Source organism: Nuphar pumila, chromosome 5 (assembly GCF_984573655.1).
Source record: "Nuphar pumila chromosome 5, dmNupPumi1.hap1.1, whole genome shotgun sequence".
NCBI lineage: Eukaryota > Viridiplantae > Streptophyta > Magnoliopsida > Nymphaeales > Nymphaeaceae > Nuphar > Nuphar pumila.
The window spans coordinates 14,969,059-15,041,147 of NC_143253.1; the positions used below are offsets into that span (position 1 = coordinate 14,969,059).

A 72,089-nucleotide genomic window follows, 5' to 3' on the forward strand; every position below is an offset into this window, starting at 1 on the left:
ATCGAAAGGCCTTCGGTTGGTAAAACCTTTATTCCGACCTTACGGCAAGGGATGCTCCTCATGGGTTTTAAAGTCGCATGGTCCCGTTAACTTAATGACGTTTAACCAATGAGAGCTCCACGTGGTGAGACGTTGCAAGTTCAAAACCCCAGTGGTATGTTGAATAATAACTGATCCGGGTCTGCTTAACCCTAGTTTGCCTTAAAAAAATTTCAAACTTAATGATGTTTACAAGTCGCCCATGCGAGATGAGCGAAGTCCTTGAGGGCGTGAATATTTATGTGGTTTTCTGATTGGATGTGGGATTATTTTCAAGCACAAATTATCAATTGCTTACATTTGATTGACTCATAGTGCTACCATTCAGATTTAGGGCAGATACACCAATGTCATTAGTATGGGTGCTTATAGGCTCATACAAGGGATGGCAGTGGACCGGGCGGGGGACAGGGTTTCACCTCCACCCCGTTTCAAAATTCGAACCTTCATCCCTGCCTCCATCCTCTTACGAGAATGGATTTTAACCTCCACCCCCGCCTCCATTCCCGTTTCATGTCTTCCATCCCCGGTCCAAACGGGGGCGAGGCGGGACCGTTTCCCCTTAGTCTATAGTCATCCCTTAAAGAGTTGATATTGGGGCGAGGCTAGGTGGAGATTGAGACGGGAATGGGGCGGGGTAGGGAAAAGCTTAAGTCCATCCCCGCCTTCATCCCTGCACGGGGATAGATTTTAACCATCATCCCCGCCTCCATGCACTTCTTCCTCGGTCCAAACGGGGTGAGGCGGGGCCGAGCTCCATTGTCCCCCGGTCCACTGCCATCCCTAGCCCATACTCATCGTATTGGCAGAATTTTCGATACGCTGCAGGTCTGAATAGGCCGATACAGAATTATTCAGTTGAGTATTTGTATCGGCGATACAGCTGAATCGCTGGCTCAACGATTCAGACCGATACTGAAAACATTGGATACCACCACCCAAATGAGATGCTTGTATATTCAAATTTAGAGAAAAACAAATTTTGTTTTTTATATTTAAATATATAAAATAAGAAAAGGAAAAACGTATGAATTTCAAAGCTTGTTTGGATTATAGGCGTCTTTTCCTCACTACAGAAAACTATCTTCAACATGGAAAACACCCAACACCTCTGAACTGGGCTTTGGTGGGATAGAGGTTTTGCAAATTTGGGCTGTTCCCGATCCGACCCCTCCACGCATTTGCATTTAGCTGTTCTGGATCCCAAACATTTGTATCCCTAGTCTAGTCTGAAATAGGGGCATCAACGAGTCTGGTTTATCCAGAACCGACCCGAACCAAACCCTATAAGATCCGGGTATAGTGATAAATAAGAAGACTCAATTATGATCTAAGTTCGGACTAGTCCGATTAATACATGGACCTAGGTGTAGCTTGTGAAATTTTGTACCAGTCCTGGACCCAAACCCAACCCAAGTTTGGATTAAGATCTGCAATTTTTCAAAGTAAAAATGATAAAAAATATAGTCTTACCGGGTATAGTTTGGGTTTGGTTCATGTAGCTATTATCGGGTCTGGGTATGATTTTTCTTATAATGGACAGTATTAGACCCAGGTCTGGACATAATACCATACCCAAACACCTGGTCCAAGTCTGATTCCACCTGGGTTCGAACCAAACCCGACCCCTTGACACCCCTAGTCTAAACTAGTTTCACGGATAATAATGGATATGGATCTAGATGAGGCTAATCATATAATTAGAGGTGGTGCAAGCTCAATTTCGTCTTCTCTTCAAGGTCAATGATACCCCTTATTCAAACATAATGGGTCCCACAAGGGTAATTCAGTCATTTTAGAGAATGGAAATTAAGTTTAAATTTCAAATTCCTTATTTATTGCGTTGCTACAAACCCATATGGTTCGGACCCTCAACTCATCCAACGTTTAAGAACGGTGTCCACGCAACCCGAAGAGACGATGGCCGTCCGATTCGAGCAGTGTCGGTGACGTGGACGCATGACCGTCGTTCCGTCCTTCCCTTGACCTTCTAGTCTCCCGAGGAGACGTCTTTTCCTCTCTCTCTCGTGTTTTCCTCTGAACCCTAATTCCGGTTTTTTGTTTCCCGCTTTCGCTTAACAAAAGCGGTTTCGTGGGAGCTCGGGCTGATTCGGCCTAACGGGAAGCGGTTTTGTCCCTGCTCTTCCCGGGAAGGAGGTTTCCCAGGGCGGTTTTAAACCTGAACCGGGGTAGTTTCGTGGTTCGGAAGGTAGTTTTCACTGGTAATAATGGTTCTCCGAGTGTTTTGCCCTCCGGTCGGTTTTGATCCTTCTTGGTGGTTTTCGTATTCTCTCGTGTGTGTTGGCCGATCTGAATAGGTTTCTCGCTTCGTTCGAAGGTAGTTTTTGCTAAAGGGCGCGGTTTTATGGATTCATCCGTTTTTTGAAGGCTATAATGGCGGGTTTAGCTGCCGGTTAGCGGTTTCGTGTAGGTTTTGCGACGTTTGATGACGGTTTTAGGTATCGGCTAGTGGTTGGGGCGTTTGATGGCGATTAGGTCCCGGTTACGGGTTTTTGAAAAGATTTTGCAGCGTTTGATGACTGTTTCAGGGCTTTGTTAGCTGTTTCGTGAAGGATTTTAGGAAGATCTAAAGTGCTTTCAATGAAGGAAGTAGGTTTTGGCTCAGTAGGAGTGTTGTTTTTTTTGATCTGGAAATCGGTTTTCCGAAGACTAATAATTTTCTGGAATTCGAAAAGTTTTCTTTGTTTTTTGTTATCTATCCTATCAAAGGCAGATTTCAACAGAATATCATCTTATTTACTTGGATCTGGACGGTTCAGATTACCGATTTCTTCGCTTCAGAGAGCTGAATTTTCTAATGTTTTTATTATGCTCTCTCTCTCTCTCTCATTTTTTGATGTTTTTTTTCTGGCAATTCTTTCATTGTTTTGATTTCTAGACTTCGTGCTTTAAGCGGGGGTGGTCTATCACGAGCTTCTTCCATGCTTTCGTTTTCTTTCAATAGTTTTACATTATTTCAGGAACTATTTTGGAATCTGAAGAGTGTTTATTATCATTTTGCAGAGGTTTTAGGGTTCGGGTATTACTGTTTTTTTTCTTGTCGGGCCACTGGTGATCTGTAAGAAGGCTCCTTTTTGCCTTTGGCGGTTTTGTTTGATGAGACTGATTCTTATATCAAAAACATTTCCTGGGCGTTTGCTTTGGGTTTTGTTTATTTTAGTTTTTTGTCTTCTTCGTCGTGATCGTCATCACCATCATTTTTCTATCCATGTTTGTGCTGTCTGGAGAAGTTCTGTGTTGATTGAAGACTGTTTTTGGTGACACTTAACTTTGCAGAAATTTCTTTTAGGTTCTATTATCTCGTTGTAGATTCGATGAGTGTTTCTTTCCGCTTTTATTCGTGCACTAATATTCTCTGTGAACTCTTGTGTTGAAACTGACAATCCGAAGGTTTTACCTTCCTGTAAATTTGAAAAGTCTTGGATCCAATAGTTTGGCTGGTTGAAGGCCGATCAACCCTCAGAATTATAAATTTTTGGTACCATTTTGGTCTGTCGTTCAGGAAAATTATGTTGATTGATCTATGGTTCACGCCCCGGCATTGCTATTTTTTTACATGTATGTTTGTGTGGGTTTCTGGTGCTTCCCCTTTGAGCTGTGTATTGAGGATGGGTTCAACAGTTTTTGTTACTTTTGTCCTTGAAAATTTTAGTATAGAATTTAGAGTCAGAATGTTAATGGTGAATATTCTTGGATACTGACTGTGCCCTGGATGGCTGCTGATTTTTTATGCTGACGTTGTGAAAAGTCAAGTAGCTGGTATAGATCTTGAAGGTCAAAAGGCTGCTGCTCAAGGTTGTTGCCAATCAGGCCAGAAGAAAGCTGGCCCGATAGATTCCTGTGTATTGATAAATGAGTTAGCGGCAGTGTAAATCTAAACAAATTCTGTAGTGTAGAAGGCATTAATTGACTTGGTATGGCACCAATAGAGACATCTTAAGGGACCATTTTCACTACAGAATGCGGTGCTTCTAGAAAAGTATATTTAGATCATGGAGGACTTCCAGCTCCCTAAAATCAACAAGATCATAGTCTCCTCCATTCCTCTATGAATATTAAGTAAATGTCCTCTGTCAAGTGCCAATCCCATAGCATGTACAACTCGATACCCAACTCACTCTGGCCCCAGGTTCCACCCTTTCTATTCCTTGAAATGGAGTCATCAATGTGAAAGATCTCAAACCCACGTCGCTCTGTACCCAAAACAGATGCAAATGCTGTTTCTTGAATGAGGCCAGACGACTTCCAGAATCCATTTCTTTTTATTTTCAGTGTTATATTTTCCTGCTTTATTTTGTTGAAATCTAAATTATGTTATTTTTGGTTCTTGGTTGTTAGTATAAAAAGGGATCAGTTCTTTGTTTGACAGGCGCAAGTTTGTGGTGGCGGTTTAGGTTCTGAGCTTGGTTTTCTAATCTTTGCTTTTCTTTGTTGGTTGCTGTGGTGTGTAGAACTGGAGGGAGGTAACAAAGGCTTTTTCTGTGGGGATCTTTGGTGTGACTTAATGGCAACAGAAGTACAAACTGAGAAGTGTATCCTTTCTGTTTCTGTTGTATTTCTTTTTTGTGTACTAATGTTTTGAGGATCTAATATTCTTGTTGTGGTTTGGGTAGGCGTACTTACAATTTGATTTCTTTTGGTTATTTCTTTTATAGATAAGCTTTTCTTATCGTGGGTGTCTGAATATCATTTTATCTTATAATACTATTCTGGTTTCTCTTTTCTCTTGTAGGAAATGGGGGTTGTTTGTGCATTTAAGTTTTGGTGAATATGCTACGAATACTGTTTGGATTCTTGTTTTTTCTGTTTCTCTCCATTGGCCTTCTTCTTTAATCTGTTATAAGGCCTCTGCTGTATCAAGCCACATTTTTCACAAATGATTGCGTCAGTTTTTGTGGATTCTGTTGTTACATGCATCTATTGAAAGATCCAGTAATTTTGATTTGCTCATGTTTGAAGAGAGATTTTTTCACCAATGATAGCATCAGCATTTGTGGTGGCATTATGTTCGTTGCATCTGTTGTAAGATGCAGCAACTTAGGTTGGCTCATTTATCAGGTTGGGTTGTTCTCATTTTTCCCTTGGCATCTGTTAGCGGCTTGTTTGACTAATTTTTTTGGTAGTGTGGTGTTACCTGAATTCAATGATGGTCTAGCCATCATGTTTGTGTATTTTCTTCCCCAGACTCGAAAATGTTTTGTTGTCATGTAAGAAGTGGTTTGGAATCAGAGTCTCATGAATTTCCTTGAGAATGGATCAAGTGTGGCTTGTTATCTATCTGGTTTTGACCAAGTCTTTTGTGTCTAATAAAAATTCCCAATGTTATTTAGTCATTGGTGGACCATGACATCAAGAATAGATTTAGGTGTTGATGTCTATTTTTAGATGCCTGATTCATATTAGTTTCTACATCAAACTATGAAATATTCATTTAACCTAGTATCCAATTTGTGAACAACTCTATTTGGCTGGTTCCTTTTTTTTTTTGAATAAGCGATTAGTTACATAGTGTGTTCATCATTGGCCTTTCTCTCGTGGAAACCTTGACCTGTTGTTGTCCAGCTTTGGAAGAAATGATCCAAAATCTGAAAGTTGATCCATCCTCTAATCTTGCTGATTCAAAAATGGTATACACCCTTCATATTGTTCACACTGGATGTGTACTATTGAAAATTTTGAACAAGTTTTTGTTTTATCCAGTTTGCTTTTGGGCTCTTGATTGTCATCCTGTCCTTTACTGCGCTTCACTCTCTCTCTTAATTTTTATGAAAAGGTTTGCATGTCTTATGGTTACACATCCTCTCAGGTTCCTGCAAAAGATGGGAGTCAATGTGATGCAACCTCTTGTGTATCCTCAACAAGAGATGCCACTAGTAGTGCCAAGGGAAGTGATGCAGATCAGGAGTCTGTAAGTACAGAGAAAGGCATGTATTATCCAGCTAGCAATTACTATGGATATTATTATCCAGGTCAGTGCCAGGAAAATTAATAGTTTTTGTTTTTACTGTCAATTTCTTTTTGACATGGCTATTCATAATGCTCTTCATACATTTTCAGGATTTGATGGCTCTTTCGGGGAGTGGGGTGATCAGGGATATGTTCTTGGGGTTAATGGGCTAGATTTGCAATATCCCGTAAGTTAATTCTGTGTCTTCTTGGTCTCTTGGAGTATATACAGATCTACATGCTTTCTTCCTTTTTCCTGCAGTTATTCAGTTTTTTTCTTTTGCTTTATCTTTTTCGCTTCATTTAGTGCTTGTATTTAGGCTCTTGGCCATACCCGTTTCCTTTGGTTATGTTTTTCATATCTTTTTTGTACAATTATGCTGAGCCACTGGAGCTGGTGAGTTTCTGTTCATCTGTCTACTGCTCCACATGGTATTGATGAAGTTCAAGAAAGGACTTCTGAGTTGGACGATCCTTGCTTCTAAACTTGTAGAATGTGATTTTGTTTCTTTGCTATTCAAACAGGAGGTTTGTATTATTTTCTGCATGATGGTTTACGTTAATCTTTTATTCTTAGTATGACTGTTCTGTTTATTCTAAATCCCTTGTTGGATTTGCCATTGATTTTTGGATCTCATTATCTTTCACTTTTTGTGTAGAAATCTTCAGATTTTGGCCTTATTTGGGTTCTTAAAATGATATGTTGCTAACTCATTTCCATTTCCTCAATGCATCCATCTTTTTCTTCCCACTTGCTGCCAATATTTTATTTTGAGAATGGTAAATGCAATAATAAGCATAAGATATGGCAGCGGGAAGTTGCCTGGAACAAAGAGGGATAGAAATAAGAAAAACTTCAAAATTTCAAGTCTGTGTTGACCAATCCAAGTAAGGTCATCCCTGATCCATTTCTTCCTTGTGAATGCTCAAATGTCTCTTTGGATGAGAGCATGTACGACATCAAGTGAAGAACTCATACCATTGTATCCTGTTTTTTTGTACGATCCAAACATACCCCCAAGTTGATAATATCCACCATTTCTGGATTAGTATCCATTTCTGACCTAGTGACTTTGTGTCAATATTTGTGCATATAGCTTTGTCAGTGTCACATTCACATTGCACAGTTATACTCCGCACAAACAACCTGTTTCTCTGTCAATGTGATATCTGAACTACCTGTTTCTTTGTCAATGTGGTATCTGATTCTTGGGCCTCGGCTGCTAGAGTGTAGCTGTTTGTCTTATTGGCGGTGTACTTGGATGACATGTCTAGCTTTTATGTCATCCTTGTCGGAGATGTACCTCTTTTAATTGTATGAAAATCGTGCATTTAGTTGTATTCCTTGATTCATATGCTGTGGACCGAATAACTGGTAGTGATTGGACTGGAAATCCTGGTTTTGTCCTACTGTACCCGATCCTTGCAGCTGTCTGATTTTGGATTTCATTGCTTCTAAATCAAGGTCCCAATCTTGTCATGTTGAAACTTCTTCTAAATCATGGCCCAATCTTGTCGTGTTGAAACTTCTCTGAGCATCCATGTGACATGGGTGCTTCTGCACTCCCAAAGCACTGGTATTGCATCCGCACCTGTGTGACAGGTCCAGAATTGTTGCAGGGATTCACTTGGACCATGTTAGACTTACAGCATTTTTTGTTTAATCTGGAACTATAAACGTGTTTGTCATTAGTTTAATAAAAAACATGCTTTGGGTTGTTGAATTGAATTAATGAAAAAACTGGAACATATACTCATCAAGTTTTACTGTTATATGAATGGTTCTCTCTCTCTCCAAAAGAAGCACATCTGAGCATGAAAAAACCCTAATCTGATACACGTTTTCTACTGAGTAAACTCTGACAAACACACGTCCTAGTTTTACACATGTTGTATGTTCTTTTCATTACATAATTGCGATGTAGGGTCGGTGATTAGCTTATATTTCTCGGTATTCTATTTTTTGGTTGTGTGCATGTATCTGCAGCTTGGTTGATGCGCTGTATCCCTCCTTATATGGTGAACCCTGTAGTTGATTGGATAAACAGATGGTTTTGCTCCCTTACATGCAATGATTGTGAATTTCTGACTTTGCTATATAGTTGATCCGAGTCAATGATTGGGTTATCATTTGTGTGTGAGTATGTGCGGCATCACTGTTGACAATGAATCATATGTAAAAGAAAGCTGAAGCATTTAAACCCTGGTTATACTGGCTATTTTTGTTGTGTGACTGGATATTTATCTTAAAGTGCTTTAGCTCCTTGGTTCATTTTATAACTGGTTCCATCAGTTTATGATAATTTATTATGAACTGCCTTGATCTACGTCTTTTTGAAATTCAAAAAGCTGTGAAATATATTTTTTTGTTTGATGTCTCCTACTGACTGAATTTTGGCTTATCTAACTATATGTTTCTTCGTTCAGGGCATTCAAGTGGAAAATGGATCGGTTCTTTACTACATCCCAGGGTATGGATATGTTCAATCTCCATCAAGTCCTTATCTGCCCACACCTATGGCTGGTGTTGCTGGTCAATTTTTAGCCCAACATCCCTATTTTTCAAGCCCATTGCTCCCCCAACTTGCTCCACCTGGGTATCTTCCACCTCCAGTTCCGTATGGGTCTGAGGTAATGCCAGCTTACTCTTGGGATCCATCTCTTTTCATTGTTGATGGGGCACAAATAAATGGCATCAGTGGTGGTCCAGCGCTTTCCTGTCCAAAGTCAACTCTTCCTCCCTCAAAGCAGACTTCCATTTCAGCTCATGTAAAACCTACACCGACTGCAAAGTCGAGTACACAGTTAGAAGCAAAAGCCTCACCACCATCATCAGATTCGCTGCCCAATCAAGGTGGTATTCCTGTTGCCATGCCTGTGAACAAGGTAATTTTTTAGTTGAAAGTACTTAAAGCAAGTCATTTCCATTGCACACCCCTCCCTCTCTCTATATCTAATATTCCCCTTGATTTCTCAGGTGGCACAGCAAGGAGCTGATTTTCAGCCTACAGCTGTTCTTGCGAAGGGATACTTTCCCATCACCAAGTTCCCAACATATTCCAACCCAAGTAAGGGAGGACTCCTCTATTCAAGTAACCCGATGGGTTTCAAAACAAATGGGCAAGGATGGGTTGGAAGTGAAAAGCTCAAAGCAAGAAATAAGACAAGTGGAATCAGTGATTTTGACCTCTTTAATGAACAGAATCGAGGCCCAAGAACAAATAATGGCAGGAATTCTTGGGTTTCGGATGTGGATGTGGTTGAATGTCTGGGTTCAGACAATAATGGCAAAGGCAACAATTTTAATGTTGTGATAACGAGGGACCAGTGCAACCTACCAGATTTCCCTGTTAAGTATGATCAAGCTCTCTTCTTTGTGATCAAGTCCTATAGTGAGGATGACATCCATAAGAGCATCAAATACAACGTCTGGGCAAGCACACCCAATGGGAATAAGAGGCTTGACAGCGCATACCAAGATGCTCAGGAACGGTGCAAGGAGACATTTTTGAAATGCCCTGTGTTCCTTTTTTTCTCGGTATGGTCATTTGTGCATTTATTTGTTGGGTTTTCTTTGTTTTATAGCCATAAAGTAACATTTTGTCAGTCAGAATCAGGGTTACCAGAAACACTATAAGAGAGTGGGAAACACGTTTCCCGGGAAACCGTTTTGGAAACGGGAAACACTGCATTTCCGAAACCTTTGGTAAACACTAAAAAATTCATGGCAAACACTTGGGAAAACCGTTTCCCATGTGTTTCCTTTCACATTTCCCAACCGTTTTCCCTTTCGTGGGATACATTTTTTATTTTTTTGTTTAATTAATTTATTATATTACTTTTTCTTAAATGTTTCCCCTGTGTTTCCCATTTTACACACCCTTGAAAAACCTTGTTTCCTGTTTTCGTTTCCGAAGACGTTTGCATTTCCGTTTCCCTTTTTGGCAACCTTGATCAGAAGATACATACAGTGTAGGGAATTTATACATGGAATTTACTAGTTGATCTCTGGGTTTTTCATTGTAGTAAGTATTACTGGTAAACAAGATATGCATTTAGGCGATATACCTTTGAGCCAAGTTCCATATGCAGACAAGTTAATCATAGGAAGCGGTGGACTTGAGCCTATTCTAGCAGTGGCTCAAGGTTATGCATATATTTAGTACATATTTGTTGAGAATATCAAATGTTTTGTTGTTCTAGGGTTTAGATGGTCTTGAACTGTAAATCAATCTCATCTTGTTGTATGATTTTGGTATGAAACTTGCCACATGAGCTGGTTTATATAGTCAGTGAGCCAAGTTGATGTGTCTTTTCATTAAGAAGGAAAAATTTACTATTCAAGCATGAGTTTTCTGTATGTATTTGGTATTTTCAGATGTGAGATCGGTTACTAAGCGTGTTTGGATTTTGTGGTCACAGGTGAATGCTAGCGGTCAATTTTGTGGAGTGGCTGAGATGACTGGGAGAGTGGATTTTAACAAGAGCATGGATTTTTGGCAACAAGACAAATGGAATGGTTTTTTCCCTGTCAAATGGCATATTATAAAAGATGTCCCAAATCCACAGTTCCGGCATATTATACTGGAGAATAATGACAACAAGCCTGTAACTAATAGCAGGGACACACAGGAGGTATGCTTCTTTGTTGGATCTCTGACTTCGTTCATGGCGTTGCCGGTGTCCACCAGTCATGTCTAAACGGAACCCTTACTTCTAGAGTTTAATTTTCTTATATGAATCCTTTTTGTATTACTTTGGAGTAGGGCTCACCAGCTCAGGTGAAGCTTGAGACAATCTTTGGTTCGGGCCAGGTTGAATTAACTGTATAGTAATGCAGATGTAATATAATAGAGGTCCAGCTTTTGAACCTCCAACTTCCCGGGAGAGGGAACACCCTAATTAGTACATCAAGCATCTTAGTTTTGACATTGTCATACACTAATATATGCAACCAATAAATGGCTTAATATGTTTAAACAAAAGCAATAATTGAGATTAATTGAGCTTTAATCAGCCTGAGTGTGGTGCTTGGACTTGGTTTGATTAAGCTGACTAGCCTAATTGTAGTTCTAGCTTGGCTCTTTTTCTAGCGATCAGCCGTCAGTAGAGCTCATGTTTGTTGCGAAAAGCTAAGCTCTTTGTGCACGGGTGATAAGTGCATATTACAGTCACTGTTATAGATTTGAGAAATGCAAAACCTCTTTTAAATTACTATTTTGGCTTTGGTGCAACATTCCACAATAAAATCAGTTTTCAAAAAACTCCATGTTTTAATCATTTTTATTTAACATTTCCAATGTTTCCATTGACAAGATGCTTTTTAATTGTCCTGAAAATTTGCCTTCGATATTCAACACCTCCCCTCCCCTGCTTAGTGTTGCATGAAGTCCTTTTTAATCGTTCTTTAAACATTCCAGCCGCCATTTGTTAGGATAAAGTGCATGGTTACAGTCATTAAGGGATTTTACCTAGTGTTTGTTTTTCTAAGAACCTTCATTCTAAGTCCATGTGAAGAGGCCAACTTGCATCCAGTCCTGAGTGGGTCAAATGAAGCACAATTTCTCCTTTTGTCTATGCTTTTTTTCATTCCTTTAGGGCATGTTTGAAAACTGGGAACTTCTCCCCGTTCTCAGTGGGGCCTAACCCCCACCAAACACGACATTTTCCCCTGGGGGAAATTCCCCCAGCAGGGCAGCAAACACACCCTTAAGGAAGAAAACAAAAGGATAATATTTTTTAGTTGTGCCAAGAAGTTTAATTCTTGTTCTCTGTTTCAGGTGAAATATCCTCAAGGTATCGAATTGCTGAGAATTTTTAAGAACTATACATCGAAGACGTCCATATTTGATGACTTTGATTTTTACGAAAGTCGGCAGAAAGCAATGCAGGACAAGAGGATTCGGCTGCCTAGTCCTCATTTAGAGCCAGAGCAGGTATTGTAATAACCTTTGGTGTTTTTTTTTTCTGTTTTTGTTGGAGTAAATTTTAATTCATCTAAAAAAATTTACTCCACCAAAAAACATGCTGACACGGCATGTTTGTGAATTTAACTGTCTACAATATACTTGCAGATAGTGTTTTCCTGTGAATGACAAAACCCTAATTGTTCAATTGTGTCAGCATTAACCTTATTAGGGTATTTAGTCTATATATTACTGCATAGTTGCTGCAGTGGCTTATTTATTTTTTTGACTCGTGTTCAGCAAAAAATCGATGATGCTGTACCAGCAACAGCGAAGGTGCGAATCTCAAAGCCTATTGTTTTCAATGACGGTCAGTTGATGGGCTCAGCTGCCTCAAAAAAGAGCAAGGATGGACAACCTGCAGATGTTGATGCAAAAGTATGACCAGAGCTGGCAATGATTGGAGTCCTGATATAAAGCAGCTGGGACTGTTGCTGGTATGGTAACCCCTCATGTGCACTGCTGGAAAGTTGTATTTTGCTTACTGTAGAGGCGATTGATTACAGAGCCAAGCAGACCAGGAGCATTCTGGCCGTTTTGTGTCTGAAAAATGCGGAGTCTAACATTAAAGATCAAGATTCGGTGCCTCTGATCTTCTCGTCCTGCTCCTTTTGTTTCAGATCAGGGAGTGCTACCGGATGTATCCGGTAATTGGTGGTTTTTGTTTCTGGTTTTCATCTCTTGTTTACCATTCTTCTTTCTTTCTTGTGTTTTGGGTGTATGAATTAACATGTAGCTCTTTGAGTGTGTGGATGTGGGGTATGGCCCGGTGAGTGTTGTTTTGAGTATGAGCACAACTGGTTTTTGGTTGGGGTGCCTGTGCTTTGGAGGGAAGAAGCAACATTCTGGATCTTGTGGAAGGCCTTGTGTACCAAAAATTATGTAAGAGGGTAAAAAAAGGTGAAAAAATGGAGAATGCAATTTCTATGGTAAAATAAATTTGTGCATAATGCTTCCCACCCTCCCTCTCTCTATAAATCTCAGTTTACATATTTTGTTGGTTTACATATTCCAGTTTTCACACACACACACACACACACACATATATATATATATATATATATACATGGCCTTTATGTAAGCCTTACTGAATCTGATCTTCTTTGATCCTGGCTAGTTGATTCAGTCATATATGTGTTTGGATGAAAAAGCGATGCTGAACCCAGCTCCAACAAGCATAAAATAGCTGATTGATATACAGATTTGGGTATCCATCAGATTCCTGTTCGGTTTGAACTTGGATTCAGATTCTGACATAATACCTCAAACCGAATTTGTGATAAGTCTTCATTCTACCAAATCAGACTAAATGGGTTTGGATTGGATTCTTTCAGATATGCGATCAAAAACCATGGACTTCTGTGTGTGTGTGTGTGTTTGTTCCAGGTGCTAGATGATTCAATTTTGTCATTGAAGGCATCTCAAGAAATTTCAACTGCCAAAAGCCACTCTTTGCTCCAAAGCCAAATCTTGATGGCCTTAGAGAAATGCAAACTTTTGAGGTATCCACTACTGGCCGTGTTTAAACAGCTGTGTATCCGCTTCAGTCGATTGTATGTACAATCTAGTGTGTTTCTTTTTCTTTTTTCAATTTTTAGATAAAACTCTAAGCGTGCAAATATGATTTGCACAATTCATTTAGTAGGGATTGATTGACTCGATCATTGGATACTAACGTTTTCTCTGTTTTTTCCGGTGATTCAAAAATCAATGGCTGCCAACACGCTATTTTTTTTTATTAAAAAAACTTGTCTTTTATAAAAAAAAAATCATGATATAGGATTCATCCCTGGTAAATTGATCGAGCTGAATACATTTACAATCAATTGCGACCCATATATATCCTCTTTAAACCAAACCAATTAGCATACAAGTCGTAGTGCTTATGGAAAAAACCAACAGCATGAAGTTGGTTGCATTTAACAAGTGAAACAAACACTACAACGTTTTAATTCCTGATTTTTGGTTACTATCCATGCTTACCTAACTAAAGTTATTTGATAAGCAAATGATATGAGACATTTTGCCATTCAAGAAAGCTAAAAGAATTAATAAATATAGTATTGGTTCCGCTTCCTTTAAGAATCAGATGCTCGGTGATAAACTAATCCGTCAGGTATGCACTCACACAATTGGAAGTTCCTTTCTTTCTAAGATTCCATATATTGTTGTGATTTGAATACCTTGGAATAATGCCTCCTGCTGTATGACAGTAGAAGATACAACATCTTTGTTAAAACTACCAACATTTACCCATATATATGATTAGGAGTTGTATTGGTCTTATACGCTTTTTGACTTATTTTTTTTTTGTTATGCATTCACTAGAACCAGACTAAGACATCTTTTTTTTTTTATATTTTTATATAAAACGCTTTTTCACTTGGGGGGCATTTGTTTCGTGCCCTTTCCCGTATGGAAGAGGGCAACAAACACCTAATTAAAATTTTCTGGTGGGGTCACCCATCAACCAAAACAGCTCATCTCTGCAGTTTGGGTACTACTTGAACTCACTGATCTCCTTATGAGTGAGAGTCTGCAACGTCAGACTCATTTATTGCAAAAGAGAATGGGCTTTTTCATGAGAAGAATCCAACGTGCATTAGCTGTCCCACACCTTCTCACAATCAATGGAACGATCACTAAGGGTGCTTTGTTTGCTGAATTTACACATGAAAATGAGGGTTTACTTATGAAACCCTTCATTTTTTGTATGCAGGTGAAATAAACAAGCCCAACTTGTTTTCCCGTGGGCTCACAGTCATCATGAGTTTCTTTTCACATTGGCCATGCATTTACTACATAAATCCATACACAGAAAACCCCTCTTGGAATGAATTTTACCTACGCTTCTTTTTCACAAGGGATAGCCTTCTCATATGGGGGGAAGGTTTCTTTAGCCTATTCGAAACAGAATCGGTTCAGAATCTGTCAAATTCTGTTGTTTTCTTATTTTTTATTGTTTAACAAAAAATCTTCCAATTTGATTTTCTGGTTTTTATTTCAGCATTGGTTGAAACTTCCTTCACATCACACCTGCCCCAGTAAAGTGTCCACGGAAAGAATCCTGCGACGTGACTTTCCTATGAAAGGACCTTCCCTTTCATGGGAATGAAACGAACAGACCCTTAAAGCCGAATTAAATTGCTCTTTTTGGAAAAAAAATATTTGCAAAATGAAAGGTTCTATAAAGAAATGCTTCTAACAAAATCTTCAACAAGGATTCAGTTTCACCAGATCTAGGGTTTGAATCATGCTGGATTATGGATTCAAATCCTGTAGTTCCTATACATAGATTGACTTATAAAACGAGATAAAAAATTCTCATGCTTATGTCCAATTTTGGACGTCATTTAATAAAATTAAAAGCGAATTAAACCCATAAATATTATTATCAAATCTTTATAATCCATTTTCTGATGCGATTTTTTTTCTTGTCTTTTTTAATGCAAAACAGTTTTAAACGGGTAATGATTTTTTAGTGAATTTTTTCCGTTTGACGTATTGCTGACTATGGGTTCGACACTGCAAACCATACCAAAATGAACCATTTATCTAATCGGATCTAGAAGGCACTTGTTAAACGGATATAGGCAGTCAGGTACTCGGGAGTTGGGACCCAAAATCCAAAACCCTAAAAAGGGATAGGGCCATTTACATCACCCACTAGGCAGTCGGGTATTCTTAGGAATATCAACGGACCTGATTTTATCTGATAACTGACCAAAACCGATTTAGTTTAGACAGATTTGATTAGCCAAAACCATATCCAATTATAATCGGGTGCTGATATGGTTTTGATATTTTGGTTCTGAGTCCGATAAATATCGAGATTTGATAGATATTCAAATCCAATTATATGTAAAAAAACAGATATGATAAGAGCTTTTCACCATTCGAGTTCGAATCCAAATAGGAATCCGTTTAGCCAACATCCGTTTAGACCTGGGTCTGAACCCGATACCATACCCAAAAATCTGGTCCAAGTATGGTTCCATCTGGGTCTCAACCAAACCCGACCCTTGACACCCCTAAAGTGTTACACATCCTGCAGTTTTGGACATAAAAATACGACTTTTTAAATTTTAAAATATATAATCTATTCTCAAAAATGAAAATTCAAAAAAATAAAAAAATAAAAGCTAGCACTTTTTACTTAGAGGGCGGTGTGCTGAATAATCAATGTTTTTCTTTTTTAACCAAAAGATTTTTTTTTTCTTTTGGCTATACCAAGAAGAAAAACCCCATATATGGTAATTTGGAAAAATATCAATGGCCAAAATTTGGTGCCAAGTAGGGATGTAAATGCTTTAGATTAGGATCCGAAGTGATCAATACCAAATTCGACTACTGAGCGAACAAATTCAAATTCAGATGTGAAATTAAAACTTATACCAAATGTGATTTTTTTACACGTAATCAAATTCAGATGTCCATCGAATCGAACCATTCGTGAGCAGGGATCCAGGGAGAGGCTATGGCACTTAGCCATGTCACTTAACTGTTCGATTGATCTCATTAAGTACCCAAAAATCAAAATCATATCCACTTGAAATTATAATCAAATATGGCTTTGACTTACCAAATCCAGCTAAAATGGGTCAGATTGGGTTGAATAGTGAATAAAATCCTATCCATTCACATCCCTTTTTGCAAGCATTTAGAGGGTATCTTATCAAATAAAGGGTATTTATGCCGTTTGTGATCTTAAGACGAATATTTTTTCTTTTGGTGAATCTTCTTAATTTTTTTTAAAAAAAAAGCAGACTTCTTTTGAAAAATTTAGAAAAAAGCTCTTTGCCACTATTTTTGGAGAGGTCAACTTATTTAAACTGTACACATCAATATTGGCATATTTTCATTCTCTTTATATATATATATATATATATATATATATATATATATATATATATATATATATATATATATATATATATATATATTGCACGGATAAAATAAAGGCAAGTTGGGTTAGGCAGACCCCTACTAGATATGTGTTAAGCCCTACGTGGCAGAGGGATTCGAACCTGGGCCTTAAGCTTGGCACTGGACCTCACTTACCATTTGCCCCAAGCTATTTTCCACGGGCCCTACGTGTCAGTTCTGCCTGATTCCGGATCCAGATGTCGAGCTGTTGTCCTGGGTCCCAATCTGATCAAGTCCAAGGGCTCTACTTTCTATTTGAATCTTACTTACCGGATCGAGTGTCGAGGAAAATGGATATGGATATAGATGTGAAGTAGCTCAACTTCGTCTTCTTCCTAAGTCAATGAGATACCCCTTCATGCCCCAAGAGGTGTGCCGTGCAAGGGTATTTTAGTTATTTTTGCAAAAATTACGCAAGGCAGTATTTATTGGGTTACTACAAACCGTGCGGTTCGGTTCGTGTTGTTTCCTTTTCTCTCCGATTCATCGAACGGCTTAAAACGGCGTCCAGGCAACAGGAAGAGATGTGGGCCGTCCGACTCCGAAGATGTCGGTGACGTGGACGCATGATCGCCGTTCCGTCCTCCCCTAGACCTTCTAGTCTCTGGCGGAGCCGTTCTGTCCTCTCTCTCTCTCTCTCTTCCTTGGCTGGTTTTCCTCCGATCCCTAATTCTCGGTTTTTTTCTGTCCCGCTTTCCGCTTAACAAAAGCGGTTTCGTGGGAGCTCGGTCGGATTCGGCCAGCCGAGAAGATGTTTTGGCCATGTGCTTCCAAGGAAGGAGGTTTCCCAGGCGGTTTTAAGCCTGATCCAAGGTGGTTTCGTGGTTCGGAAGGTAGTTTTCACCGGTAATGGTTGTTTCTTTGTTCGTTTGAAGGTATTTTTTTACTAAAAGGAGTGGTTTTACGGATTTACCCGGGTCTTTAGGTCTTGGTTGGGGGTTTCGTGAAGGTTTTCCGATGTTTCATGGCGGTTTTATGTATCTGTTAGTGGTTTTCGAGGTCTTGGGGCGTTTGATATCGATTTTAGGTATCGGTGAGTGGCTTTCGAGGTGTTTTTTCTGGCGTTTGATGACGGTTTCAGCGGTTATTGTTGAGAAGTTTAGGAAGATCTGGACCGCTTTTGATGACGGAAGTTTTGGCTCAGTAGGACCTTTTGTTTGCTGTTTTTTTTTTCTGGAAATCGGTTTTCCGAAGACGGATAACTTTATAGAATTCCAAAAGTTCTCTTTTTGTTTTCTATTCTCACAAAGGTAGATTTCCTGAGAAAAATATACTTTTTTCGGTATTATCTTGTATATTTGGATATAGGCGGTTCAGATTACCGATTTCTTCTTTATTTCAGGAAGCTGAATTTTCAAAGTTTTTTGTTTCTTTTATTCATATATTAAAAATTTAACTATTGTGCTGAAACTGATAATCCAAAAGTTTCACCTTCCTGTAAATTTGAAGAGCCTTGAATGCAATAGTTTTGCTGGTTTAAGGCCAATCAAACCACGGATTTTCGATTTTTTGGTACCGTTTTGTTCCGTTGGAAAAGAAAATTATGTTGATGGGTCTATGGTTCTCACATCGTCATTGCTATTTGTTTTTTCAATATGTTTTGGCGGGTTTCTGGTCCTTCCCCTTTGAGCTGTGATCGCAGAGAAGTATATGGAGGATGATTTCAATGTTTTTTAAATTTTTGACCATGGAAGTTTAATACAGCTTTTAGAAGAAGAACGTAGCTAATGTAATGATGATTTTTTTGGTACAAACTGTGCCCATGAAACGGTCATGATGCTAACTTTGCTAATAGTCAAGGTTCTGGCGTTGATCCTAATGGTCAAAAGGCCGATGCTCGTGGTAGTTGCCAAGCAGGATAGAAGAATCCCTTGCCGACTGAAAATGATAGGAATTCATCATAAGATATCAGTTGGCCGTGCGGATTCCGGTTGAATGGTGATGAGCCTTTCAGGAACACAGAGGGAGTCTAAATCTAACAAATTCATTAGTTGACTTTGGTAAAGCACCATTAGAGACTTCTTATGGAGTCATTGGAGCGGCACATTGTTCAGTCTCGCAAGAATCAAGAAGAAGATAATAACCACCACCCTTCCTCTATAAACCGTGCGTGCATGTCCTCTGTCAACCCCACTTGCTTTTCTAGACCCCAACTCACTCTGGCCCAGAAAGTCCTTTCTGTTCCTTGAGAAACAGGCATCAAGGTGAAATGACTCAAACCCATGGCACTCTGTACTTAAAACAGATGCCCTGACAGACTACACCTCACAAATGCATTTTCTGGAAGGAGGCTTGATGACTTCTCAGATTCTATCTCTTGTTAATTTTCTATTTCGTGTTTTGTATTTTCCTGCTCTCATTGTTGGGATTGTTGGAATCTAAATTTGGTTATTTTTGGTGCTTGGTTGTTAGTGTATTTGTTTGACAGATGCAAGTTCCTTCTTTTTCATTTGTTGGTTGTGGTGGTGTTGTAGAGCTGGAGGGAGGTAACAAAGGCTTTTTCTGTGGTGATCTTTGGTGTGACTTAATGGTGACGGAAATACAAAATGAGAAGCGTATCCTTTCTGTTTGTGGCATATTCTTTTCCGTGTATTTCTTTTCGAGGATCTACATTCTTGTGGTTTAGTTAGCTGTACTTAAAATTTGATTTCTTTTGGTTCTTTGTTTCATGGATTTTTTTCTTACTGTGTGTATCTGAATTTCATTTTTATCTTCTAAACTATTTTGGTTTCTTCTGTTTCCTGTTGTAGGAAATGGGGTTTGCATTGTGCATTTAGGTTTTGCTGAATGTGCTACTATTATGGTTTGGCTTTTTCTGTTACTCAACACTGTCCTTTTTTAATCCGTGATGAGGCCTCTGCCATGTTGATGCACATTTTTTACCACTGATTGGATCAGTTTCTTTGGATTGTATTGTTACATACATCTGTTGAAAGATCCGGCAATTTCGATTGGCTGATGTATTAATGAGCTTTTTCCACCAATGATTGCATCGGTATTTGTGGATTCCGTTATGTTCCATGCATCCGTTAGAAGTTCCCACAACTTAGGTTGGGCAAGGTATCAAGTTGGGAGGTCGTTTTTATTTTTACCTTGGCACTTGTCAGCAGCTAGTCTGACTAATTGTTTCAGTAGCATGGTGTTACCTTGATTTTGGGATTCAGTCGTCATGTTTGTGTATCTGCTGCCTCAGATTTGGAGATGTTTTATTGTCAAATGTGAAGAGGTTTGGAATCATGGTGTCGTGAATTTCCTTGCGAAAGGATCAGGTTGGCTTGTTGTCTGCTTTTCTCCAATTTCTTTGGTCTGTTTGATGACTGATCCGAATTTCTTGTGGCATTTAGTTAGGTGACTCCGATGGCAAGAACGGATTTAGGTGTTGGCAATTTATAGATATTACAATTTTTTTTGTATTTTTGGTTTCTATTATGAACTATTGAATATCCGTTTCAGCTGGTATCCAAATCGGGAAGAACTGTATTTTGTTTGCTTCTATAGTGTGTTATTTTTTTTTGAGATGGAGTTGGTTCCATAGTATTGATGGTTGACCTTTATATTGTGGAAACCTTGACATATTCCTGTCCAGCTTTTGGAGAAATGATCCAAAATCGGAAAGTTGGTCCATCCTCAAAAGTTGCTGATTCCAAAATGGTATGAATTTATACCCTTTATCATGTTCACACTGCATCTGTAGAATTGGACTTTTGTTTTGCTTCTCTGGTTTTCTTTTGGGGCTCTTGATTGTTGTCCCACCCTTTTCTGCTCTTCACTCTCTCTTAATTGTTATGATAAAGTTTGCGTTAGTTATCGTTATGCAACCTCTCAACTTCCTGCAAAAGATGGGAGTCAATGTGATGCCACCTCTTGTGTATTCGCAACAGGAGCTGCTACTAGTAGTACCAAGGGAAGTGATGTGGATCAGGAATCCGTAAGTACAGAGCAGGGCATGTATTATCCAGCAAGTAATTACTATGGATATTTTTATCCGGGTCAGTGCCATGAAAATTAATAGTAGTGGAATTTATGGTTGACTGCTTTTGCAATAGCTATTCCTAAAATGCTTTTCATGTATTCTTCAGGATATGATGTTTCTTTTGGGGAATGGGTTGATCAGGGCTACATTCTTGGGGCTGACAGGCTAGATCTACAATATCCCGTAAGTTGATGCTATGTCTTCTGCATCTTTTGGAGTATATGCGGATCTACATCTTTTCTTCCTTCTTCTGCCATATACAGTTCTCCTTTTGTGTTATTTGGATTGCTTCATTCAATGCTTGTAATTTATGCTCTTTGGCATATTATTTTCCCGTGGATATTTTTTCCTACTTTTTAGTGCAAATATAAGCAGAGTCAGTGAAGGCTGTGATTTTCGGTTCAGTCTACTGCTGCCCATGGCATTGATGAAGTTCAAGAGAGCAGTTGTAGATTGGATAATCCCTTCTCAACTGACAGAATGTGATTTTGTTTGTTTGGAATATAAATTGGAACTTTATATTATTTTATGGTGATGGTTTATGTAATTTTTTTTTATCTTAGTAAGACTGTTCAGTATATTGAAGATTGCTTGTTGGTTTTACCCCTGATTTGTTCCTTTCAATATCTTTCTCAATTTATGTAGATATCTTCAGATTTTTGCTTTATTTTGGGTGCTTAAAGTGGTATTTGCCAGCTCGTTTACTCAGCTTGTTAAAACATCAGCTAAATTAAATATTCTAATGAAACATTTTAAATGGGGTTTTCAAATGTTCTGGTGCTTTTTTTTTGCGATTCTGACCCCATAGATCTGTTCTGCATGGTTGATTTAATAGGAATTAACACTCGGATCATGTGTTTTTGATTAAAAAGATATTTGAAGTCCCAAAAATTTACAAAGATTTTGCACCATTGATTCTTAGAACCTTATAAAAGCCCACCCATGTGTCAGAATCGAATGCTCGGAGAGCTGATCCCTATAAAATCAAGTGCATAGATCATATCTGTAGGGTCAGTACTTAAAAATAAAATAAAAAACCTGGAAAACCCATTTAGCATGTTTGCATCAAAACAAAACGAAGCATGTCAATCACATCTGTACGGTTGGATTTAGAATAAAATGAAAAAACTGCTGAAAATGTCCAGTTTGTGCCTATCTACTACTCTCACCAAGTTTTAGTGCAAAACGGATGTTCATTTTTTTCTCTCACTACAAAACACATCTGAGCGCAAAAAGGACCTAATCTACTACATGTTTTCTATTGAGTAAACTATGAAAAACACATTTTATAGTTTTACAAAACTCTCTTGTTGTATGATGCACATTCATGTCTTATCCTCTTTTCATTTCAGTGTTTGTGTGACATGGGGCACAACTTTGCTGCACAGTAGTGCTTGACGTATATTTCTTGGTGTTTTTTTTTGTGGTTGTGTGCATGTCGCACCAGTTTACATGTGATCATTGCGAAATTTCTGATTTTGATGTATAGTTGGTAACTTGGTTTGAGTTAGTCATTGGGTTTGTTTGTGTGTGTGTGTGTGTGTGTGTGCGTGCATGCCTGTGGCATCACTACTAACTAATTGGATTAAAAAGAAAGCCAAAGCATCTAAATTCTGTTAAACTGGCCATTTTAGCAGTGTGACATGATATTTAGTTTAAAGTGTTTTAGCTCCTTGGTTATTCAGTAGATACTGGTTCCATAACAGCATGTTTGATGGCTTCAGGCAGTTTGGACGGAAGAAACGAACAAAACAGACAGAACACACGTTCTGTCTGTTCTGTAACAATTGTACTCCGTCCAACGTTTGTTTCGACCGTACACGGAAGCTGTGTTCTTCAGTTGTTTGATTTACGCTTGCGGGGACAACTTTGGACACACATAGATAATGGGTTGGATAACGTCATTTTGGATTGTACGACCCGATATGCCCCACCATTATCCATGTTTTGACATGTTTATTATGGATTTTAGCCCCAGATATGGATCTTGAATTGAATTTAAAAACTTAAAAATGTTTAAAATTTGGGTAATTTGAGAAAAAAATAAGAATTGATATTTTTTGATATATAAATGCTTTAATCGGTGTCATATTGGATCTAATTATAATCAAATTAACTATTAGAATCCCTAATTTAATAAATTTGATTCAATCCCTAATCAAAGAAAATATTTGAATCAGAGTCCTAATCAAAGAAGGTAGGCGTTGCACCCATTGAAAATAAGATGGGAGAGAATCGTTTACGGTGGTTTGGACATATTCAGCGAAGGCCTAATGATGCTCCTGTTAGAAGGATGGAGAAATGGGAAAATATATTAGTTAAAAGAGGTCCGGGTAGGCCTAGGAAGACATGGATGGAGATGATAGGAAAGGATATGAATGCTTTGAACCTCACCGAGGACATGGCAATGGATAGAAATGATTGGAGGAGAAAGATTCATGTGGAAGACCCAGAATGATTTTCTTTTTTGGTTCATATCGCCGACCCCAATTGTTTTGGGATGAAGGCGTAGTTGTTGTAGAGTCCTACTCAAATCCCTAATTAGAGAAGAAGAAGAAGAAAAAGAAGAGAGGAACAAAGAAGATGGGGGACAAAGAGAGAGTGAGAGAGAGTAACGAAGATGGGGAGGAAAGAGAGCAGCCTTTCACCGCCATCATTGGACTCGCTGCCGGACCCTCGGTGTCCAGCCGCTGCACAAAAGAGAGAGACAAAGAGAGGTTGTCGGGGATGGGAGGGGGAGAAATGAGAGGGTGCTGGGGTAACCTCGCCCACTCATTTTTTTGGTGATTCATCGATCCCCGTGTCCTGTTTCCACCGGAACAGGGTGGTGGTGGAACGGTGAATCACCGTTCCATGGATGCGGCGGACACGGGTTCCGCTCATCCGCCATGACTGTTGTTTGTTTGCGAAGGCGTGATTTGTGGCCGTGCATCCCTAATCACGCTCCGAACGTGCCATCAAACAACCCCTAAGGTTAAGATGGTTTATTATGAACTCCCTGGAACTATGTTTTGTGAAAAGCCAAAAGCTGTGAACTGTTGATTTTTATTTAAATGTCGTCTTCTAGTGTTTGGGTTTTGGGTTATCTAACTATGTATTTCCTCATCCAGGGCATTCAAGTGGAAAATGAATCAGTTGTATACTATATCCCAGGCTATGGATATGTTCAACTTCCATTAAATCCATATTTCTCTCCACCCGTCGTTGGTGTTGATGGTCAATTTTTGGGCCAACAGCCGTATTTCCCAAGCCCTTTGTTCCCGCAAGTTGCTGCACCCGGGTATCTTCCATCTCCAATACCTTACAGGTCTGAAGTAGTGCCAGCTTATTCTTGGGATCCATCTCTTTTGGTTGTTAGGTCACAAATAAATGGCATCAGTGGAGGTCCAGTGCCACCCAGTCCAAAGTCTACTCTTTCTGCCCCAAACCCAACTTCGGTTTCAGCTTATGTAAAACCTACACAGAAAATAATGTCAACATATAGAAGCAAAAGCCTCACCACCATCATCCTATTCGGCACACAGTCAATGCGGTTTACCTGTTGCCAGCATTCATAATCAATCTCTAAAGGCTGTGAACAAGGTAATTATTTATTTGAATGTTGAGTTATTTCCTCATCGCCCCTCTCTCTCTCTCTCTCTTATTCTCCTCAATTTTTCAGGTCACACTGCAGGGTGCTGGTTTTCAGCCTACGGCTGTTCTTGCAAACGGATACTTTCCCATCACCAAATTCCCAGCATATTCCAACCCAAGTATGGGACGGATGCTCTATTCAAATTGTCCTATGGGTTTCAAAACAAATGGGCAAGGATGGGCTGGGAGTGAAAAACTTAAAGCAATAAGCAAGTCAATTGGACTCGGTGATTTTGACCTCCTGAATGAACAGAATAGAGGCCCAAGGAAAAATAACAGCAAGGACTCTTGGATATCGGATGTGGATGTGGTTGGTTGTCTGGGTTCTGGGGATACCAGCGAAAGCAACAATTTTAATGTTGTGATAAGGAAGGATCAGTACAATCTTCCAGATTTGCCCATTAAGTTTGATCAAGCTCTCTTCTTTGTGATCAAGTCCTATAGCAAGGATGCCATTCATATGGCTTGACAGTGTGTACCAAGATGCTCAGGAATGGACCAAGGAGAAAGCAAACTTGAAGTGTCCTGTGTTCCTCTTTTTTCTCGGTATAGTTACTTATGCATTTATCTGTTTTGTTTCTTTTAAAGCTATACAACAACATTGTTTCAGTCGAAACATAACTCACAATATATGACATTTGTATGTGCATCTTGGTAGTTAATTCTCTTTTTTTAGTGGTAATTATTGTTGGTAAGCAAGACTTCCTTTCAAAAGCAGCTTTAGCTCAGGTTGCTTGCTACCTCGTGGTGGCTTAAGGAGATATACCCTTGAGCCAAACACCATAAACTGATAAGTCAATCAAAGGAAACGGTGCACTTGGGCCTATCCTAACTGTGCACTTGGGCATACCAAACATTTTCTGCTTCAAGAGTTTAGAATGGTCTTCAACTGTAAATTGATCTCATGTTGTATAATTTTGTTTATGTACTTGCTAGTAGTTCAAATGTGAGCTTAGTTACTGATCCTGTTAGGTTTGTGGTCACAGGTGAATGCAAGTGGTCAATTTTGTGGAGTGGCTGAGATGATTGGGAAGGTGGATTTTAACAAGAACTTGGATTTTTGGCAACAAGACAAGTGAAATGTGTAACGACCCCAACTCATAATCCTTGAAAATGCGATTTTTTTTTAAACCAGTGCGAAAAGCTTCCCAGTAACCTAGGGTCTTTACAGTTCCAATTCAAACTGGATAACCAAACAATACAAAGAGACTAACAATCATCATCCACAAAAATCAAAGTAAACTTTATTTATGAATCAAGAATCAATTCTAAAGACAATGTTTTACTCAACAAAAATTAAAGTAGCAACTGACTGAAACAAAAAAAATAGAACAATAGAATTAAAGAACAAAAAAAAAGTCACTCTGTCAACTAGTGAAGCTGTCAAGAACCAAGTGTGGCTCTCGTGCCCTCCCTGTAGCTGCCGACTTCACTGATTATTTGCTCTTGTGAAAAACCAATAAAATAGGGTGTCAGAATCGAAATCCTGAGCACAACTATTTCTTAGTGAAACATGTGAGACAAAGGGTTAAGATAAGATATCATGCAATATTCTGAGAAAAATGCAAGATGATATTTTATAGCATTTAAGAAAGTTTCTATGCAACAGTTATAAGTGCTAAGTATGCAAAAAGATTAAAGCAGTAGCAAGTAACAAACCTTTAACATACAATAGGAAGTAAACATTACACACTCACCATCATGTAATGATTGTGAAAACAATTAAAATATACATGATCTACTGCATAACAGGAAAATGCATGATTTATGTGCAATGCATGAATCCTTTTGTTATATTTCATTTAAGTTTCTTTTTTTCCATATGCATGTCCTATTAAATGCATATAACTTTAAGTTCCTCTTTTTAATTATCATTGTCTGTGGATACACAAAATGGGTACAGTCTCTAAGGTCAAGTTAGGTTCACAGGGTAGCTTAACATACAATTTGTATTTTATTACTGAGTTTTAAACTTAGCCCTCGATTAAATCACATTCGGAATATTAGACCTATACATCTAATGTCGGGGACACAAAGGACACCCCACGCCTACAAGTGCCACTTTCTTGGTACCAAAAACAATAGTTGTGTCAAAACACACCACCTCGAGGTAAAGTGACATTCTCCCTAAAATCGTGGTCAGGAGAAGGAGCCTCAATATCGTGTTCAGGGGACAAATAAAGCACACAAAATTTGTGTATCCGCACAGTCTCCCCAAGACCGGATCTCTAAGATCTTCATTCTCTAGATGGGAGATCTCAGAACGTATATTACATTGTTCTGTGTTAGCCTCGACTAGGTCGGCTGAGTGCTGTGTTAGTCTTGGCAGGGCCCAGTCGACCCTAACACAACACCCAACTGAGACTAACACAAAATAATGTAATATACGTTCTGGGATCTCTTACCTGGAGAATGGAGATCTTAGAGATCCGGTTTTGGGAAGACTGTGTGGATACAAAAACTCTGTGTGCTTTATTTATCCACTGAACCCAATATTGAGGTTTCTTCTTTTTGTCACAGTTTTAGGGAGAATCCGTCTCTTTACTTGAGGGTGGCGCGTTTTGATACAACTGTTGTTTGTGGTACCAAGAAAGTGACACTTGTGGGCGTGGTTGTGCCTCGTGTCCCCAACATTTGATGTGAAGGTCTAATGTTCCGAAGGTGATTCGGTCGAGGGCTAATTTTGGAACCCAGTAATAAAATACAAATTGTGTGTTAAGTTATCCTGTGAACTTAACTTGACTTCAGAGATTGTACCCGTTTTGTGTATCCACAGACAATGATAATTAAAAAGAAGAACTTAAAGTTGTATGTATTTAATAGGGCATGCATATGGAAAAAAAGAAACTTAAATGAAAGATAACAAAAAGATTCATGCATTGTACAAAAATCATGCATTTTCCTGTTATGCAGTAGATCATGTATATTTTAATTGTTCCTACCATCGTTACATGATGGTGAGTGTGTAATGTTTACTTCCTATTGCATGTTAAAAGTTTGTTATTTGCTACTGCATTAATGTTTCTGTATGCTAAGCACTTATAACTGTTGCATGAAAAATTTCTTAAATGCTATAAAATGTTATTTTGCATTTCCTTCAGAATATTGCATGATATCTTATCTTAACCCTTTGTCTCACCTATTTCACTAAGAAGTAACTTTGCTCAAGATTTTGATTCTAACATCCTACTTTCTTGGTTTTTCAAAGGAACAGATGATCAGTGAAATCAACAGCTACTGGTAGGGTATGAGGGCTACACTTGGTTCTTGACAGCTTCATTAGTGGACATAGTGACTTTTCTTTTTGTTTTTTAGTTCTACTCTTCCTTTAAGATTTTTTTTGTTTCAGTTGCTAATTTAATTTCTGTTGAGTATAACATTGTCTCTGAAATTGATTCTTGATTCATAAATAAAGAGATTTGCTTTGGTTCTTGTAGATGATAATTGTAAGTCTCTTTGCGGTGTTTGACTATCCAGTTAGAATTGGAACTGTAAGGACCCCGTCTTTGGAAAGTTTTCCGCACTGGTTTCAAATTTTTTTTTTCGCATTTTCAATGGGTATGAGTTGGGGTCGTTACAGAATGGATTTTTTTCCTGTCAAGTGGCATATTATAAAAGATGTCCCAAATCCACGGTGCCGGCATATTATACTGGAGAATATTGACAACAAGCCTGTAACTAACAGCAGGGACACTCGGGAGGTATGCTTCTTTAATGGCTATCTAAAGACATTCATGGTTTTGTTGGCATGCATCTGTCATGTCCAAAAGGAACCTTACTTTTTGGAGTTTAATGTTCTTAGAAGAATCCTTTCGAGTAGGGTTGCACGAGTAGGTTTGAACCTGAGCCCAGACTGTTGATGAAACGCTTGGTTCATATGAACCGACTTTGAGCCTTGCTTGAGCTTTAACCTTGCTCGGATGAAGCTTGAGATAGACTCCGCGTGGGCCAGGTTGAACAAAGTCTATATTATTTCAGAAGTTATATAATAGCGGCATGTGATTTGAGCCCCAACTCTACATGAGAGGGTAACAGTAACACCCTAATTAGTGCAGCGAACAACTTTGTCATCTTCATACACTAATATATATGAACAATATATAGCGTATGTTTAAAAAAACCAATAACCAAGTTTAAATGATCTTTAATCAGCCTGACTGTGTCACTTAGTCTTAATTTGGTTTAGCTGATGAGCCTAATTTTAGGCTCGAGGTTGGCTCATTTATGTAAAATGACCGAGCCCCAGTGGCGCTCATGCTTTCCACAAAAAGCTAGGCTCTTTGTGCATCCTTTTTGAGTGATTGTTCCACTGCTCTTTTTCTTCAATTAGTCGTCAGAAGAGACGACATGCCATGTAAGTCTTTGTAACATTAGAGCCAGCCGGTGATGAGTGCATGGCATAGTGATTGTTATTGATTTTTGAATTTCTCGAGATGTTTTGAAAAAAAATACAAAAGCCTTTTTTAAGTACTAACTAGTTTATTTCAGTTTATCTTCATAGCATTAGCAAGATGGCTTTCATTGCAACTTGCAACGTTTCCAAAAGAAAACCAGTCTTGTAGATATTTTAATGTTTTAACAGTTTTTGGATCAATTTTCCAATATTTCCCTTGATAAAAAGATTTTATATTGTACTGAAACATTGCCTATGATATTTGATAAAGAAAAAGAATTGTTGGCTTAATGTTTGCTTGAAGTCCTTCCGGTCAAACACCTATAGGATTTCCCCGTTGTGATATAATATGTAGTAGCTATAATCTGAGCGTAGTCTCATGATTCATCTTTCGTTAACCTTTCCAGGCACCATTTGTTAGGATGAGTTGAGGGTCCATTTTCTGGGAATCCTCCTTCTAAAGTCCTTGTGAAGAGACCAGCCTGCATCTTGAGTCCTGACCTTGTCCAATCAAACACGTTTTCAACTTTTGACTGTTCTGCTTACCGTTCCTTTAGGGGAAAAAATCTATGAGGAAATATCCTTTTTATTGGGGCCATTTTCATTCTTGTTCTTTGTTTCAGGTGAAATATCCTCAGGGTATCGAAATGCTCAGAATTTTCAAGAACTATTCATCCAAGACGTCCATATTAGATGACTTAGATTTTTATGAAAGTCAGCAGAAAGCAATGCAGGACAAGAGGATTCGGCTGCCTAATCCTCATTTGGAGCCAGCAGCACAGGTACAGTAATAACTTGTTCTATTTCCGGTGACTTCTGTCTACAATTGACTTGCAGATAGTGATTCTATGATTGACAAAACCATAATTGTTCAATTGTGTCAATGTTAACCTTACTACCTTATTTAGTCGGTATATTAATGTACAGTTGTGGCAGTTATTTATGTATATATTTGACTGATTCAGCAAAAAACTGATGAAGCTGTACCGGTAACAGCAAAGGCAGGGTTGTTGCCAATGGTCAGTGGACGGGCTCAGCTGCCTCAAAGAGGAGCAAGGATGGACAACCAGCAGATGCTGATGCAAAAGTATGAGCGTAGCTGGCAATGCTGGGACTTCTAATATAAAGCAGATGTACGAGCGTTCAAAATGATTGGAGTGGTTTTCGGTCATGTGCGCTGCCGGAAAATGTATTTTGCTTACCGTAAAGGAGATTGATTATAGAACAAATCTGACCGGGAGTGCACTCTGGCCCTTTGACTCTGAAGACGCTCACGCTCGATTGTATCATAAAAAATCAAGATTCAGTGCCTCCGATTGTGTTGTCTTGTCCCTCTCGGGGAGAGGTGCAGGTGTATCCAGTAATCTGGTCCTTTTTTTTTCTTGCGTTCCATCTGTTTGCAATTCTTCCTTTCTGGTGTTTTGGGTGTAGGAATTAAGCGGCTTCGTGGGTGTGGGTCTGCGTGGCTGAGTGTTGTGTAAGGTGTGAGCACAAGGGTAGTTTTTGGTTGGGATGCTTTCGAGGGAAGCACGGCCTTTTGGATATGGTGAAAGGCGTGTTGTACCAAAAGTGATGCAAGAGGGTGTCTTAAAAAAAGTGGAAAAGGAGAATGCAATATTCATGATAAAATAAAAATTGCCCAATTATTAGACATTTTTTTGAGGACTTTGTTCATCGAGAAGAGAACCAGAGAGATGAGTGAGAGAGCATAATGTAGACGGTAAAGTGATTTGGCAGATCACCTCGTCTGCTCTGGCATCTACGTGTATTTTTGTCGTGGGGTTAGAGGTCTTCAATATATATATATATATATATATATATATATATAGAGAGAGAGAGAGAGAGAGAGAGAGAGAGAGAGAGAGAGACGAGTGTCGGTGCTTGAACATTAGGTGCCTGCGATACGTGTCAGATGGGTTTTTCAATTTTTTTTTTTTGTAGTTTCAACCTCATGAATGTGGTCTTTTTTACGAGGAATTCACATCTGGATTATGTGTTTTTGATAAAAAAATGATACTTAGTGCCTTAAAATTTTATAAAGATTTTGGTTTTCAAACCATATAAAAACCCACTCGTGTTGGAATCCAACACTTCATGTGCCGATCCCTATAAAATCAATTTCATAGATCACATCTGTACAGTCAGAATTTTAAAATAAAACAAAAAAACTAAAAACCTTATGAACACGTATTTTCAACCCTTATGCTCTATTATATATATATATATATATATATAAAACTCAACATATAATCATTTTTTGTTCTGCCCCTTTGTTTTTAAGCGTCTTATGATAGATTTCAACCGTTAGATGTGTTTAGTATGATTTAGAGAGAATTGACTCTTGATTTTGTTTTTTGATGAAAAAAAATATGCTTTTTTGAATAAAAAAAAACTGATACCTTCATAGCTATTGATTTTGAATTATAAAAAAACCTGTATAGTGTCAGATTCATCCAGTTCCATTAAACAAAACCTATAGATCACATATACATCTATGGTGTTAGATGTGAAAAAAAACACAAAAAAGCTGCAATTTTAAGTAGGCAAAACGAGAAAGTGGGCAGAACCAGCAGATTACTCTCTCTCACACACGCAGACACATATATATATATATTTTCAACACTTTTTTGGCTTGGCAAATCCAACCATGTGAATGTGCTTGGCATGATGAATTTGCTAAGAATCAATCATTAGCTTGTGTATTTTGGAGAAAATGTGATTTTAGAATGCTTGAATATTTATAAAGATTACCAGTGCCTTAAAAAGAACTCGTTTATGCATCAAATCAGATGATTCAAGCAAGGGTTCTTGTAAAACCAAGCATTCAGATCACTTCAGTACGGTTAGATTTAAGAGAAAAAAACCCCATGAAAATCTTGGTTCACATATTAGTTCTTGTATTTTTATTTGTCATATTCTAGTGCCTATATTCAGAACAATATTTGTCACCTTGTAGGGAAGGAACCCTTTAGTTGGCATTATGGACTGGTGGTTTTGACCAAATCTGATTGTGTCAAAAATATGTTCAGCAATCGACTCTTGAATCATGTTATTTTATATTAAAATATTGTGTTTTGATAGTTGAAATTTGATGCATTACAGGCTGTTGATTTTTCAACCCTCAGAAACACATGATTCAGGGACCAGTTTTTGCTAAACCAAATATGTAGATCACATATGGAGGGCAGGTCAGACATTGCACACTTTTGAGTGTTTAGGAGGGCAGATCTGGTGCAGCGCCCTACTAAAGTGTGCAATGTGATTGCATCTGATCTGCCCTCCATATGGAGGGTCAGATGTTCAAACAAAAAAATAATAAATTAGAGTTTTTTTTTTGGAAGACAAGCTGGGGTTTGGCAGACCCCTACCAGTTAATACGACTATACCACTGGGTTTTGAACCTGCAACGTCCCAACGCAAGGGTAGGGAATATGATCCCTTCTTTTTCTTTTCAAGCATAGGTCTCTCTTCTCTCCTGTTTCCATTCTTGCCTTTCAAGAGGTACCGTAGGCGAATTGCCATTTATAAAATCGAAAACCAGAAGCTGGCCATTTGTACCTGGATTGGCCCATTTTATCAGGTTTAGGTCCTGCCGAGTTTGTGCTGGACGTGGATATGGGTGTTGCTGCCTGTATCTTATTGGATCTGAATCCTGGTATGTGTATAATTCTGATTGGATCTTGGTGGCATAACCACATTGCGAAACCAGACATTCAGAATGCAGCATGTGACGCCTTTTATTTTTTGGAATTTCTGGCATTTATTACAGCAACTGTACCTATCCAGGATTTTTTTCGGTTCTCAATGTCATGCAAATCTACTCCTGGATTCTGCCCAAAGACCAGACCATTCCCAATTGTCAATAGGAGATATTGAAAGTCAAAGGGGACAAACCATCTGGTAATCCTGATGGGCTTCAGGTACGCAGACTGGGATGGACAAGCCTGAGATCAGTTTGTGGGCATGGTCTCCAAGCCTGATAGATAACCGAGCTTGGCTCTGCTGCTTTCGATATTCCTTGCCATATTCGATCTCATATAGGCTTGAGTCAATCTGAGCCTGGCCGGGTCCAGCCCCGTGGCGACCTGTGGGACTGTTTTTGGTTAGTAACAAACATACATATGTAAATGAAACTTTGATCATGGGTCTAAAGCTCAAGAGAAAGGGCCATACCCAGCTCGTTCTGTGGGACACATTCAGATCAGCACTGAATCTTCTACTTTTCTGCAAGTGGCTACCCTCAGGACTTGAATTCACATCTATGCTGACAGCCCAAGAACCCATGAGATCATGGGTCAAAAGCTTATAGGTGAAAAGTTTTGGGATGCACCAAAATATCATGGGTTTGATTTACTATAACAGTGTGTGTGTGCCTTCCATAGCATTTGTTTCCTGTAAAAGTTACACACTCCTTGTTACGTTTTCGATTATTTATTTTCTTAACGAGACAATGCCCATAGATTCGGCCGGCGCTTGGCATCAGGTGAAAGGTGAACAAGTTCAAGAACTATGGCAGAAACGTTTAATGATGGCGAACATTTCATGTGTGTTTTGGCATCCAAATCAGAGATATTGCAGCTTGGGAGCTTGGTCACATTTAAGCAACAGACCCATGTCTTCAGATTGAGAACTTGGTTATGTATCCAGTGACACCCAAACATAGTAACTGAGAGATTAAGAACTTGAGTGCCTTCTCACATGAAAATATCTTGCAAGATTTTAGCTTAAAAACATGCCAAGGCCTACCACGTGGGCCAACTGTTGCCAAGTAAAAAATGAGCCGTTTTGTCTTGATTGTGGCTAGTGATCAGGCAATGTTTGGCTGAGCCAATCTCAGAAATCCCAGCTGCAGATTTCAGAATCTCTCCAAGGACTTCAGTGGTTCAGAATTTGACCTGACTCGGGATAGGTACAACTCTTTTGCAACATGTACGGGTAGACAAACTAGATGAACAAATTGCATGTGGACCAAAGTTGGAAGAATACAACCTACCCAGTCCTGGGTTTGTGGCCACTGTTTGGGGGGCCCTGTCTAAGCCTGTTAAATTGCCAAAGCCTGGTCTTGTTGAAGCTAACATAGTGACAAACGTTTTTATCGGCAATTTCTCGTTTTTTAAAAAACTCGCGAGAAATAAAAAAAAATCATAAATCTCGCATTTTTTGGCAAAATCTCTGCAATAAAAAAATTAATTAAAAAAAAAAAAAATATTTTTATAAGAAAATATTAATAAAAATTATTTAAAAATAAAAATACATGATTTTTTTTCACGATAAATAGCCATTTAAAATGTAAATATCACGTTTAAATCACGCTATTTATGTTTTTTTTAATAAATCTTGCGATATTTTGAAAATCTCACGAGAAATTGCCGTTTTAAACTTTCAGGCAATTTCTCGCGATATTATCGCAAGATTTTCATAAATCTCGCGATATTTGTCACTATGGAGGCAAATTCAATCTGTCCACTGAGACAAACTATGGCAGGTCATTCTTCAGGTCTAGGAACCCTAATTTTGGTTAGCCACTTTTTTTTCTTTTTTCTTTTTTTGGTTTAGTTCAAGTGAAAATCCCTCACATCACATACCGCACATTGGCAAGCCTCTGGTTGGTGGTAACCCATGAGGTACCCCAACTCATTAAGGAGTACATGCATCTTCTACCTTGTGGCAAGGGACACCTCTATGGTTTTAAACTCGCAATGTCTCATCAACTTGGTGACATTCATAGGTGATCCCTACCACATGTGGAGGCCTTGTGGACTGATTGTTTCTTTTTCGAAAGGCAAGCCGGAGTTAGGCAGACCCCCACCAGTTATTATTCAATGTACCACTGAGTTTTGAACCTGCAATCTCCCCACCACAAGGAGACCCGCACTGACAGCTCCTACCAACCACTGATTAGGCCTGTTTTTGCACCATACCAAGTAACCACCGAGGTGGTATCCCATGTGGTAAGCGGGGTCCTGTGCCAAGCTGAAGGCCCAGGTTCGAATCCCTTTGCCACATGGAGATTAAGAGATATCTGGTAGGGGTCTGCCTAAACCCAGCTTGCCTTTCAAAAAAAAAAAAAACAAAACCAACAAAAGTTGCCGAGTTATAAGCCAAAATAAGGCATGATTTGCACAACCAAACATTTCTAACCCAAGCCAAGAACTGGCCTACGCCAAACCCGGTCAGATCAAATTTTATGAATGAGAAACTCAGAGCCTAGCCAGCTTGGTGGTGGCCAAGCTTGAGAATCAAGCATAAACATAACCCCGGATCGGCTCCAGCCTAGTCAACACCAGATCAGCTTGGTTAGCTTACTGGGCTCTATGCTGCTTGTCTCTAATTTTTTCATAGGCTCGAGGGCAAACTGATTCATGGATTATGACAATTCGATCCAGTTGGATGGATGCCTAGCCATAACCATAAGTCACATAGGCTCATGCACTCGGTTTGACTGAAGGGTTCATGGAAGTCATGCTAACTTCAGGACTCAGTCAAGCTAATAAAGCACTCGGAGTTGGATTATATTATCCATTCTGCTGGCTCACTGACTTACTATCCACTCATGTGAATCCCTGACTCAATGTTGCCATCCTACCCTCGAAGAAGAAGAAGTCTATCTTTTGGTCTTTACATGAAGAAAAGAACTATAGCGATCACAAGTTCACAAACATAATGATCTTAAGAGCTGTAGAACTAACAAAAACAAAGAGTTGTTTTCCTTTTTAAATAAGTTTTTTAAAAAAAAATCTAGTCAAGCAAAAACCCAGTTCTCATTGGCCAGGAACAGGATGGGTATGAACCCGGTCGGTTCTAGTGCAGGCTTTTACCAATAAAACTCCTGAGGTCTACAATGTTCCCATGCAGTTAAGAACGCACACCCTGAGTAGCAAACTTTTTTTTTTTTTTTTTTATTATTTTAGATAATCCTAAGGAACCCCTCCCTCGTCACTAACCGCACATTGGCTGGTCTCTGGTTAGGTCACCCCTGTTCACCGGGGAGTACACTCAGCTTCAACCTTGCGGCAAGAGATGTCAGTATCAGACTTTTTATTTTTCATGACGAGAAACGCAGACAAACCCCGGGTAGGGCCCATAACCACTCTGCCTTACTGGCCCACCCGTTTCAAACTTGCACCCTCTTTCAACTTGAATGCTTTTAAGCCAAGACCCGCCTAGCCAGGTGTACAGAGTCCTTGGGGTTTTGTATTTTTAATTTTTAAATAAGTTTGAAAACGAAAACTAGGAAAAAAACAAAAGTAAAGGAATAAATTCAAATGCAGAACTGGGGAAGAGAATTTCAATGATATGGTGCAGTAACATGAATTTTTAACAGTATATATTGCAGATAAGTTCTAAAACTAAAAAATTTGAATTACCCCCCATTCTCTCTCTAAATAGTGAAGATGGGGAGTATTGTAGTAAATGGAGGTATTACGGGGCTGACGCAGAGTTTGAAAGTAACCATACAGTGACCATCCATGAATCGACGTCTGAACACTGTAACCGAACGCGCCTACTGTATCAGGCTCGGCTTCCTAAGCTCCCATCTGCTTATTTGCTGCTCACTCTTCTCACTTTTCTTACTCTGTGCCTTCCTCTCCAGCTTCTGTTTAAATATTTGCTTTTCTCTCCATCTGTTAGACACAATTCTCTTTACATGGCCATAGCAATCAGGGTGCGTTCTTGATTTCTTTTCCTACAAAATCCGGATTTTGCTCTTTTTTTCTTTTTTTCCTGATTTTTGACAGTGTAGGTTCCCTCGAGAGAATGGTAACTTCTGTGAACATTTTCACTCATTTTTTTATGTTTTCATGTTTTCCATTAACTGCTGCTAATCCATAAAGATCTCCTGTTTGTTTATTCATCTTGTATTTTTCATATTTTTTCTGTGAGGTGATTTTATTGCGCTTGGTGAAAGTGAATAATTTTCGTTAAAGTATATGCTATATTTTCTATTTCTAAAGATGTTGGTTGGCTTTTTGTGTTTACAGTAACCTGCTATGATTGTGTTTCATTTATGTACCTTTACACCTAAAGGATGGATTCTGATAACGGTTGCATTATAAGTATCATTGCTATTTGTACTTTGTGTTGCCATGTAGTTATGCTTTTTTAACCTTAAAAGATAGGACTATAGCTCCCCAATTCTTTTTTTGGTTGCTATTATCTCCAAGTGTTGGTTGGAGCTTTTTGTTTGCCAACATTCTTTGCATTTGATGAAAGTGTAATCTTTCTGTAATGTTGCCCAACTGCTTGTGTTCCTACTTGTCTGTCTCCCAAAATGGAACCTATGGCTTCTTGTGACGGGCTTTCATGTGTAGATAATTCATTCCTTCACTCTCCATATTCTTCCATGCCAAAACATATGCAATGGTTCATGTAAACTCTCTCTCTCTCTCTCTCTCTCTCTCTCTCTCTCTTACACACATACGTACACGCGTGCACAAAATACACAGGTGCACATGTATGTTCATCTTTAATTTGATCCCTGTTTCTATCTCTCTTTGTACTCAGACTTGGCGCTCTGTTCCTTTTTCATTGTTAAATTTTGATTTTGCCTTTTATAGTTTGGATTTGTATTTTTCTAAGCTCTGTGTTGCTCTGTGCTGTTAATTTCGCATACCATCTTAAAACATAAGGAATTCTCATGGAGTTTCTCCCAGTAAGTCTGCAATCCTTTGTAATTATCTTTAATATTGGCATGGTCTGTTATAGGTCTGGCCTAACTCTTCATGTATTTAGCTCAGCTCTATTATTTGTTTTGAAATTTCCTTTTGGATTCCTTCCTTTCTCCTATTGCCTCTGTATATGTTGAGCACAGTGTTTCATTCTTCTTGCTGTTGATCAATTAGCTGTTTTGGGTTGTAAAAGTCATGCTCTTTTTCTCAATCTTGGCACTTGCAGGACTAATTCCTGCATCGCGGGCTCACTTCCATTTTGATCATTCAAACAGGAGTTTGCACAATTTCTTGAATACATATTCAACATGCAGGGTGAAAAGGCAGGGGATTTCATGTTTGTGAAGGTAAACATGGATGGAGTTCCAATAGGAAGGAAGATCGATCTGAATATCTACAATGATTATGAGCAATTGGCTTGCAGAATCGAAGACATGTTCAGGAAATTTATTGCAGGTTAAAATTCTCTCTTAAACTGTGATACACTACTATTGCAACCCCTCTCTCTCTCTCTAGCCCTGAAACCTGTGAGGTGTCTGACTTTCAGCTAGAAGCACTGGTGAGAAGCCAACATCTTTGCCAGAGTCCAACACTCCTGAGCTTCTGAGGAGAGGAGCTGATTATGTCCTTGTTTATGAAGACAATGATGGGGACAAGATGTTGGTTGGAGATGTTCCTTGGGAGTAAGTCATGTTCTTTAATCTTTGGCTTTTGCAGAACTTGCTCATTACTTGTCTTAAAACATTCTTGATTTATGCTTGTAAATCATGTTTTTGCAGATTATTCATCGCTACAGTCAAGAGGCTCCGGATAATTAGAGGTTCAGAGGCATATGAACTTGGTAACTCTTCATTAGAGTCCTTCCTTTTCCATTACAGATGTAAGTAGGCAACCACTTATCGAGATAAATGGAATAAGGTGGGATGTGCTATTATGGACAATAATGCAATTTCCCACCTTATCCCATTTATCTGGATAAGTGGGTGCATTGAAACACCAGTTTACTGTGCAAAAAACTGGTACGACTAACTGCAAGCAAATATTTCATATTTTCATGGTTGCAGCTGGTTCAAGGGTAGATGAAGTCTCAGACATGATTGACCAGTACCGGAGCAATGAGGATATAGGAATTTTAAAGAAGTGAATGCTGTTCAATTTTAGTTGTAATGTAGATGAGTTTACTTGTATGCGCATACGGATGTATTTGGAGTTGCATTCCCATTGCACTCTATTTTGCTTTCATTAGTAAAGCCTTAACGTAGAACCACAGAAAGGATGAATCATTGCCCAAGTTGTACTGAGACGTTGATGCTCAAGTGATGACCATATCTTCATCTGTCTTGTTCTTACCTTTACAACGCAGCAAATAGACCACTCAAAAGGCAAGGCACGTTACCAAGTTTTATGTTTTAGCACACATAATGCTTAAAATTCTATGGAGGAGCCTGATATTTCGTCTGTGCAATAATTTTATAGAAGAGGACAAAATCAACATTTTGATTTGAAAGGATGTTGCAGATTGATGATGTTTGCAATCTGTTATCCTAATATTATAGTTTGGTGATTGTAATAAAAATATAAGGAACCAGAAAAGGTTGCGGGTTTAACAAACAACTAGCTGAACAATCTAAGATTTTTTATCATGAAACTACATGCGCGCGCGCAAACACATACAGCATTCGATTGTGGTATTTATATTTAATGATTTATGCGTATCTTAAATTTAAGTAGATTTATGCTATGTTTGTGAGACTTGAATTGAGGGTACATTCCAGTTTCTCCAACACCGTCTTCTGTTTGGGAGCAGCACATTGTGGTTTCACCAACACCGACTATTGTTTTAGGGGCAGCGGTGTTGCCAAAACACTGCATTGAGGATAGATTTGGTGACTCTAACACCATATTTCAACACCATTCACAAGAGCATATTTTTTGCAACTTCATCCCCAATACCACATTTTGACAATACCATATTTTGGGAACACCACATTTTGCCCAAAACAGCATTTTGACAGCACATATATGTGGCTTCTGTCCCCGATGCAGGGCACCGAAACAGAGCATCAATCACAAATACTTGTATTATCACTCATATGGGTACACCAAAGTTGAGGAGATGGTGATGTTAGCGTAAACAACGGAATACACTGCCATGGTCGATCCGATGGAACCTTCCGTATTGGTGTGTTAGCAGCATTCTCTTCAGCCAATCGACGCCCTTGATGAGCCCAAGCGGCCAAGTTGAATGGTGAGCAGGACCCTAGAACCAAGAGACTCAGAATAAAACCCAATAACTGTGAATGCACTCATCAAGCATTCATGGAGGTCTTCTTATATAGTGGGAGTTACATGCATGATATTTACGCATATTGAATATGAACCTTTCACATTCTCGCAACAGCCGCCCCTACTCTTATGATGTCCCTTGGTGTGCCTGTGTCAAACCGGATCATATCTAGTTAGACCCAATCCAAAAGTTTAACATTCTATCACTTGACCCATTGACATGAAAAAACATATAATCGAGGTTCTTTACCATTATCTTGATTCAATTTTTATGTGGGTTCACGCGCTATTCTGTATTATAAGAATGAATCATACGAGTCATGTATGTATTATAAGAATGAATCATACGAGTCATGTATATGAACACCTCTATATGAGATGTCATATTTCTATGTACTACTGTATTATTTATTTTAAGTGTTTAGCATGTTAAAAATACTTTTATGAACAAGTTGGTCTCTAACCCATTTTATTGGTCATTTTAATATTGTTATTTTGTTATTCTTTCTTCAAAACAAAATATACTTTACACAAAATCAATAATGCACAAAACTATAGAGAATTAATTTGGTTTCATAAATGTGATCACATATAAACATAATGTATTGTCACACATCATCAAATAGACTCATCCTCATTACATGTTGAGAATATAATCTCGGTATTAGCCCTTTAGTAAGAGGATCTACAATCATTTTTTTTCGTATCGATTGTATCAATACACACTAAATGATTCTTTGTTCTTTCTTTAACAACAAAGTAAAAAACAACTTCATTATCACAGATCTTCAATAACCTCTCAATAGAGTTCACAATACCAAGACCCAAAATAAAATAATTCTAATCCATATAGCATGAGATGAAATCTCGTTTAAATCAACAATTTCTGCCTCAATGACTTTCATAAATTCATTCATTGTCCTGCAGTGAGAGATGATGCATCGATTATTCTTAGTTATTCATAATTGCAAAGGCAATAGGCTAAGACTATTTAAGCGCTCTCACTTTTTATAGACAGTCTTCTAAACACTCTCACTTCTCATAGATAGCCTTCTGATCGGCTGTGCTATTCTCTGTAAGAGTGTGATAATCGCTCTATACAAGATTCATATCGAAAAGATAAATATGAGACCCTTTATTATTCATATTTTCTAAGGCAAGCATAATAGAGTTATTATTGTTCAACTTTGATGAAAATAATAATATTCAAAGTTGCTTCATCTTCTCAACTATTAAGAAATTGACATCAATTGTTGAAACTAGTAGATCATGTAACAATAGACAATTCAACACTTTATCTTTAAGAATGAACATGCTTCATGGGCTGGTGTACACACCTACTGTTACACCCTTTGTGACTTTGAAACATTATGACCTGCCTTTGGGTAGAATCATTACTTCATAAAGTCACACATAATCACAATGTCGAATCTCAACACGATCCAAAGAACCCTCAATTAATACAACTTAGATTACTTTGGTGATTATGAGAGTGAGTTGATCAAGATTCTTTATCGTAAACATATTCATGATAATTATGTATAATAACATAAAAAAATACAAAATCATTTTATATCTCATATGCACAAATAAATTTTTGATAAAACATATCACATATATCATGAATTAAGTCATAATTTCATGCTTAAATATCATAGATAACTTAAAACAACATAAAAAGCATGCAATGTCATGCATCCATGATGAAAATACACATAAAGCACAAGAAAAAATGACAAATTTTGCTTTTATAGGTAATACCCGGGGTTTCAGTGTTACCAATAAAAAAATACCCAAAACCTGTTTGAAACTACCTAGAGCCAGTTAAGAAAGACCTTGAACAAGTCCCAAAATGATCAAACCAGTCCAAAACATGCACAAAAGCCTTTAAACCCTTAAAATCAAATGAGAAAGCCTATGTTCTTTCTGAGATACAAGAAAACACGGTCTCCTCTTGTAAGTACCAGTGAAAAATCTTTCAAAACCGGTTAGAAAAGGCTCCGAATTGGTCCCAAAATCCATTGAACTGATTCTGATTCTTAAAAAGGTCAAATAGTGCATGGATCCTGTGGACATGATCTTGTTTCAGACTTGATTTAACCCAAAATAGCACATGGATCAGATCCCTCCAAGAACCAATCCAAATTCAGACCCAGTTCAAATGGGTCCTGGGTCAGAGCTAGATCCGATCCACACAGAACCCACTTTTGAGGTCTGGGTTCTAGATCATGCCAAATGGGTCAAATACAGACTCGGTCCATCTGGAACCCCAGGACGGGTCCAAACCTTGGATCGAATACCATCGGATCAGGCACAAACCTGGTCCACTCAAAACCTACGACTAGGTTCTGGGTACTGGACCAGAACCCAACTAGTTCACGATCCACTTTAGATGCTACAGTAAATCCTGACCCTTCCCCTCCCCCTCCCATAACAGTTTTTTTTTTAAAGGTGGTGGTGGTGGTTACAACACCACCCCTTCCACATCTTCCACTGCTAGCTACCGCCAAGTCCGACCATCCATCGACGATGACAGTTGTGAAAATGTGAAACTGAAGGGGGTGATGCCGCCCCCCTTCCCACTAATGATTTGGCCTCCGCTGCCTATAGCCACCTCCAGCGGTCGACCATGGATGCCTTCGACGACCAACCGCCATTGCCCCTTAGCCATATGTCGATGGCTGCAGAGGCAGAAACATAATAGAAAGAGGGCTTTTAACCCCTCTTCCACCCTTTCCCTCTTATGCTTTCATAGTCAGTAGCCACCACCAGCGATCGGGCCTCAGGTGGCCAGTCATCGTTGGTCTCATCCGTTCATCGAAGGCTGTCTCAATGAAAAACATAAAAAAATAGGATAAAACAAAAGGAAAGATGAGAGAAGGGACAAACTGGCAGAGGCCCTGACGCCTATGTTCATCGACGGCGACTTCCACCATCCTTGACAGAGCCATCACAACATCTTCAATAGGCTGATAGACGATGTATCGTCATCCTGTATCTCCCTTCTTATGCCGTCGATTCTAAAAAATTGAACGAGAGTCCGAAGAGAGAGATGGAAGCATCATTGAATCCGGCGAACCCAGCTAGATCATCAATGCACCACATGCATAGCGACAACGTGTTGTGGGCCCATAACTCAATGCTAGCATAAACAACAGGATAACACTACTTACCAAACGCCACCATGGTCGATCCGATCAAACCTTTAGTAGAGGTGGGTTATCAGCATTCTCCTCAGTCAATCAACGCCCTCAATGAGCCCAGGCCATCAAATCGAAAGGTAAGCAGGACCCTAAAACCCAGAGACCCATAATGAAGCCCAATAACCACGTATGCGCTCATCAAGCATCCATGAAGGCTACATGCATGACATTCATGCATATTGAATATGAATCTTTCACATTCTCCCCCCCTCTACCACCACTCTTATGATCCACCACTCTTAAGATGTCCCTTAGTGTGCTCGTATCAAACCGTGTCACATCCGGTTGAACCAGTCTCTTACCTATCCAAAAGTTGGACAGGTGAGACACTGGTTTGCAGGTAAGCATGTATTGATTTTACTTCAGTTGTTAGTTTTTGCTTTTTCAAAGTTATGAGCTTCTAACTTATTGGTCATAGTTTTTTTTTGATAGGCGAGCTGGGGTTAGGCAGACCCCACCAGTTATACAACTCATACCATACGGTTTTGAACTTGCAACGTCCCAACACAAGTGCACTAACTGCCAAACAAGGGGAGCCCCCGTTGGTATTGGTCATAGTTGAAACATAAGAAAATATTTAAATACACTGCATTGAACATATTCCTTTGATGATTGGAGCAGCCCCGACTCGAGGCACAGATACAAACCTGCAGTTTTACCTGTGTGAATTGGATACCCAGTTTTTCACGTTGATACTGAGCAATCAGTAAAAGAACATCGTGTAAACCCTTGTGGACAAAGTGACACAAATTGGAGGGACACCAATTTTTGTCCTCAACAGAACAATCCAAAAGAACACATGCATCCCATGGCTCGTTATTTTTTTAACTTCACTAGACATTATGTCAGCTGACGTTCAATGGGCATTACAAGACAAGGCTGCACAGCAACACATGCAGCTGGGAGATGCCTTTCTCACGCTGCATATGACTCCATCTTGTATGAGCTAGAATTTGGCTTTTATTCCTACACTGTCAGGGGAAAGTTACTGGTGCATCACCCTCTTAGGCAGAACGGCACGCCATCTCTCTCTCTCCATTATTTATCCACGAACCTTTCAAACTGGGTTTTGCTTTGGGTCATGAGTCACTTTTTCTTTGTTGGTGTCTTTGTTTTTTGGATTGGATATGTACGAGAAGTTTTGATATGATATATTTTCTAAAATGTTGTTAGAGTAGCATGAAAAAAATAAAATAAAAAATTTAAAAAAAATGAGAGGAGGAGGGGGGTGGTGGTGAATCTTCTCCGACGTGGTTTTTCGGGAGGTGGGTGGTGGTGGTGAAAATTCTTTGGGAGGGGTGGTGGAGCTTCTTGGATGCCATTTTTTAGGTGAGTGATGGATGCTGTGTGGAGGGAGGTTTTTTGGGAGGTGAGATGGATGCTGTGTGGAGGGAGGTTTTTTGGGAGGTGAGATGGATGGTGGTGATAAATCATCATGGGGTGGTAGCGGTGGTGGAGCTTCTCTGATGTGGTTTTGTAGAGGTGGTGATGGTGGTGAGATGTGATGAGATGGGTTCTGGGGAGTAAATCACCATTTTCTCTTGTTACAAAATATTTCTTCACCCCTCTCATGGAGGAATTTTTTTATCAAAAGTGTACTTAAAAAAATTCACAGCAAAAAAGTTTCTCTGGTTTGAAAGAGTGGTAAAAATCTTACCGAGTTTTCACTTTGTATCACTTTTCCTACATCTTTCCTACTCCCAAGCGTGCCCTTGAGGCTTAAAATAAAAAAGAAAAAAACAGAAAAATGCTATTAGGTATTGAAAATTTTAGATTTTCTGTCTAATTTAAAACAATTTGATTTGGATTTGATTCTTGTTTCATTAGCAGATATAATGTGTTGTTAATTTGTTGGTTTGTGGTGTTCCTTTTGACTTTGGAAGAGGTGGTGGTGGTGGTTTCAAGTTCTTTGTAGTTTGTTTAGGGGTTTGCGGATTGTCATGGTGAGATTTAGCAATCCTAACAAAAATAAACTTTTAATGAGCCATACGAGAAGCTATTTGTGGTGTGACAGTGAGACCGTCATGATGGTGTTGATGGTGGCAGCAATTGGCAAGATGGTGGTGGTTCTACCTTGTACGCGGATAGATGAAGGGAGTGGTGGTGAAGGTTATCTACAGGGTGGCAAAGGGCAGAATTATCAATTAATGACGATTGAACGGTCTCCGTCAATGCAAGAAGCAGTCAATCTGAATGAGGGTTTTGGCAGGGTTAAGGAAAGGTCAAGGATGATTTTGAGAAGAGCGAGGGATGATTTTGGGTATAGCCTATATAAGGCAAGGATGGTTTTGAAAAAACCCAAAAATATAATAAGCCAGAGAAAAGCAATTGAAAAAGAAAGAAAAGAAAAGTCAAAAGAAGAAAATTTTTAAGAAACAATGTTGTGAAGTGAGGGAGAATAATCACGCTAGTCATTAAATTCTTTAACATTTAAATATGACTTTGCTTTTGTTGGATATTTTATATGACCTTGCATAACTTTTTAATAAAATTCATGGACAATCAAATATGATCTTGATTATATTCATGAATTATTGTTTTTGTATTACATGCAACTATGATTTATGCAAGATCCTTTAGAACTTTAGATGCACTATATTTGATATATTACAAATCATGTTAGGGGTGTACGCCTAAGTGAGTTGGGGTGATGCATTGCGTCTCATTCCTTTTTTATAGTAAGGTCTCGTGAAGATGAGGCCTTCAAAAAATAGACTTATTCATGATGCCAGTATGAAAAAATCACCTAAGGACCTAATAGAGACCGTTAATCATGTGACATACATGCTTGAAGTAAACATGACATTGTCTCTCTTCTAGTTAGGTAATTTGATATGCGCAAGGTCTAGTAACCATATTGAGAGGCAATGATTGATATCCATACTCGATAGTAGCCTTCGAGATATGATTGATTATGTGAACTTTAGTTTTGGACAATCAATGTATCCTATACTGGTATTGTATGTCTATGTATTAAATAAGCAAAACTTTTTTGATACTTGTGACTAGTGTGAGCGATTCATATTAGGACCAGACCACTAGTACATCTTTCAATGTGGTTCAAGTTAGTATACTAGTATATATATATCGAGTGAAAGTTTGATTTTTCAAATAAGTTTTTTTGTAAATTTTGTTTTTGAGACATATTTATAATTATTGCGTTTGTTAAATTTTGTTTTTTTGTATCCTTAAAATATTTACAACTTTTAGAGTCTTATTTTAATTAAGAATATTACTTAATGAAGGATGACCTTATCAATTAAGAAAGTGTGGTTGGAGGTTGGAGTCCTCATACTCTATAAATAGAGGGCCTCACCTTAGAGAGGAGCAATAGAAAAATCTTTTTGAGTAACCTTGTGCCATGTAGCCAAGAGGCAAACCCAAGTCCACCCCCATTCAGTGAGTTCCTAAACCTAGGGTGGATACAAAAACTTTAGTTTGATTATATTTTGATGATGATTCAAGTTAAAGTAAGTTAATATAGCCTTGCACCTTATTTTTTCTTTATTTGTCAATCAACATTGATTTAGGAGATTTGTATGGTGAAATGTATGCTTTCTCTATTATTAATTTATGTATATTATTTACTCAAATTCACACTTTGATCCTATACATATATTTGTGTCTGATTATAACCTAAAATCGTATAACACTTGACATATTTAGCTTACAGAAGCCATAACTTCGCAATTGCATTTTATATTTCAGTGATTTGATGCATTGAAAAGCTTAATTCAATTCTCTAAAATCTATCTTTTTAAGCCGAAGAAAATTCTTCTTCCTTTATATCCAAAATTGCATGAAAATCAAATAGTTTTTGCTTTGGCAGATTTAATTGCTTATTTAAATAAGTTTGATCTTATTTCTAATCTTAACTAAAATCATGTAGTTGATTGTTTATTTAGAATTACATGTTTATTTTTAATTGCAAGTATAAATTATTTGAAATTTGATCTATTTAGTTATGCTTAGATATTTCAATTAATGATCTTATATACAAATTTTGAACATTGATTTGGTCATAGAGATTTCATTTGCATATTTAAATTGGCATGTCATATGAATCATGTATAAAAGTGTATAGTTTTTCATATTACTATGATTATTTAAAAAAAATAAAAATAAAAAGATGTGATTGTTTCTCATATAAGAAAGTGATAAAATTCTACACTTATCTACAATTATATGCATATACACCATACTTGATTGATAATATTCTTTGTAGTATTTAATTTTTAAAAAATGTAAAAGTTATTTTTAGTATCCTGCTATGTTTTTCAACTTCTCTTACCTTAGAAGGACACTTCCGTTCATGCTCTGAAAGCTCTCTTCGAAAGACACATGCTTTTCTAGATGACTAAGCACTTTTGATAACTATAGTCTAAACTATTAGCTATTTATAAAAAAACTATCAGCACTTGGGTTATTGCATTCAAGTAAACTTTATTTGAATGCATTTCAACTACTAGCTTGAGATATAAAATGACATTTTTGTCTTGTTATACAAAAGAACTATGATAGTTATTGAATCAAATAAAAAAGTCACTTTCAACCTATGCCACAGGGACATGCCATTTTGGCTGCACTTCTCTAGTGAAATGACCCAGGCATGCTACAACACACTAATGTAACTCAGACATTATTTTAATGAATTTTAATAATTCTAGTAAAAAATAATTTATATATTAATATAACAAAATAAAATTTTTATTGATTACAAGCTAAAAAATTATGCCTTCATGTCATGTATATTAAACATGTGTCACGTATTGGGATCCTCAAAACATGATTGTACTGTACAATAAAAATAATGCATTTTTTAAAATGCCCCATATATAATTTACCAAATCCATTGAATGGACAATATCGCAGGTTCTCAATTTTTTCTTGTCGCTTTTACCCCTCGCAGGTGCAAATTTCTAATTTTTGCACGTCATGGCAATAAAATAATACACACGTGGAACTCCTCAACAAAATTACATATGAGGCTACAAAATTCCAAAAATGATTACAAAATTATAAACAATTTGCGAAACTCGTCACAAGTTTTGCAATGCTCAACTGCAAAAATCATAAAATTTGCGAAAGTTTAATAATTGCAAATTTGTGGACGAGTATCACATGAAGTATTGCAAAATTACTAAAAATTGTGAAAATCCAATATTTTGACATTTCTTATCGAATCACACCCGTATTGCAAAGTTACTTTTTCTTGTAAAATTTTGTTCCATATAAATGATGCTTCATTTTGCAACCTCTTTCTTTATTTGAATGTCCTATTTTCACAACACCTAGCATTCTTGTGGTACCCAATCCTTTCCGCAATCTTCCTACAACATTTCAGTGACATTCTGATGACATTTAGGCAAATATTCTAGCAAGCAACAACTTTGCAAAAATATTTCATCTCATCGATGGTTGTTCATCAGTTATTTTTCAATTTTTTTGGTGTATAGAATATTGCCCGTTAGTTTCCTTGTTTTTTGTTTTGTTTTTTGGGTTTTTGTCCTATATAAATGCATATATAGTTACTTGTTTTTATTTGTTGCTTACCAATATTCGGTGGTTTTGTCCATATTTATCTTTGTTTGATTGAGGTTAGGGTTGACTGTGCATAAGCATTGAATAGAGGTTAGTTGTGTGGGGTATTGTGATTTATTGTGGGTTGTTGGTTTTTAGAGTTGTTAATTGTAACAACCCTAAAAAATCCAATCATGTTAAAAAAAATTTAAAACCCAAAATTTTGAGAAAATTTATTTATTTTTTAATTATAACAAAGTTTTAGATGATTCCCGAGAGTAATGTGTCAATGAGTTTATCTATGACCATATTCCAACTGCTTCAAATACTGAACGACCGACTGAGCTCAATCGTCAGCGTATATTAGCCTTTCAGTATCAGATACAATACAAAATTAACCTTAGACACAATCTGATTGAGGTTATTACTCTAAAGGCCATTACGTATAAAGATACAAAAGACAAAATTTATTTAAGAGTTAAGACAATTAAGGAGTTGTATAAAAGTTTAAGATTTGCAATCATATGTGCAATTATTGCATAAAGAAAAAAGAAAATCTCATTCCATAATATTTATAAGCCTTAAAAGAGTAACGATCTAGAATAATAAGGTTTAATGTTTTACATAAAATGACAAGTCTGGATCCTCCCAATGATCGTACTAGGTAAGAGTGGTGTTTCAAAGTGCACATCAACCCATCATTCATTTTAGTCATCTAGGACAATATTTGTAATATTATAGGGCATTAACAACGTGCCTGTAGGAAAATCACATAACCAAACTTGAAGAAATACAAATCGAATTTGTAATGGTACAACCATAGTGTGATTCCCATCATTTATAAAATGATGGTCAAGGAAATCCACTTCTATATCATGCATTCACATTGCCTACATTCATTTAGGGCATTCTTACATTCAAATCATGGCATACATTCATTCTCATGAGATTCATTTGCATAACAGGCAAATTAAGCAAATCACATATATTTACATAAAGTAAATATGTCAAAATCCCATTTGACCGTGTTGAGCATGAAAGACACACATATGCTTTTCAAAACAAAAATTAGGACATAAGAGTCATTCACAATCATAGCATATGCATTTATCGATTGCATATGACAAATAGGTCAAAATCTCATTTGACTATGTCCATCGATCTTTATACTCCCATTCTTTCTAAGAAATCAAGACATACAAGTCTATCTGAAATTTAAGTATTCACATTCATTATTTCATAGAAAAATAAACAAATCAAGCATATGACAAGTCAACATATGACATTTACATTTCGTTTGTATGCTTTATGTGTCATCCATATTCATTAAGTGCAGAAGGAACAAGTCAATTCACAAGACCGGAATATGCACTCATGCAATTTCATAATATAAGGAACATTCCCATCATCATGGCCTTTCTAGTGTGTCTCACACACACATGCATCTTATATGCATTCTGCATATTTATATTTCAGAAACTGACCCCTTATCATGATCGCTCTAGTGTAACAATGTACCTCACGTGCCTACCAATCAAGTCCATAACTTGAATCAATTTGATCAATCTCGTGACCAAAACTAGCATAAATTATATACACAAGTCAAACACTCAATACTTATAAGTTCATAGTAGTTTTATGATCTCCGCATTCATTCTTTGCATAACAAACCAAAATAGGTAAGGTCCCTTGACCAAAATATGCATTCATACATATTGTATAACAAAGGGACAAGTCAGACACCATAGACTTACACAGTCCCTACACATTTGATCACATGAGTGTGAACTCTTAAACTCACAAATATTTCATCGAGTGCGAGCTCTACAACTCATAAACATTTTATCAGATAGGTGCAAACTCTGCAACCCATAAACATTTTATTCTTTATTCAAGCACTAGGCCACCCTCAGTGTCATAACTCATATAATGATTGCATCATACCCTTATGCATGACTTAGTCACCTATACCCTCAAGTATAAATCATTAGTCCATGCCCTCATGCATGACTTATTAAAAAATTCATGACACTTATACATGATTCAATCACACATGTTTTCATACATGGTTCAATCATAACATGTTTTATGCATGATTTATGTCATATATAGTTCATATTTTCATGCATGGTACATGTCTTATCACAATTATGCTTAAAATCATAGTACATGTCATAATTCTTTCATGTTCACATGCACGATTTATTCATTGCATACATGGCATGCTTCACAAAAGATCACTTCGTAAAAGCGTTTCAATTCAACAATATTATCACATCGTTCATGCAACATTTAATTCAGTGATACATGCCCAAACATGTACATGCAGCAAACAAAATCCATATTTTGCTAACTACAATCACGACAAGCATGATCTCCTAAACCACAACAAGAAAAATATTTATATTTTCATACATTCAAATCATGCTCAGCATGATCTTCAGACTCCAAACATTTTTGTGCAATACTTTTGCATCATATGCACTTACCACGAGTATTTACCCGATTTACATATTGCTTTGCATTTTATAAACGAATTATTAACGATGGGTGCGAACTTGGCGTCCCATAATTTTTTTTTAACGATGAGTGCAAACTCTACATCCCACAAAAATTTCTTTTAACGATGCGTGCAAACTCAGCATCTCACAAAATTTTATTTCAACGATGGGTGAAAACTCTGTATCTTGCAAAAGTCCTTTTAACGATGGGTGTGAACTCAACATCTCACAAAATTTTCTTTTAACAATGGGTGCAAACTCTGTATCTCGTAAAATCTTCTTTTAATGATGGGTGTAAACTCTGCATCTCACAATTTTTTTTCTTATGTCGGGTGCATTTTTTTGGTTAATCTTGAAAGTTGTAAATATAGGAATGTTGCATTTATTTAAGCAAAGAGAGCCATAAATACAATGAGTTTTTATTTACTCTGTACAACTAATCAGTCATTTTTTGCTAGCAGTGATGATGAGCACAATGCAAAATCAGATGATAACAATGATTCTGAGTATACCATGTCTGCTAGGTTAGACTCAGAAATGATAGGGGAGGACTATATTAGTGATGATTTGAAACAAGTACTGATAGGTGAGAACGATATAATGACATTTGAAAAGTCAAACCCTTAGTTCTCAATGAATGAATTCTCATTTAATGAAAAACAATTGAAAATAATTGATGCAGAGGCTTCTCAAGTGTACGATAAATTGCGCAACAAAAAACTTAACAAATGCAAACAGTTTTCAGTACTTATCAACAGAGTCAAGTGATTATGAAATTACTTGTGGCAAAAAGTTTATTGATCTTGAGCAATGTCATGAGTTTTTGAATGATTATACAGTTAGGAATAACTTTAAAACAAAATTTGTGAAAAGCTGCAGTAATAGAGTCACTCTCGTATGTATAAGAAATAACCCATAGACTATGCTAGATTACTCGTAGAAGACCGATTGCACAAAGATGCACATAACAATGTTCTTTAAAGTAAAGATATATCAAAGCGAGCATATATGTGGTGGATCAATGGGTAACCTTATTGCAGAAAAAATGCCTTTAAAGTGAATTTTAAATGTTATTCACGGACGCTTGCACGATAACCCCAAGATGACTAAAAAAAATTCATGAACAAACTTAATCACGATATAGGCGTGGAGGTTTGTTACAAACAAGCATGAGGTGGACGTGAATTGACTAATCTGATGTTAGATGGTTTATTCGAGGAGTCCTTCAGGATACTTCCAACTTATTGTCATTTTTTATGATGGCTAATCCTGGATTGGTAGCATTAATTAAGATTGATATAGACACTAGATTTATGTACATGTTCCTATCCTTTCGACCATGCATCAATGAGTTTGTTAAAAGATGCCTTAACTTTTTATGGTAGATGACACATTCTTAAAAGAAAAATATATGGTATTTTGTTGTCTGCCTACATTATTGATGCTTCAGGTGATATATTTCTTATAGCATTTAGAGTAGTGGATAAGGAGACGGCAGAGTCCTGTAAATGGTTTTTGAGGCATTTAGAGAACTAAATAAATATCTACGATAATGATAAGCCTAAAGTTAAACAACAGTTTGTAGTTATCTTAGATAACCACAAAGGGCTTTTATATATTGTTCATCGTACATGACATAATTGTCATTATGGATATTGCATGAAACACCTGACTAAATTTTTTTTAAAGAAATTTGGTGCACCATTTAGTGCATATTTGTGGTGCACCACCAAAGCACCCATGAGATGACAATATTATTTTTATATTTTAAAGATCCATGAGCAAAGTGAATAAGCATACAAATATGTTGTTGATAAGATAAAAACTGATACATTGAGCTAACAATCAATATTTTGCTAGAAGGTATTAGTGTTTAACCTCTAATATAGCAGAGTACGTTCATGGATTCTTTCCATACGTGACAAGCCTTTTATCTCGCTTATTGAGAAACTTTTCTGATATTGATGAAACTCTACGAGAAAATTATTAACGAGAAAATAACTATTATTGTGGCGCCTGAGGTAATTATAAAGATTAAAGAGCATAAGATAAAAACACAAAAGCTATGCATGATAATAGTGCATTGCCTTTACCATCGTTATGAAGCTCATGATCGGAAGCACAACTACTATGTTGATCTTGAGAGTATGCAATGCTATTATGAAGAGTGACATATTAGCAGGATTCCTTATGAGCATGCCATCACATGCATTTTGCATGAGGGTAATCGTTTAGATGATTATTGTGGCAAGTTCTATACAATTGAATCATATTGAGCTATATATGGTACTTATCTATTTCATCTGATGGTCGATAATATCCTACATGTCACTCCTCTAACCCTCATTCTCATCTTACCACCAACTACAATTAAGAAAGTAGGATGACCTAAAGTGAAGAGACAGAGAATGAAACACAAGGAGATAGTGCCATACAAGTATAGTATATGTCATGAGCTTGACCATAATAGGAGAAAACACGATTAAGAAGTAATGTTTGAGTATTTGATGCATTTACAATGTAGTATATGACATGCTTCTTTATAATTTATATAATGCACTTTAAATAGTATGATTCTTTTGTTCAAGTACTCGTTCAGTTTAATGTTGTGTTGCAGGTTAGTTTGCGACAATGAAGAGTCTAAGCCGAAAGATGCACTTGCACTTGTGAATGAAAGCTGATGAAGGTGACCATTGCGCTTGCGGCAATGAAAGTTGAAGTTGTTTGATTTTTGTTTTTTGAGGAAAAAGAATTGTGTATATATATAACAGGGAGTAAAGTTTAATTCTAGTTTTTTGAGTAGAATGAATTATTTATATAAAAAGAGAATGAATTATGTATGTAACAAAGATTGTTGTTTGATCTTGTTTTTTGTTTGATATGTGTTGTTTATATAGCAAGTGATTGATTTGTTTATTAGAATCAATTATGTATAATATGTATATAACAGAGAACGAGTATATTATATAACTGGTGATTGTTGCATCACGAAGAAATTTTGTAAGGTACATGCAAATTTTAATTTATTTTTTAAAATCAGAAAGGAATTTTGTAAGGTACATGCAAATTTCAATTTACTTTTTTAAAATAAAAAAAGAATTTGGCTCTGGTATTGCAAAATTTCTTAATCGCATCGCATCAATATTGCAAAAAATATTTTTCTTGCAAAATCTTAAAATTCCTTTGCAGGAGATTCGTCGAAAAAATTGCGTGGAGGCCAAAATTCAAAGTTTTTGAAAATAGGACATTAGGATGCAAAAAATGGGTTGAGAAACAAAGCATGCACTTTAACAAAATGAACTCACTCATACATTGCATTCATTTCATTCTTTTACAAAATGAACTCACTCATACATTGCATTCATTTCATTCTTTCACAAGAATGTTGGTTCTCATTGCATCTTTGATTGAAAGAAAATAAAATATCCCATCCATACCACGTGATCGAACACTGTTTGTGAGATACATCAACTTTGTATTAATAGGGAGAAAACACATCTATCCAGCTATCATAGTTCGTTAGAGCGAATGGCCTCAAGAATGCTTGATATCCTACCCATACCACGTGAATGAATGCTGAGAGTGACTTTTATTTTCTATCCCACTCATACCATAAGATGCCCTTACTGAAAAAACTCATCATCAATGATTTTTTGTCGATAAAGCACCATCGATCTTCTCATTGCCGATGCTTGGCCATAAAAAATGACCACTATTTCTCGCTGGTTGGAGACCACATAAAACCTAGTTTCTGTGAAACCCCAGCTTTGCTTTTATATTATTCGTAGGGAATTTCACAACAAAAAGGAATTTCATAATACCAATACGATAATTGTTTTGAATTTCATAAGATACGAACTTTCGCAACACTAGAAAGATTTTTTGCAACATACATTGCGAAACTCATGACGAGTTTCACAAATTATTTGGAATTTTGCAATCTTTTTTGAAATTTTGCAACTTCATGCGATTTTGTTGATGAGTTTCGTGGGTGTATTATTTTAATGTCATGATATGCAAAAATAAAAAATTTGCACCTGTGAGGGATAAGAAAAAAATTAAGAACCTGCGATATTGTTTATTTGGAGAATTTGTTAAATTGTGAGGCATTTTTAAAAACATGTTGTTTTTGTCCTACAGTGTGATCATTTTTTGATGATTTTATGACCCAGTGTCTTTGAGGCATAAATTATATAATAAAGCAACTAAAAGTAACAATATAAGGTAAGGAGGTTGTTTATTAATAGCTGATAAGTTTGAGTGCTTTTTATAAATTCCCCTTAGGAATTTACCAAATCCCAAGCATCTATGTTGATTGGAGTCACCGTTTTGGCAAGGGAGACAGAGATGGGAGTGGTGTTGGGAGGTGAGATGATGTTATAAATGGGTGGATTTCAAAATCATTCTCATGAAGAAGAAGTTGCTAAATTCACCAATTTCATCATCGCTAGCAACAACGGCTCCCAAACAGAGCCTTAATATTGTATGTTACATTTAATATTCAATGAACGACAAATCAATTTGTTAAATCAATGATTTCCAAATAATTGAGCTAGTTTAGGGATTGCAGATGAGAAGGATCAAGAGTCAGATAGAGATGTAAAAGGCATGGAATTAAAAGGGGCCTGAGTTTGGTGAGTTTTGATCTCATCTCCAGACTTAAACACAAGGGTCTATGTGTCAAAACTGGTTCAATTTTCTTAGTTGATGTAAGGATTGTGAACACAGGCCTTGGCAAAATTTGGATCAGGTCCATATAAGATCTGCGCCGACATTCCTATAGTGTGAAAAAATGGTTGCAACTAAGGTCCTATCGCACACAGACAATTTGACTAGGCATGGTGCTATCATACCACAGAACAATTAAGATCTTGACTTCGAATCAACTTCATTTGTCTAAGATCTAAATCATCTAGGCATGACTTTGGCCTAGATCCATTCCCCTCATTCCATATTAATCAGTACAAATTTGGAATTAGATTCAACAACATAATCCTCTCAATGTATAATTTAGTTTCAATAAGGTCTTCTTATGCAAATATGGACATGATTGTGGCCTTGATTAGATAATTTTCATCTCATTTAGAAGCTGAAAGATATACAAGGCCTCTTACCCACAAGCACAATTTGCATGTATAAATTTCATTTTTACGAACTTTGAATAAGTACTAGTTATAGTGATGTTTTATGATGTTGATACTAAGGGAAGTTCAAACAAGTCTAGAATGGTGCCACACACATTGTTAGGTGGGTCAACATAAGGCTTTCAAGTTAAACGAGGTTGAAAATTAAACCAACAGGGGCTCCACTGGTCTGGCAGGAGCCGTTAGTGCATGTCACCTTGTGTTGGGACATTACAAGTTCGAACCCCAAATGTTATGGTTGTATAACTGGTAGGGGTCTGCCTAACCCCAACTTTCTTTGTTGAAAAAAGGTAGAGAATTAATATACTTGGGGTATGCATCCTTTGCCACAAGGCCGAAGCCAATGGAAAACTGTCCCTAGTGGGCAAGGAGAGAGTACTTATGGAGTTTTACATTGCGAACACCGACTAGGTCAATAGTAAACGTGACATCGCTCGGCCAACAATGGAACATTCAAACCATAGTGGTGGTTTCTCCATGTTAAATCGAAAAAACAGGGAGGCTGAGACCATGCAGTGGAAAGATGAATATATAAGGTTGATTCTGATATGCATTATATCATGCAATTGTTATGCAAGAACCCATAAATTTATAAACATCACTCAAAAAGATTTGTTCGAAACTTATAGACAGGTCATTGAGAATAATCACAAAAATAACATCAACATGATGCCACAGTGCTTCTTAAACTCTTAACATAATTATTAAACAAGATGTTTACCAATCAATTCATCCTCCAGATTCACAAAGTGTTAAACTCTCTCTCTCTCTCTCTCTTTACACATACAACAAGAAGAAAGCATATCCTAAAAGTATTCAAAATCAAGGTAGGAAGAATCAATGCCATTAGTACTAGCATTATTGTTTGCACTACTATTGCCCATAGACTTCTTCTCAAGTTGGGGTACCTCCTTACAACCAAGACTCGCTAGGTCTGTGGGCTCCGGTATCAGAGGGGGTACGATGCACCTCACAAGTGCCCAATTCACACCTTCAAAGAAGGGGTGCTGCTTGATCTCTGTGGCACCCCTCTTATAGGCTATGCGCCTTTGTGTGTCTTTGATCAGGAGCCCCCTTATGAGGTCTCTAGCTGCTAGGCTCACCGTTGGTGAGTCCAAAAACCTCAGAGGTTGGCCAACCATATTGAACAATGTGGCCCGGTTCCCGACCCCCTTGAATGGTGTGGTCCCATGCAAGAGCTCGTATAGAAATATGCCAAATGTCCACCAATCAACTGCGCTTCTATGGCCTTCACCACATATGATCTCGGGGGCCAGGTATTTGTGGGTCCCAACAAACGACATGGATGGGGCATGCGTAGGCTCCGCCTGGAACTCTGGGAGCGTGCTGTCGAAAAAGTGACCCATGTCTGACTTTGACTTGCGAAACTTCCTAGGGAGCAACCGAGGGAAGAAGGTTGAGGGTTGAATGCATCCTGGTACCATTGTCTCGCCTTCCAGGATTCCCACATTGGTGACATGGACAGAGGAAGATTTGACTAGGGTTGGACAAACCGAGCAACGTAAGGAGAGGTCAAAGTCAGACAGCATAATGTAGCCCTCTTCTCTCACTAAAACATTTTTTGGCTTGAGGTCCCTTTACACAATGCCCAACATGTGTAGGTATTCCAAAGCCAACAACACCTCAGTTGTATAAAACCTGGATCAACAAAGTTCAAACAAACAAGATCAGTAAAATTAAAGGCTATCATTTTATGCCATTAAAGAATATTTTAACATCAAGCCCTCTGTGGTATGCTGCCATGTGTATGGTTCTTTTTCCAAATGTTGTATATCTTTTCTGTTAATTTCAAAAAAAGAAAAAGAAACTAACTTGGTACATGTGACATCAATTAATCCTTTTGGTTCAATTTAACAACATACCATTCACCATGGTCATAAAATACCATTCAGTGCCAAACAATGCTACATCAACATTGTTTTCAATGTGCTTAAAAAATTGGTAGCTGCATGACATCATATGAATATTTTAAAGGCAAATCTTGAAGAAATAAATCACTCTATGTGAACCATGTGAAGATGTTGGAACAATCAGTGACCAAAAATAGGATTTAGGAAAATTGATATCCCAAGCCTAGAGGCACATTCTTAAGATCGCTATGTTTAGAACTTCAATCGCCCTACCTCGAGAATTCTGAAGATGCGAAAAGGGTTTGCTATGACTATACAACTAGGCTTGAACCTCAAGAGAGTCACTACTTCACAAGATCAGGTGACCTCTCCCACACTTGAACTTGGCAAGCCAAATCGAGAACGAAAGAATGGAAAGAGAAAGCTTAAAAATTCAGAAAAATCTGATCATTCAAAAGACAAAAAATGAAGAAATTTATAGACTTTAGGAAGGCTAAAACGGATTATGATAAATGAGATTAAAGGCCATAAATCTAATGGTTTAAAAATTAAACGAAAATGACCTTGAATGGTCACCCACTTTTAACTAACAATCAAGGACCTCCAAAACCATTCTACAGTCACAATGCCCCATAACGCTATATAAATACATTTTTTAAAGACTTTCAAATGACCAGACCTTTCAAAAAATGGAAAGTCAAACAATGGTTTGGTTAAAGCCGCCTCAAGCGCCCTTGCGCACACATGCGGATGTGCGCATGTGTGCGAACGACGCGTCCGTTCCTGCGCGAAGCGCAACAACATCCACAAGTCACCCTAAGACACAAGGTTTACCAAAGTAAAGAATAGAGAAGAAAAATTTCTCCCTCTTAGATATGGTACTAAACACTTTTAAAGCACTTTTGGTGGGAAACAATAAATCACCAAAAGCTTTACAAATATGCCATATTTTAAAACTTTTTCTAACAATCCCTCTACTTGTTTCAAAATATATTTGGCTTGCATAGAAAACTTATGTATTAGTGAGAGTATTTGCATGACTTGAACCTCTACTTAGTGAAAGAAAACCTAAATTAACCAAGGTGCTAAGTGGACTTACCTTGAACTTAACTCCTTATATTGTTAACTGAGTTTTCAATCACACATAGGCTTTCAAAAGTTTAATTGTGTGGATTTCAAGTTGACACATTTAGAGCCTTGTGTTTGCCTAAATTCATGAGTGCTCTAGAGAATTGTCAATTTTCATAAGAAGCAGCTCATACTTCTACACTCATATAGGTTAGTTTGTTTAGGTGTACTATAACACATACCCTAGCCTTAAGGCCTACAAATTCACTAAGAGCTATTAGCTCAACCCTCACATTACTTACAGCTCATGAGCATACATCAGGATTGTGCTCACATAAATATGCTGAATACCTGTCATTCATCAATTCGTTTCTCATTGAACCTATGCATGCATGATCTCCAGTGCTTTAGGTTGGATATCATTAGACGATGACTTAATTGGATTAATTCTCATTTTCCTCAATGTTTTACTGATGACTTATCTCGAAAGACCTTTAGTAAATGGGTCTGTCAAATTTTAGCATGACTTTACATATTTCAATGATATAATATTGTCATCAATTATTTGTCTTATAAAACTGTATCTTAGACTAATATATCTAGACTTTTCATTGTATTTCATATTACCTGCTTTACATATAGCTGATTGGCTATTACAAAATATTGAAATAGCAGGTATGAGCTTCTCACCTAATGGAATATCCACTAGCATATTTTTAAGTCATTCAACTTCTCTACAAGCAGATGCCAAAATAATAAACTCAGATTCCATTGTCGAATGAGTTATACAAGTTTGTTTCTTAGACCCCTATGCAACTACCCCTCCACCAAGGGTAAAAACCCAACCACTCATAGATTTAGAATCTTCAAATTCAGTGTTCCAACTTGCATCACTATACCCTTCAATAATAGCAAAAAACTTGGTATAGTAGATTCCATAATCTAAAGTATACTTAAGATATCTAAGAATCTTGTTCACAACATTCCAATGTTGATGTCCAGATTATTAGTATATCTACACACCTTGCTCATTGCATAGGCTATATCAGGTATTGTGCAATTCATTTCATACATAAGACTTCCTACAACATTGACATATTTTAATTGTTAAACACTTATACCATCATTATGAGTCAATTTCAGATTTGGATCATATAGAGTGCATGCAGGTGAACAATCAATATATCTATACTTTGTAAGAATTTTCTCAATATAATATGATTGACATAATGCAATGCCATTATTATTTTTTATAATTTTGATTCCTAAAATAATATCTGCAACACCCAAATCTTTCATACAAACATAAAAGATAAAAAAACTTTTTTTTTTGTTTACACATTCACTATTAGAACTCAAAAGATGCATATCATCAATATATAAATAAATAATAATAATAGAATTATAATCTACTTTACTATAGAGACACTTATCAGCATCATGTATTTTGAAATTATTATTTACCAGAGAACTATCAAATTTCTCATGCCATTGCTTAAGAGCTTGTTTTAATCTGTATAAGGATTTCCTAAGTTTGAAAGCTTTGCGTTCTTGCCCTAGTATTATAAAACCTTTAGGATACTCTATATATATATCTCTTCATCTAATTCTTCATTCAAAAATATTGTTTTCATGTCCATTTGATGAATTTCAAGCTTATATATGATAGCCATGACAATATATTCTAGTTACAGGAGCAAAAGTATCTAAATAATCAATATATTTTTTTTGTTTAAATCCTTTTGCAACCAAGCGAACTTTAAATTTATCAATTGTACCATCAACTTTTAATTTCTTTTTAAAAATCTAACACACAAGGTTTACCAAAATAAAGAACAGAGAACAAACACTATTTAAACCAACACAAAAATTGCTCTCTCTTAGATACGGGACTAAACATTTTTAAAGCAATTTTGGTGAAAAACAATAAATCACCAAAAACTTTACAAATATACTATATTTTGAAACTTTTTCTAACTGATGATTCATAACTTTTAGGGGGCTTTGGTTGCACCTTCCGATCAAGGGGAAGGTGAGCAGGGATGTTCCATTTTGGAGCATAATGCAACATCAGAGGTTTATATTACAGTAGGGAGCATGCAAGTACCCCATAGTTTCTAACCATTTGACCTAGCTTTTAAAAAACTAATGTAAATGAATATAATTTCATAAAAAAACTCAGAAATTAAGATGGTTAAATATACATCTGTAATAGATAATTATTGTATAATACCTTTTTTTATAAATCATAATAATTAAAGTTTTAACCAAGGTAGTGTCATTATAAAATGAATTGTTGTCTGAAGAAATGACCTTGATACTCATTTATAATGTAATAGAAATGGGTTTCTACTTTAGATGGTATGCCTTTCTCAAGAAGAGTTTCTTAAACATTGGATACTTTTATTTGTGGTTTGTGAAACGAGTTTCATGCCAGCACACGAGAGAGAGAGAGAGAGAGTACACCTGGCTGCCTCTTCAGTGAAGTATTTGTTTGGTTGCTTCTGCCTCAGAGAATGAAGGTTGCCTCCACTACAGTATTCCATGACCAAGCAATAAAACTTATCCGTCTCAAAATGTGAGTAGAGTGTAGGAAGAAAAGGATGATCCAGCATGCAAAGCATTTCTCTCTCTGTCTGTTTGTTCCTTGCTGACCAATGATGCCTTGTCCATGACTTTCATAGCAAACAGCACGTTGGTATCCCTAAGCTCAACCAGGTACACACTTCCTATGTCTCCATAGCCTAGACGCTTCAAAAGTCTGAAATGGCTGAGCCCTAGAGGACCATCTTTGGACTTGGCAAGGTTTATAGATTATTCCCAGCGCACATAATTGCCAGTGTGGGGCTTTGTAGATGGATTGCTCGTCTGAGCACTGCCACCATTCGTCGAGGGATTGCTCGTCAGAGCACTGCCGCCATTCGTCGAAGGATTGCTCGCCGGAGCACTGCTGCCATTAGTCGAAGGATTGCTCGTCGGTGCACTGCCACCATCGTTAGCATCACTTTGAATGTTGCCGTGTTTCACAGGGTTTGGTGATGTGCAAGCATCGCTAGTTTTCTCGTGGCATGTGTTAGCACTCCCATCTCCAGTGGTAGTGGCGGTGGTGGTGGTGGAGATGATGGTGGCGGTTGTGGTTGCGGTGTTGGAATCACTGCTCTCAGCATCACTTGTTTTTGTAGTCTCTATTGGGGTGGTTGTGGTGCAGTGCTCACCGGGTTTGGGCGCCTTGGTTTTGCTGCCCTTCACAAAGGATGGAGCTATTTTGGCTAGGGCATCCATGGTTTGTATGAGCAAAGTTTAGAAGGTAAGTTGGTATGTCCAAATATGGCTGAATGGGTATTGGGGAATGCAATGACGGAGGTTTTGACCATTTGGAAAGCAAACAGGGTTTGCTGTGTTAATCCATTCACCTCTCATATTTATCATATGCTCTCTGCATTACATATAATAAATTCCAGAGTTGATTATTTTAGGACACGTTTGGAAGTGGAAAAATACAAGTTGGAAAGGAAAAGTGGCAACTTCCCCATTCATTCCAAACAATAGCAAACCTTTGAAAGGAAAGATATCCTACTTTCCCTGATTTTGACAGGAGATTTTCTATTTTTTTCCATCCCAAAGACGGAGAAAATTTTCCCATTAAACTTCTCCAGATTCCAAGGTATGTCCTCACACTAATCCAAACACTTTAACATTTCCAACCTGATTTTCTCGTGTCATGCAAACAAGAGAAAATTTTACATAAAAAAATTCTCATAAACAATTTGTTTCTATAAAAAAATTTCCTTCTTTCCTTCTGCGTGTGTGGTCTTCGTCCTTTACATGTGCTAGTACTGCATCCTCCCATTCATGTGGACAAGCATTGGTTACAACTGATTTATAGGTGAGTTCCACAATAAAATTTTCATTGATAATAGCACAATACTAATAGAACTTACAAACATTTCATAGTCAGGCCATATCGTAGAGGGTCTTTTGCAAATCGGTCCGAGCCTTTCAGCAATTTGCAAATCAGTCCCCACCTTTTTATTTACTATTACAAATTAGCCCTTAAGGTTAACATCCGTAATATTCACCTGCGGCAACCGTTAAGAGCAGGCAATTGATAGTTCTACCCTTATGAAGGACCAATTTGCCAAATATAAATAAGGTAGGAACTGATTTGCAAATCCAAACCAAAAACAAAATATACAAAACAGGAACCATCTCAAAAAATTCAACGTATTCACTTCATAGAAAGGAAAAAAAATGCATTTAAAAGCAGAACGCTGAAAGACAATAATGATGACCAACCTTTAAACAAGATTTCATGAAAAGAGGGAACACCATGGGAGTGAGATTGGGACTCAAGATCAAATACGAACAGGAAGTACCTTAAAATTGGGGCACCACGTTTTCATGCTTGAAAGGTTGGAAAGATTAATTTTCTGAACCAGATTCACCCACCACCACCCCTTCCTCATCCTCCTCATAGCAGTCCCAATTGAAAGGAAGGGCTTAGTGGGTGTGGATATTTTGAGTCTCGGTGTCAGTTTTTTTGGGGCTTCTTCTTGGTAGGCTGGGTGGATTCAGGCCTTCGACCACCATGTTGGTGTTAGTTTTGGTGTTGGTGGTGAGAAGAGAACCACCTTTTGATTTTTTGGAGGCCTTCACGTCCGTCATTTTCAAAACTTCCGATACTTTTGCACACACAGAGAGAGAGAGAGAGAGAGAGAGAGAGAGAGAGAGGATTGCAGAGGGTTTTTGGGAGGAAACCTCTACAAGCAAGGAGAGCATAATAGTCATTTTACATGACATTAAACCATGGTCAATGTTTGACCCTGGTTAATTTGACACTGTTGTAACAGGAAGACTATTTTGCATTAACGGTGATAAAGGCGGGGATTGATTTGCAAATTGCTTAAAAGGCAGGATTATTTTGCAAAAAACCTTATCATAAACCATATCATGTCATATATTATAAAAAATGGAAAGAAGGGTTGTTCTTGCCAAAAATTTGCTTCTTTATAACTTTTTTAATTGACATTTCTGATATGTGTTGATGTAATTACGAATCTGTTTAGGCATGTGTATTCAAATGATAAGTGTTACATGGCATACTTGAATGTAATTTTTAAACGTCTTTCTCTCTCTCTCTCTCTCTTAGTGGTAACAATTGAAAAGTTATCATTGCAATTGCCTAACTATTGTATCCACTCTCATCTTTAGATAACTGCTTTAACTACTGCCTTTCTCCCATCTTTAGATAAATACTTCTCTTTTACTTTTATTGGTTTATTTAATTCTCATATCTTATCACTCATCTTTATTGTAAAAAAAAAAAAAAATTAATGTAACCATATGGACGGGCAGTTAAGTTTTGTTAATCTGAAATAAACAACGCCAACAAGAGAAAGAGGGGATTGGCTGTCTTCAATGGCCAGCCTATCATGTCCCCTTAGGGATGGCAGTGGACCGGCTGGAAACGGGCCTCGCTCCATTTGGAGCGGAGATGGAGGACATGAAACGGGGGAGATAAAGGTTAAAATCAAAACCCGTGCGGGGATGGAGGTGGAGAACTTACGCTCCCCCCCCCCGCGGTCCCGATCCCCGCCTTGCCTCTTCACCAATCCCTCTTTAGGAATGGCATTGGATAGAGGGAAAACGGTGCCCTGCCTCACCTCGCTCCGTTTGGACTAGGGATGGAGGACATGAAACGAGGATGAAGGCTAAAATCAAAACTTGTGCGAGGATAGAGACGGGGATGGAGGGCAGGATTTTGAGACGGGGAAAGGGTGGAGACCTTGTCCCCCGCCCCCATCCACTGCCATCCTTATTTCTCCTTATATGCTAGTCATATTGGAAACTTTATAAAATGGCCGTATCCGTGTGACATGGGTTCTTCAACTACTAGGCTAGTAAAAATCCAATAAAAATATATTCAATTTGAATATTTGATAAAGTCCAAGCAATTTTTTCACACTTAAATTTAGATCCGATAAGCATATCGAGCTCAATAGATTCTTATATGGTAAAGGATGTCCAACCCAAGTTTTAAGACCCAACGGGGGGGGGGGGGGGGTGTTCCATGTAGGTTGGAGCTGTGAGTGTTAGTTTCCTTGACATTGCAGGTTCAAAACCCAGTGGTATGTTGAATAATAACTGGTGGGGGTCTGACTAACTCCAGCTTGCCTTTAAAAAAAAATGACTGGATGAGTGTTGGTTGTACCCATTTGATCAAATGTAGACCATTCACATGAGAGGGGAGGGGTGCACCAAGTTCTAAATTGATACCACACTGATCCAAATCTTATGAAATCTGGATGGAGATATCAGGAAAAAAAGGTAAAAAGGAGAAAACCACACCCAATAACTAACAGCCACATCACCAACCCCTGTTCTGTTAAAACCGGGTTTGAGGACGCGGCTGTCAGTGATTGGATCGAGTACCTTGTAAGGTATTTTGTTCGATTAGTGGATCTGTCCTGGTATGGAAGGTAGGGTGAGAAATAGACCAGCCCGGCCCATATATGACCACGAAGGGCTGGCCCAGTCATAGTGGCCATACACTTGGTCAGGCTATAGGGTGTCATTCCTTTTGTAAGGGTAGACTGCTGGGTTGGGCCCTTGTCCATTCTGGACTGAGCTGACTGGCCCATTGACAGACTGGGCTTAGGACCGGTTAGAACCGGGGTCCAAAATCAGGCCATAAATTATTCCATAGCCATGCATGCGTGCATGCAAGACCTAAATATGTTGGCACCACGTTTGGTACACCTCTGCATGTAGTAGAGATTATAGATGTGCTATTTGTTGATAACTGAGTTACTAGCGTTCAAATAAGGCATACATGTGTGTGAGCGTGTGCATGCATGTGTGTATGCGCACCTGTGTGCCTGTTAACAAGAAACTATGTTTACACAATATTAACTCGGCAAGAAAAACCCTTAGGATAATAAATAAAAAAATGCGTAGAGAAGGGAGAAAATATATATAAAAGATGAAAAAAGGATTTTTTTTTTAAAGGCACGCTAGGGTTAGGCAGACCCTCACCAGTTACCCAACATACCATTAGGTTTTGAACTTGCAACTTCCCAACAAATGGTGACTTACTAACAGCTCCTACCAAACAAACGGAGCCCTCGTTGATAAAAATCAAAAGTATTTTTGTTGAATAAGTATGATAATGAAAAAACCCCACGAGTCTACGCTCATCTTGCAGGTACAACTTGTGAATGTCACAAGTAGATGGAACACCATGGGTTCAAAACTCACAATGCATGTCTTTTGCTGAGAGACTAAAGCTGGGTGTACTCTCTGGTGCGCAAAGGGGAGCTGAGGTTTTACGCCATTGAACTCGGTGAGCAAGGCAGTTTTTTCTCTGAATTTTCCTGGAGATCAGGACTCTTTTTTCACAGAGAAAGCTGGGTCAGGCAGACCCCTCCCCTACCAATTATACAACCATACCATTGGGATTCGAACTTGCAACATCCCAACACAAGTTGACGTGCACTAACTGCTCCTGCCAGACAAGTGGAGCCCCTGTTGGTCTGGGAATCAGGAGTCAGCCTTACCCATCTTACATATAATGGCAGAACAAATCTTGACCGAAGATGGGTTGGAATAAGAACCTAGCTGGCCAGGTCTGAGGCCAGTAAGGGCAGGATAAACCTGACTCGATCCCAGTTTCCTCGAAGCCCAATAAGCCTGGCCCAACCTATCCCAGCCCCATTTCCACACCCATTGGAATGTCAAAATTCACAACTTCATGAATGGGAAATTTTATTGGGATTTTTTTAATAAAAATGGGAAATTAGCATTATTTCACAAAAATCAGTTTGGGGGTTCCATTAATAACTGGCCATTTCAATTCATTAGAACAACTTGAAGAATTTAATTGATCCTAGTAACAATTAATTAAGAGTTTGTTAATTAATCAAATTGGATCAAAGTATTAGCAATTATTAAACCCAAAGAGCTAACCACAAAACAATAAAAGCAAACAATAAAATAAAAAATTGCTGAATGCATTTGAAAAATCATGAATATAAGAAGAAAATAGGTGATTAAATGAAAATCTGATGAATTATAGAGTTCTCATCAATGGGGAGATCAAAAAAGAAGCACCACAAAATAATGTTGGGATTTATTCATAGAAAATAATCCGCAAACAGAACAATGGGAATCTGCAGGTTACCTGAATCAGCAACGCTACGGCCTCGTCTACGTATGAAAAATCCCCTGCACGTATACTTTCATCACCTTTAATTTCTCTGTGATGCGTAGGGGAAGGATAAGATAAAGATGTTTCATCTACGTACTCCTTCCGTATCTGTACGTATCATTTTGTCAAGCTTCTCTATGCAGGGGCGTAGCTAGGATTCATGCGAATTAAACAGGGGTGTAGCAAAAAAAAAAATGGTGTGACCTAATTTTTTTTTTTGAGATAAAAAAAAAATGGCTACAATTATTAATAAAAATCTATTTTATATGGACAAATCAAACTATTTGCTGCAATCAGGGATGGGCTACAAAAATGGATAAAAATCTATTTCATATGGAATCAGGGCTGGGCTGGGCTACAGTCCAGTTCTGCCCACCCACCCCCCCCCCCCCCCCGCCAGCTCCGCCTATGTATGTATGTATATGTGTTAATAGGGATTCATGAACTTGTATAGTTTGCATACAATGATCATGCTAAACTGCAAGTTGATTCCTATCATAACCATTAGTCTCCTGGGTTGGAATTGTATGTGCAATTGGCAGCAAGCTTGAGGAGAAGGTGCTGACCCCCTGGTCTCAGGTTCGACTCCCATCTGGTGTGCGAGTGACTTTTAACCGGTGGGTTAAGTAAGAGCTTGGTTGTGGGTGACTCCACCGGGGGTTTACCTTGCAGGGAGTCCGACCTATTAAGTGATTCGGTTCTCAGTCAGCAGGGTTCCTCGTTATAAAAAAAATTACCGAAGCATATAGCTTAACAAAAAATAAAGGGACTTATTAGGTTGGCCCAGCTTCTATATCACATGGATATGGCAGTGGATTCTTGCGAAACTTAACATTAAAGAATACCATTTATGGGATATAGGGCAATATGCTGTATAGTAAAATCTGTTAACTTTGTACTCGCTACACTTGACGGCTGTAGAAGTGAAGAGCCACTCTTTCTATAGCGAGTAGGGGCGTTTACGAAGTCAGTCAAGCTCTAAGGGGCAATCGTCGCGCCTTCGGCTTGGAAATGGGGAGGCAGTAGAAGCAGTGAGTCGACCCTTGAGTGACGGCTTATAATAGAGACTACTGCTATCCGGGAATTCATTTTTATCTATGTTAGCTAGCCGGGGTGGGGGTTCCTCTGGTAGTCCAGCTTCGGCCTCTGACCGTCCATCCCGTCTCATCTTTCTTTGGCTAACCTTTTCGCCTTATCCATCGTGCTTTTCCCTGTGAGAAAGTGGCCCGGGGGACCACAAGTGATTTACCAACCGGAGACCAGCCAATGTGCGGGTGAGTGGTTTTGGTGTAGGGGGAAGGGGTATTCCCTTGGATTATCCAAAAAAAAAACAAAAGAAAATATGTTAATTGTCCCCCATCACTGACTGCACATCGGATGGCCTCCAGTTGGTAAAACCCTTGAGGTCCTACTTGCCCACCATAGAGTACACCCAGCTTTGACCTTGCGGCAAGGGGTGCCACTTGTGGGTTTTGAACTTGTGACGACGATGATTTTTGTGCTACTGATTATTGACATATTGTGTTATTTCTTAAAATTTGGTTATATATCAATTTCTTTTGCTTTTTTCTTGCTAATATAATTTGGTTATATGCTTTTCCACTAGTCTTATTTTCTATGTTGCATCATGGCCGGCTAGCACATTGAGGCATTATATGCAACTGTTGGAAAGCTTTAATTTACGCTGCCTCCTTCATGACAAGTCAAAGTACCAGTTTGCCTGCAGGTACATTACCGTTAATATAAAGCATTCTACATTGTCATTATCACCACCACCATCGTCTAAAGGTAGGGATGGCAGTGGACCGGGGACGGGGGACAAGGTCTCCACCCCCACCCTGTTTCAAAATCCGAACTTTCATCCCTGCCTTCATCCCTACACGGGGATGGATTTTAATCTCCATCCCTGTTTCATGTCCTCCATCCCTGGTCCAAACGGGGTGAGGCAGGGCGGAGCCCCGTTTCCTCTAGTCTATAGTCATCCCTTAAAGGATTGGGGACGGGATGGGGCTAGGTGAGGATTGAGACGGGGACGGGGCTGGGTGGGGAAAAGCATAAGTCCATCCCCGCACAGGAATAGATTTTAACCTTCATCTTCGCCTTCATCCCCGATCCAAACGGGGTGAGGCAGGGCGGAGCCCCGTTGTCCCCCGGTCCACTGCCATCCCTATCTAAAGGGAAATGTTGCTAACCATTCCCTTGATACGAGTTTTGGCCAACAAAAGATCCTTCTATGAAAGAAATGTTGGAACCCAGTGATATATTCCTTAATCCGATATGAATGGGTCATCGAATTCGATGAGACATGTTGCTAGAAAGACTTAAACCTTCATTTATATTAAGACAAGTGCTCTATCGATTGAGCTATTTCAGCCCTCTTCACGTGGTGGATTTTCTTCTCAATCTTTTCTTGAGCTCATTTCTAGCTCATGTCTCTACCATAGCTATTGTCATGGTCATAAATTTATATATAGGGATCCACCAAAGATTAGGCTTAACTCTACCATTAAATTCTATAACCCCTCCATGGCCCATATATCATAGGTTACATGAAACCCATGAAATTTATTGAATTATCTTAATGAGACCGGCATTCTTTATGGCTCTTGGGGTTTCGGCGTGAGTCCTTATGATCATGATGAATCCAAAACCAAGATCCAATCCATATAAGGCAGCCCTTCATTTTGCCATTTAAATTTTTAATGCCTTTAATTATTAAGACAGTTGAATTATGGAATTAGGTTCAAACTTGAAGATGTTTACTTGAGAACAATCCTTGAGCATGCATAAAATTTGAAAACAGTTAAAATTGTATCACTCGTCGGCTAGTGCAAACTCATATTTAAATATAGGATCACACATTTTCTTATGCAGACTTCACAAACTTGCATAAATTTATTTGCAAAAATTCAGTGAAACTGAAACCTGTCTAAATTGTCATCATCGTCATCATCAATATTGTCATGTTTGTTTGGTTTAAAGGTAAATGTTGTTAACCATTCCCTTGATAGAGTTTTGGCCAACAAAAGATCTTTCTATAAAAGAAATGTTGGAACCCGATCATTCATTAATCCGATATGAATGAGCCACCGAATTTGATGGGGCATGTCGTCAAAAGGACTTAAACCTTCATCTATGTGAAGACACGCCATTTGAGCTATTCCCACCTCTCCACATAGTGGATTTCCTTCTCAATCCTCTCTTGAGCTCATTTCTAACTCATATCTCTACCACAGAAGTTGCCATTGTCGTGAATTTATATATAAAGATCCATGAAAGATTGGGTTTAACTCCACCATTAACATGAAGATAATGCCCCATTAAATTTTATAATACCCTCAATAATTAGGTTACATGCAACTCATAAAACTTATTGAATTATCTTAATGAGACCACTATGGCTTTTGGGGTTTCGGTGTGAGACCTTATAACCATAAAGGTTCCAAAACCAAGATCCAATCTACATAAGGCAGCCCGTCATTTTGCCATTTTAATTTTTAATGTCTTTGATTATTAAGAGGGTTGAATTATGGAATTAGGTTCGAACTTGAACATGTTTACTTGAGAACAATCCTTATGCATGGTAACTTGTGCTGATCACTAGACTTATTATTGTGTGATTCTATTTGGGTATTTTTGTAATTATCAATTGTAAAGATTTGAGGGCTAGTTTCAGTATTTAAGAAAATATGTATGGGTAGCATGTGTCTCACATTTTAGTTAAGAACTAATTGGGGATGCAGGTCATGTTGAACATGATCTTTTTTTCTCATGCCAATATCGGTAGGTTTTGTATTTTGAAAAGTGAAAAAGTCAACAGAACAGTTATAAGTTATATGCTATGTGGCATTGATCCAAAATGCAAACGGACGGCCACGATGTTGGCATGAGCAAAAAGCTCATGTTCAGCATGACCGGATCTGCTTCCATGCGGTGGGGATGTAGCGTCGCATCACACGCATGTAGTGTATATAGAGTCAATATTGTGGTTGGTGGTTGTGTGAGTTATGAATGCATTTAATGGGTACATAGATAGATAGTTATGCATTGAGTGTTTGTATGCAGGGTCGTGTGTGTCACTAGTGGGTAATTAATATTGAAATTTGTGCTTAGTGTAGGTCCAAAGAACGAAGGCCAAAAGTCATCATAACTGTATTAAAATAGTGCAGAAAGGACTTTGCATGAGAAAGGGTTAATGACGAGAAATAAAGAAGATTCTCCACTCTTTTTTCCTTGTTTTCTTTCTTGAGGTGCTGTTTATCTTCTTTATCAAGGGATAGCCTTTCCTTTAGCTTGAGCTGAAGATTGCTTCCTTTCTTTTTCTTTTTTGTGTAACATGTAGGGAAGCTGAAGCTCTCTTTTAGAGAGAAAAATGACTTTTGTATATATACATATATATTAGAATGGAGAAGACGCAACTAACTCTACGTGGAGCTAGCATCTATAACATCTTTCAGGTGTTTGATCAGATTCAATCAAGTAGCCCAAATTTAATGAACTTAAAATACAACTACAAATTCTAGTTCATAGATAAGGGTCATGTATGAGGATCTGAATTTTAAAATTAGGTCTGATTCAATGACCTAGGAAACATCATACACCCATCATCATCATCACAACTATGAATGTTACATAGTTGCTGTCATTGACAAAAGGTTGTCATAATGAGTGAACCTTACCAATAAGAAATTAGTTTCCAAAAAGACGATAACATTTTGGCTGTT

General features: G+C 37.8%; 3 protein-coding genes and 1 pseudogene across 9 annotated transcripts; 3 read left to right on the forward strand and 1 right to left on the reverse strand.

Moving 5' to 3' along the window:
* Positions 1 to 1,907: 1,907 nt before the first annotated feature.
* On the forward strand, positions 1,908 to 12,911 carry LOC149836893 (YTH domain-containing protein ECT2-like). 2 transcript variants are annotated; one of them, XM_090005645.1, is made up of 10 exons: positions 1,908 to 2,248; positions 4,512 to 4,592; positions 5,623 to 5,687; positions 5,867 to 6,029; positions 6,118 to 6,194; positions 8,434 to 8,892; positions 8,984 to 9,544; positions 10,429 to 10,641; positions 11,787 to 11,942; positions 12,213 to 12,911. In XM_090005645.1, exons 2-10 carry the CDS (start codon positions 4,565 to 4,567, stop codon positions 12,354 to 12,356), a joined length of 1,866 nt encoding a protein of 621 aa, XP_089861771.1. In that variant the 5' UTR covers positions 1,908 to 2,248; positions 4,512 to 4,564; the 3' UTR covers positions 12,357 to 12,911. The 2 variants fall into 2 exon arrangements, with proteins under 2 accessions (XP_089861771.1, XP_089861772.1); XM_090005646.1 differs by having other exon boundaries at positions 2,145 to 2,261.
* A 4,602-nt stretch (positions 12,912 to 17,513) lies between these two features.
* Positions 17,514 to 30,548, forward strand: LOC149836894 (uncharacterized). 4 transcript variants are annotated; one of them, XM_090005648.1, is made up of 10 exons: positions 17,514 to 17,744; positions 19,373 to 19,453; positions 20,485 to 20,549; positions 20,780 to 20,887; positions 20,978 to 21,054; positions 23,982 to 24,151; positions 24,230 to 24,453; positions 24,533 to 25,050; positions 29,521 to 29,679; positions 29,863 to 30,548. In XM_090005648.1, the coding sequence occupies exons 4-7, from the start codon at positions 20,845 to 20,847 to the stop codon at positions 24,426 to 24,428; spliced, it is 489 nt and encodes a 162-aa protein (XP_089861774.1). In that variant the 5' UTR covers positions 17,514 to 17,744; positions 19,373 to 19,453; positions 20,485 to 20,549; positions 20,780 to 20,844; the 3' UTR covers positions 24,429 to 24,453; positions 24,533 to 25,050; positions 29,521 to 29,679; positions 29,863 to 30,548. The 4 variants fall into 4 exon arrangements, 3 of the variants coding, with proteins under 3 accessions (XP_089861774.1, XP_089861775.1, XP_089861773.1); XR_016431847.1 differs by lacking the exon at positions 17,514 to 17,744 and having other exon boundaries at positions 19,142 to 19,453; positions 23,982 to 24,453; XM_090005649.1 differs by lacking the exons at positions 23,982 to 24,151; positions 24,230 to 24,453; positions 24,533 to 25,050; positions 29,521 to 29,679; positions 29,863 to 30,548 and having other exon boundaries at positions 17,514 to 17,731; positions 20,693 to 20,887; positions 20,978 to 21,626.
* A 6,430-nt stretch (positions 30,549 to 36,978) lies between these two features.
* LOC149836895 (auxin-responsive protein IAA26-like) lies at positions 36,979 to 38,900 on the forward strand. 3 transcript variants are annotated; one of them, XM_090005652.1, is made up of 5 exons: positions 36,979 to 37,267; positions 37,793 to 38,022; positions 38,114 to 38,249; positions 38,346 to 38,407; positions 38,631 to 38,900. In XM_090005652.1, exons 2-5 carry the CDS (start codon positions 37,875 to 37,877, stop codon positions 38,708 to 38,710), a joined length of 426 nt encoding a protein of 141 aa, XP_089861778.1. In that variant the 5' UTR covers positions 36,979 to 37,267; positions 37,793 to 37,874; the 3' UTR covers positions 38,711 to 38,900. The 3 variants fall into 3 exon arrangements, with proteins under 3 accessions (XP_089861778.1, XP_089861776.1, XP_089861777.1); XM_090005650.1 differs by having other exon boundaries at positions 37,134 to 37,267; positions 37,842 to 38,022; XM_090005651.1 differs by having other exon boundaries at positions 37,166 to 37,267; positions 37,881 to 38,022.
* An 18,126-nt stretch (positions 38,901 to 57,026) lies between these two features.
* On the reverse strand, positions 57,027 to 62,441 carry LOC149836896 (serine/threonine-protein kinase RHS3 pseudogene; annotated as a pseudogene).
* Positions 62,442 to 72,089: the final 9,648 nt, after the last annotated feature.

Coding starts and splice junctions, on each gene's coding strand:
- LOC149836894 (XM_090005647.1), top strand. CDS start 27,942: ATGATAATTGTAAGTCTCTTTGCGGTGTTTGACTATCCAGTTAGAATT. Junction 28,206..29,520: donor ACAGCAGGGACACTCGGGAG/GTATGCTTCTTT, acceptor TCTTTGTTTCAG/GTGAAATATCCTCAGGGTAT. Junction 29,680..29,862: donor ATTTGGAGCCAGCAGCACAG/GTACAGTAATAA, acceptor TGACTGATTCAG/CAAAAAACTGATGAAGCTGT.
- LOC149836895 (XM_090005650.1), top strand. Junction 38,023..38,113: donor GTTCAGGAAATTTATTGCAG/GTTAAAATTCTC, acceptor TCTGACTTTCAG/CTAGAAGCACTGGTGAGAAG. Junction 38,408..38,630: donor TTCAGAGGCATATGAACTTG/GTAACTCTTCAT, acceptor TCATGGTTGCAG/CTGGTTCAAGGGTAGATGAA.
- LOC149836893 (XM_090005645.1), top strand. CDS start 4,565: ATGGCAACAGAAGTACAAACTGAGAAGT. Junction 8,893..8,983: donor TTGCCATGCCTGTGAACAAG/GTAATTTTTTAG, acceptor TTGATTTCTCAG/GTGGCACAGCAAGGAGCTGA. Junction 9,545..10,428: donor CTGTGTTCCTTTTTTTCTCG/GTATGGTCATTT, acceptor TTGTGGTCACAG/GTGAATGCTAGCGGTCAATT.